We start from the raw sequence: 72,089 nt of genomic DNA on the forward strand, positions 1-72,089 counted from the left end.
TAATGTACGAAAGAATCCTTTCAATACTACAGCTTGATTCAATCCCACTGAGAAAAAGTGGCAGCAATCTTGTTTCTGTTATTGCATTTAACAGATTGGTTTCTTGCATGGATGCAATGTGTATTTTCCATTACTGTAGATTTAAATGGTTTTCTTTGTTGATTGTTACCACAAAAGACAGGGCCCCAACCTGCAACCACATCCCACATACTTGGCATCTCAAGACTTTAAAAACTGGCCTACAAGGAAAGAGTTTACAGAACTATTAGATCTGTAGTCCTGGTAGCTTTGACTAAATTTCCCATCATTACTTCACATGGGTTAAGTGGGAGCAGGGAGAGGGGAAGAATGCTTCTCAAACTGCTTTATGGGAAAAGTTTAAAACTTTTAAAACTGTTGGGAATAGGCTACACTAAAGCTCTTAAAAATGGAAACAAGGGTGATAGAGGATCCTCAAGGCTACTTACAGTGAATTATTTATTGTATCCAACTTTGGTAAGCTAAGAAGTCACCGGAGTTAAATAAAAAACAGAGAAACGAGGAGAAAGAGCTGTAAAGTTTATCTGGCTGTGCAAAGGCAAGAAATAAAACCACATACAAACGTTGAAAACAGGAAAGAAACGTAGACCTGCTTCTCCAGGCACTGAAAATGTCTGGAGACGCCTCTGATGCTGTTGAGCTGCGGGGTGATGTTTTGGACACCATCTCTTCAGCGGCACACCCCTGTGCCTCGTTTCGCGCTCTCATGCGGGAACACCCCTTCCTCCCCGCAACTGAGCCCTCAGGGACTGGTAAAACCTCTCTTCATCTTCCACCCCGCCGCCGCCAGCTTCCCCCATCACCTCTCAGCCCCTACTCCCGGTCGCCCGCGATTCGTGCCGGGGAGCCAGACTCCCCGTACTGGAGCCCGGGGCCCCGCCGCCCGCCGAGGCAGGCAGCCGGACCCCGAGCCCGGGCGGCGGCAGCAGCGCGGGCAGCGCCGGCAGGCTGCAGAGGCGCCCGGGGGCGGCGGGCCCCGGGCTGACACGGCGCCGGCAGCGGGGAAGGGGCTTCTGCCGGCGCATCTCCGCACGGCGGGACTGCGGGCGGGCAGCGCGGGGAGGGCCGGGCAGGGCCGGGCCGGGCCGAGCAGGGGTCTCCCGGCCCCCCCGGCTCCGCGGGCGGGCGGCGCCACGGCCTCGGCCGGGCGGCGGATCCGACCCCGCAGCGCCGCCGGGCGGCGCCTGCGCACTGCGGAGCTGCCGCGCTCCGCGCCCGCCCCCCCCCCCCCGGCGCGGCCCCGGGAGCCGCCGCGGAGCCCGGCAGAGCCGGGAGCAGGAGCGGAGCCCGCCGCAGACCAGCCCCTGCCCGCCCCGCTCCCCCTGCTGCCCGCACGGCTTGGGGGGGCAGGAGCAGCCCCGAGGGGTCGGTCCCGGCGCTGCGCCCGCCCGGCGCCGGCAGCAACTTTGCTGTAGCGGCCGTTCCCCGCCGCGGTGCGAGCGCTTGGGCGGCGCGGCGATTAATCCCGGCAAGAGTTTTGCAAAGCGCCTAAAGAGCCGAAGCCGGCGCAGCAACCTGTTTTCCCCGAGATTACTGGAGAGGAGGAATTAGTGCTTGCGATTATCCGGAGAGGGGAGGTGTTTTCCGCAAGGGACCAATAAAGCCGCCAACTGCCCGCAGCGACGGGAGGATGTAAATAGGCAGCACGAGGCCGGTGCGACCGCTGGCGAGGAGGCAGCGGTCCCGGGAAAGGGCGGAGCGCCGGAGGGGGGTCCTCCCGGCGCTGCACTTGCTACATTAACTCGGCGCGTCGGAGACGGCGACACAACTTTCCGCGTCTGCCCCGGGAGGCGGCAAGAAGAGCGTCCCCGCTGCTCCGCTCACCGTGCCCCCAGCGCCGGCCGCTTCCCGCGGCGGACCCCGGCGGCAGCCGCGACCCGCCCCTGCGAGGCAGGCCGTCCCCGGGCGCCGGCCGGGCATGTCTCCCGCTCCCAGCCCCGCCGAGCGGGGCGGCCGTCGCCTCTGAAGGGGAGCGGGCGAGCCCCGCCGCCTCCCGGCCATGCAGCCCCTCTGCGCTCCCCTCGCCCTGCTCTGCCAGGTGCTGGGCGCCTGGGCCGCCAGCGCCCTGGCCCCCCCCGCCGCCGCCGCCGGGCTGCTGGCGCCCCCGGAGCGCGCCCGCCCGCCGCCAGCCCCGACGCCCCTCGCCGCGGGCCGGCGGGCGGCCGCGGCTCTCCCCGGGCGCGGAGCCCTCCCCCGCGGGGCCGACGCCGCGCCCGGCGGAGCGGCGGGGCCGGGCGGCAGCTGCGCGCCCCGCGGGGCGGCTGGGGCCGGGCGGCGGCGGCCGCGGAGCAGCGAGCGCGGACCCGGCGCGGCGGCGGGGAGGGGCGCGGCGGGCGGCCCCCGCTGGCTGCCCCTGAACGGCTCCACCGGCGGCGAGGGCAGCGCCGGGGGCCGCGGCAACGCCACGGGGCGCCGCGCCCGGCTCCGCAACCCCTTCTACCCGCTGACCGAGGAGTCGTACGGTGCCTACGCCGTCATGTGCCTCTCCGTGGTGATCTTCGGCATCGGCATCATGGGCAACATGGCAGTGATGTGCATCGTCTGTCACAACTACTACATGCGGAGCATCTCCAACTCCCTGCTGGCCAACCTGGCCTTCTGGGACTTCCTCATCGTCTTCTTCTGCCTGCCGCTGGTCATCTTCCAGGAGCTCACCAAGAAGTGGCTCCTAGAAGACTTCTCCTGCAAAATCGTCCCCTACATCGAGGTAATGGCGGTGGGTAGGGTTGCGCGGGCCCGTGCGCCTCCGCGCAGCCCCCGCCCTCCCGCCCGAGGGGACGCAGACCCCCCCGAGCCACCCCTCCCGTCGCTTTTCCGCCGCCGGCCGCAGCTGCGTGGGGGCCGGCGCTGCCCGCGTTCCTTGCTGCCGGCTGGGAGAGCTCCGGGTCGCGGCACGGTGCGGTTCCCCGGGCGCTCCTGGGACCGAGCGGGGCCCCGGCCGGGCCCCGAGGTGACCGGAGCGGCTTCTGGCCGCATCGGGGCCGGCGGCGTCGGGATTTCTGGAGCCTCGGGCTCAGCGGGTCTGCCCCTTCCTTCCACTCGCGCGAGTTCTGTCAAACTTTCCTTGTGGTCCCGAAAGGCGAAGAAGACTCTCAGAATTAGATTTCAAGCTTTTTTGTTTATGTTTGTTGTTTTCTTGAAGTGCAGTGAGTCAGGAAAGGGGGGGGGTGTGACTCCGGACAGCTTGTAAGAAAGCGACTGTAAAAAGGACCATCAGTGGGGTCTATGTGCTCTTAATTTATACTTCAGCGTTCAAATCTCTCGCTTATTTATTTATCTTATCTTAAAAAAAAATGACACCAGCTCCATTTAAATCGCAGCTTCATGGCAGTTGTTCAGAGGCTCTGTCGAAGAAGCTCTCAGCCAGCTGGCCAGAGTCCTGCCGGCAGCGTTCAGGTTGTCCGCTTTATTTATTTACTGGAACTGAACGCTGAGGTTTGTTGGTAGGGTGGTAGCCCATAATTCTGGCTGGCTCTGCTGTATTCCCAAAACCTTATGTTCAACATTATTCTGTAACTGAAAGCTGGGGAATTAACTGTTGATTCTCTTGTCCTAAGAATGAGATATTGGGGAAAAAGAAAAGAAAAAAAAAACCAACTTGTTATTAATGCACAGAATATCAGTTTCGGCAGCACATTATTACACAGTAATACACAATTAACTGTCAAACGATGTTTTGACACGATATCGGTGTGTAGCTGATAAATTGCATTGCTTCTTTCGTATGTGATACACTTTATTATTGGTGGTATTGGACAAAGGGTGGAGCTGTGCTATGCTTAGATGAATTCAAGGCCAGTAGTATACCACTACATTTGAAGAACTCCGAGCGCACTTAATCGATTTGCATTTAAGAAGACGTGAAGGAGTAAATATGTATTTGTTGAGAAACTGATAGAACTTGGGGATTTTAAAATTTCTGAATTAGGTTCTGGGGCTACTGTGTTAACCAATAAAATAAGTAGTACTGTTTCAGTTAAAGTGTAACCATTTCAATTAAAGTAGCTAGTGTAGCTTAAGTGTTTTTGGGACTTGCCTATAGTGACGTTTCATGCTTCCTAACCTTTTTCTGGTGCATCCACATATAAAATAGAAATTACTCTTTGTAATGCTGATTTTCATTAAAGATCAGTAATTGAAATTATTTGCATGGCCACACAGTTCTTCAAAATTAGTTGCTTATGCTGTGCTGCTTTGGACACTAAAGAGTTTGTCAAACTGGAAGTAGCGTATCTGAAATGTGGTCGCTGAAATTCAAAACTGTAATCCTGAAAACATTCAGCTGCTGCTATCCCCCTTTTATACTTTAATGACACCTTATTTTTTCACTTTAAAGTTCTGTAGATGTCTAGAGTTGAAGACTTACTCAAGAACTGGCACTAATTCAGTTGTGATGGACCAGTAGCATGGTGCCCGTTTTAGGCTTAATTATTACTGTTCTAAAAGAGAAACATTCTCCTCTTAACTAGTTTATCTATAAGGTACAGATCTAAGAAGATATAGCCTTGGGGTTCAGTGTTTCTCCCAGAATTGTATCTTTTTCATTCAGTAGCTGTTAAATATAATACTCATGCATGTAAAGTATATTCATCACCCTAGGAGCAGTTAGTAAAAGGCTGGATTTCCCCCTCCTTTGTAAACTGTAGCCATGAGTGGCAGATACTGAACACCAGATCGTGCCTCTTCACAGCTTGTCTTGAGCTTGGTGAGAAGGACAGTGTCCTGGAAATCAGGATTTGGGAAGAGATAATTAGAGCAAAGTTTTTCCACTTTCCAAGTGTTGTTCAAACCTCACAGGTGTTATACAGTGACACTGACACCACCAGGAGCAATGCAGATGTTGGAACATGTCATGAAATCTGCCCCATGAGCAGCTGCTGCTCCGTGCTCTGTCAAGGACTGTTCACAGCAGTGTGCTCATCTGACAGCTGAATGACACTGTCTTATCCCTTGTTGTAACTCACCCGAGCAGGCTCATCCCCTTCTCACACAACGGGAGAAGGATGAAGTCTTCTTAGCTCCTTGAGAGGAAAGCTGTAGACAGCTGTCTTCAGGACAGGTTTCCAGACCTTCATAGAATGCAAATAGAAGCATCTTTCTGAAGATGGACAGATTTTAAGCTGTTGTCTGTGTTTTCTGTAAGATAGCCCAGTGTTTTGTTCTTTTGTCTCTTTGTTCCATGCTTTGCATCTCTTTTTTTGCATGCCAGTTCTCCTCATATGCTGTTTAGGGAGCTATGTGTCTCACCCAGAGTTGTAGCTCCAGAAATACCTCACTTTCAGGCATCAAAGACCCTTACTGGCCTGAGCCCTCTGTCATACCAGCTTGTACTTTCAGAACTAGGGAACAGGGGACGTCTGATTATCCAGAGCAAGTGATATGGTGATCACAGCATTTGAACGTAAGTCAAGCATACTTTCTATTGTGTTTGAAGGTTTCAAGTGATCCCAGTGAGGAACCTTGTGTTTTCTTAGTTTAGCCTCTTGTGGCCGATCGTATTTTATTGTTCTGTTTAATGGGTATTGTGCAGAATTTCAACAAAGCATCTGTTGCCAGTGATAACACATATGTGCATAGTCTGGGGAAAATGTTTTATGTCATATTCAAGCCCATTTGTATAGGTAAATGTTGAGCTTCCAGCAGTGGAAGGTCTCCACGGTATTTGATTTAAAGGGCAGTTTTCCCATACCTAATAAAGATCTGCTGGGTCCAAGTACATTAAGCAGTCTTTCAGGCCATATATTGTAACACAGTTTGGTCACTTCTAACTGCTTTTAAAACTATGTCATGGCTATGCTTGCATAAGGAATGCTGTGCACATGGCTGAGGAAGAAACTGAGTAAATTAATTCTCTGTGCTTTTCATGAGGTCTTTAGGTGATGAGAGTAAAACTGCTAGAGAACAAAGCTAGAAAGACAGATGGCTAGTAGAAGTGGATGAAATTATCTCCAGCAAGAACTTCACTTGACACTGATGATGGCACTGTCCTGGAGGAGTGGTTTTAAATACACTGAGAAGGGAATTAGAACAACTGGGGCAGCAACTCTGCCTGTAAAGATGTGTGGAGATGTGTGTCTCCTTTACAGTTTTAATCCTCCGTTCAACAGTTCTTAAAATTTCACCACTTTTCTGCAGATGGTTCAGAAGTCTAGCTTTAGGCATGCATGTCTGAAGTGTTTACCTGCACATTGTGTATATGTTGTCTTCCATATACTTTTCTCAGTATTGCTCGGAATCAGGTGATATGGGATAAATGACAATACAAAGACAATGGCTTTGGCTAATTCCTGTTCCACAAGCCTTGCCTATGTGCAACCCCTTTGTTTAAGCACACTCAGTCTTTTCAGCAAAAGGTCTAGGGGAAAAAAATAAAAAAGGAGTACAGAACAATATAGTTCCAGTTCCCCTACTTACAGATTTATGCTAATCCTTAATAGAAAGAAGTGTGGATGTAGATGAAATCAGTAGTTTTACTGTGCTTCTAAATATTTCACAGCTGTTAAATATAACAGTCCTGTGAAGCAGCATTTTTATTTTAATGCTGGAAGCCAATAGCGAAGGTGTTAGTAGGTTGTTTAAGGCCCAGAGCAGCTTGCTCAAGGTGACAGATGGATTGTGTCAACTAGGACTAGAAACTCTCTTTTGGGCTTTAAAAGGAAGCTTGCTTGAGTTGGATGTATTCTGCTCTTGGAGGTTACACTAGAAACTTGATGAGTTTGAGGGGGGTCATTAAAAGTAGGCATCAGTTTCTACGCCAGCAGGCTGAGACAAGCTACTTACAGTGGAGTAAGGATTTAGAGTTGAGGAACGATCTAGAATAAGGGCTTGCAAGAGGCTGATTTACTGTCCTGTGCAGTCCAGCACAGAGCAAGAAGTTGCTGAGGCCACCGATGGTACTCAGCCCTGCACTCAGTGCTAACAAACACGAGCCCCTCTGCCTTCCTCATACCCTCCCCCCAAAAAAAGAGAAAGACAAAGTTTGTGGTGTCCTCATCTGGACCATATCATGCATATGAGACTGGCTTGACTTTGGAGCAGGCAGACTGTGAAAGGCTCTGAAATCTGATGCCCAGTCTCTGCATGTGCTTTTGGCAATCAATTTGTGGCACCACTCCTGTTTCTGGTGGGTAGATTCCAGCTCGGGAAAGCTATCACAATTAGTATTCTTAGTGGAAAGCATAAGGACTGGTTTGGCCTGGAATACAAATTACTCTCTTTCCCTGGACCCTCCAGGGCAATTTGAGGTGAAGCCTTTTCCTCTTTCTCTCTTTTACTTGGTAGAGGCAAGTGAGAGGCACAAAGAAAGTGGCCGTTCTCTACCTGTTCCAAAGCTGTCAGAAGAGATCCTTATTTTAAGTTTCACTTTAGGGAAGCAAATACATTTTTAATGGGAGTTTATAAAAGCTGTGTATTATCTGTCTTTTCTGTGTCTTTTGTTGTGCAGCATCTTCTTTATGTCTCTTCTTTGACTCTAGTCAGAGCTAGGCTCCTGAACCTACAGTAAGTCCTCTGGGTTGTAGACAAAGATCCTCAGAGAGGTTTGCAGTTTCAAAGCTTCATACTGAGTTTTCTAGGGCAGTGGCTACATGTGTCTTTTACTGAGCAGAATATCTTCAGCACTTATCACAATAAATAATTATCTAAAACAGTGTTACTATATCTCTGCCTTTAGGTATTAACGGCATGATGATAGTAACTGCCACGTTGGCTGTTCTGTCAGTCTTTCTTTCCTCTGTGAACCCTGTCCTTAGGGGCTTATAAATTGTCCATAAAAATTTGCTTTTGACTTAAACTTTGTATGTGGCATTTCAGCATGGAAATGAATTTGTGTCAAACTAGGTTTAAAATTGGGTCAGGAATATTTAAGTTACGTATGTGTAGAGAGAAAAGGGCAGCATCTCCTATCCCAGCACCACTGACCTTACCTTGAGCACTGGGATGTCATTTCTCCATCTGACAGGATTTTTCCTGCAAAGGAGGAAGAGACAGATTTTTAGCAGCAGTTCCATGTTGTTAATAATAATTAGTGCAGGAGTCCCTTGTGTAGTGTGATGATGTGATGAGAATTTGATCCTCAGTGGAGAATGGCACTCATTTCTTTATTTAAAAAAAAAAAAAAAAGTGAATTAAATTTACTTATATGGTAGCATGGTGGATTTCAACCAGGAAAAGGAACAAAAATTAAATCCTTTTGTGTTTTGTGATTTTTCCAACCCTCTGGATAAGCGTGTGGTATACTAATGAGTATTTCCAGTGCCGTAGCGGTCTAGCTGGCTTTCACTTCCAACAGAATTCAAGAGCAGCTCTTGGAAGTGGATTCTGATTCTGAACGCTATTGCTCTTAGGATATACAGAAGAAACACACAAAGCACATGTACTCTGTCTCCCTGATAGGAATGTTGATAGTACTGCAGAGGAAACAACCGTATTGTACCCGTTGTTCCACATGTGTAGGACATCTCCATGATAGTAGTTTACAGAATTGCCATCTTGTCTTTTAGATAATTAAGATGATGTAGATTTTCATCCAGGTTGCTGAAAATAATTGCTAATGTCAGAGTGGTACCCTGGTCCCAGTACTCCTTAGCTACTGAATTACTTCTGCCACACCACAGTAGTGTTTTAACAGTGACCTTTACTTATTCTAAAGCATAAAGCAATTAATGTTTAATACCACTTCATGTAAGAAATATAGAGATATTATATTTATTTACTTTTGTTCTTCTATAGTAATGACTGTTGGGGTTTCTGAGGGGGGGGCTGGGGGGGGGGATGTTAATTGAAAGAACAGAAAGCAGAAATCTAGATAAACAATTATAAATAATTGTTTGCAATGGGATGACCTTTCATTGTGTGGTAGTCCGGTTTTACTACTGCACTCGGTATTGTAAGTGTAGAGTAGCACAAAAAAAGTATTGCAGTCTGTACTAACTTTGTTTATTTATCTTAGGCAAAGCTGACAAGTCTGCAGGAGCCACCATGGTATGTTGCATTAACATGCTCTAAAGCTATGAGTTTGATGTGGATATAGAACAGCCATAATAAGATGATAGACTATAATGGCCTGGGGGAAAAAATTAGTTGTTTATATGATATAGCAGGAATGGATATAAAGAGTCTACAGGGTGTCACTGAGACTCAGAGATGGCTTGGCTAGTAGTCATCAACCTTTTCTATAGTTCAGCTTTCCTATTAAAACAGGAAAATGTTTTGAATACCCATTCTGCCTTGTAACAAAGGAAGGAAGAGTGCCAGGTAGTTTAAGAAACTGTGTTATCAACATAAAATTTATTCTTCGAAAATCCAGCTTCAGCTGGTAGAAGCAGCCACTTCTTAACTCCTTTATTTTATCTTGTTCTATATAAATGCAGTCTACATTATTTCCCTTCTCCATCAGAAGGCATGCTCAGGAACATGATGCCTAAGATGATTAGTGGTCCCTCTCATTTCCAGCCTCAAGTTGCTCATGACTGATTGATTCCCATTCTGTTATATTCACTGTCCTTCATCTTAAAAAACTTTTGTATCTCAAGATAGATTTGTTCATTGATAGCAGCAATATCACTTCTTGGTCTTCATCTTACTGGACTGAGTGACCCAACCTGTCTATATTCACTCACTGAATTTGGTCTCCATTGACCTTTTCACCCGAGCTGCCTTTTGTGATCTCGTTTCTGGTTTTGTTTTCATTACCTTTATCTAGCCAAGCAGATATTAGTGAGAGAAAATTCAGGGTCTTATTTCCACTGGCGTTGCTCACCATACTACATCTGCACTCCTTCCCTAGTCAACCAGAGGCTCTGCTCCTAGAGGCCAGGGCCAAGAGCTGTGGGACCACTGCCAGGAGAAGAAGTAGGACAGGCCAGGGAAGGCCTGGGAACATTTCAGTAATTGTTAAAGTTTGTGAAAGAGGAATGGGTATGTTGGAAGAACGGAGAGGAGAACTGATGCCATTAAGCTGAGCATTTAATGAGTTTACTGTTCTCTCTGGTCTCAGTTCCCTAAATGAGTTTTGACACAGTTGACTGACAGCTGGTAAACTAATGGCCAAAGGTTTGTGCAGTGTCTCAAAGGAGCATCACAGTGCCCACTAACATCCCTGTCAATGCTTTTAAAGAGCAACAGTATTAAGAGACTCTCTTGTAACAATAATGTCTCCTTTTGTGTGTGTATGCTGTAGCTGGTGATCCCTTCAACAGCAGTTCTCTGCCCAAATAGTGTGGGCATCTCCTCAAAGCAGATCGGTGGTCATTCAGGTAGATACTTGGGGACTTTTCTGAGATCATCTAGTAAGAGAAGGATGTAAACTCGTGTCATCCTGAATGTCTAGAGACTGAAGGAGAATCTTCCTAGGGACCATATGGAAATAAGTCAGACAACTAAGTGATGATCAAAAACTACTGAGCCTGACTCACCTTTGCCTTGCCTCATTTCCTGCCAGGTTGTTGGAATTAAGACTGCAACAGCATATCAGCATATCAGAAACTCAGCTGTTACAACAAGAACACCACCATTAAACTCTACTACTTTAGGATTTGTTAATGTGTCCTTCAGCTACTCCCCATCAGATGAATTCTCTTCATTCTGTGGTTATTTCAGGGCAATGTAACAGATTAAAAAGGAAACTTCTCTGGTTTCCTCCACGTTTTCAGCTTAACCCTAATTATATTAGTATGACTGGTATGAAGGAACACCCCTAAACTGAAATTGTGTGAATATGCAGAATGCATGTCCCAGTTCTTGCCCACGTAGGTTGTGAGCAGCACCCATTGATTTTGCTGGCTGTTACTCAATGTGGGGTAAGTAATCAAACCCTTAAATTGCTATACTGCCTTTAAGCAAGTCATCTGGAGTGAATCCCTGTTCATCTGCTTGGGAGTGTGTGTTTGTTTTTTGCAAGCTTTTCTATGGCAGCACTAACTCTGTTAATCTACAGAAAATAGGAAACCATTGCTTGTTCCAGAGAAACACTGGCTTTGTTTAGCTTGTTTCATCAGTAAATCCACAGGAGTTTTCAAAGCTGACTTCCACTGTTCTTAGTTGTTTCCTCTTGCTCTATTTCACTGTCTTAAACCTCCAGGTTGCTGGTCAATTAATGTGACAGGAACCCCTTAGGTTATGTTTGTTCATGGTAGGCATGTCTTCTTTCATTAGTCCAGCCTTAACTGCAGAGTTTTAATGTCTTAGCCACTGTATAACAGCCTGTTTGCAATGAAATGCTAAAGCGATAAAAGTGTGTGCACTGGGGGCAGGGAGAGAGGCTCACATAAGAGCTGAGAGGGAAAATATTAATGTACAAGAAGTCAGGCTTTCTTCTGTTCTGCTGATTTTTATTTCAATCCCTATTCATTCCTGAATCTCAGTTATTTCCCCGTCTCCAGTAATTGTAGAGAGCTGAGTCCTGACCCTTTGTTATTCATGTTGGATGTTCTGGCTAAAGGTTTTGCTGTCACTCTAAGGAATTTGAAGACTGCACACACATTTAAATGTTTTGGAAACAAAGTCATTAGTCTTGAATTTAAAAATCTGACTCTCAGCAGTGATATATGAAAACTATTTTTCTTTACCTAAGTTTATCATTGTTCATTAAGATTTCCCTGTAACTGTAATTTTTCTTTAATTGTTTTTATTTTTTGCTATATTTACCAAGCTTTCTTTGAATCTTGTCAGACCGTTTAACTTCCTAAATCAATAGGTTTGCCTATTAAAAATGTTTACAGTACTGCTTTGTCATCATTAAATATTTCTGCGAGTTAATTAGTAAGAGATGGCATTTTACTCATTCCATCTTTTAGGAATCTGCTTCAAAGAATTCTCCAACTAAGCCAGTGTCTGACAGTTCTAATCCCAAGTGCCTAATATTTTTCAGTGATATTCAATTTTAGCAATCTGATATGGGCATTAAATATTGAAGGCCAAAATTAACAATACATTTATATAATTGTGCATAATTGTACTATCTATCTCTGCAGAACTTTTTACAAGAGATGCATAAACAGGATTATTTTAAAATTATGGTAGAAATCAAAAGTATTTTTTTAAATCTACTTATATGAAATTTAAATATATCATTGCACATCAAATTTGGGTAAGCAAAATTGTAGTGAACTGCCTTATATTACCCTAGATTCCCCAGTTAAATGCACAGACATGGTTTATTCATGATAAAAGTAAGCATTCTTTAAATTTATTAGGAATATTATTTAGTAGTTTTGTTTCTTTTGCATCAACACATTTTCAGAATAACACAAGCATGCAAACCCCAGAAAATAAATGAATTAGAATGCAACAGGGCACCTAATCTTTCTCTGATGGAAATTAATGGGAGTTCCGCTTTGAATCTGAACTGAAGTTGAATTTATTGGAAATAGGATTAAGCCAAAATATATATAGTCTTCTTGCAAATTTCTTTTTAGGAAATTTGATTATAAACAGGATAAAACGATAGAAAGTTTTTCATGAATATACAAGCATTCTATTCATGCATAGAATGACGGTTATTAAAGCTAGAGAACATACGCATTGCTCTGTACTTACTCCTTACAGTATATAATTGAAAGCTTTGTCCAATCCATCTTTAAATCATTTAAACAACAAAACTTCTACCATTTCTCCTGGCCTGCAGTACACTGTCCCACAGAATGTTTGCTATGAAATTAAGACTAGATTTTGCTGTGGATTTTTTTCTAAATGAAATGTTGAAGATAGATTATTAAAGCCTAAGTATTATAGTGAAGGTTGGTTTTGCACAGGCTCTAGAAATCTGAAGATTTCAGATACAATCCTTTTGAATTCACAGTACAGGATGACTTTAAGTGCCTACATCACATCAAAATTTCACTTAAAAGCCTAAGTCCACAAAAGCAGTTGTTGGGCCCTGCTCCATTTAGTAGATGCCTAATCCACAGGGTTCCTAAACTTTGTAGATATGGAAGGTTTCAGTGTTATGATCCCCTGCATGCTTGATGAACAGGTGATTTGGGCATAAATTCATACTTCTGCAGAAGGAAGACTCTCCCATCTCTTTCCTTTTGGCTTAAATTTCAACTCCTGTGGTGGTACTGATATTTCTGAAAAACACCTCTTAGAAAAATGGGGGGGAGGAGAGGGGTTTAGTTTTACATATTGGTTAGTTCCTCAATTTTTTTTCCACTCAGTGTTGGACAGATGCTTGCATTGGCCTCCAGGAGAGGATGACACCAAGCTGAAATAAGTATCAGTAGGCAGAAAAGCAGAAGGATGTATTCTTTTAGCATGCATGCTGGATGATAGCTCAGCAAACAGTGGAAGCTAAGTTATGTCTGTGATGCTTCTTCGATGGTGCTCAGCACCGTGGTTCTTGACTGTCTCCTACACTGGTACCCCTAAACTAGGTTTTCCTTTGCTTTTGTCAGTCAAGGGGCTAGACTTGACTGGTGTTTCAGAGTACAAATTGAGCTCTCTTGAAAGACTGTAAAGTTCTTCCAGAGAACAGTTCAGTAGTAAGAGCCTTCATCCAACATACAATAAATTAATTTCCTCTTCAGCCTGAGTGAGTTCAGGCCTTCATCTTCCATCTCTAAGAAGACTGCCATCAGCAGGGGACCAGGGGACTTTTGAAGGAGATTAAGTTTTCCCACTCTCCACTGAATAATGGACTATACTCTTGTAGCTGTCCTTTTGTTTTCTTTTTTTTTCTCAGACAACACCCATATTAACTTGCATTCCCTTGTCTCCTTCCCAGGTAGCCTCTCTCGGAGTCACCACCTTCACACTGTGTGCTCTCTGCATCGACCGATTTCGTGCCGCCACCAATGTGCAGATGTATTATGAGATGATCGAAAACTGCACCTCGACGACAGCCAAGCTGGCCGTCATCTGGGTGGGTGCGCTGCTGCTGGCCCTGCCGGAGGTTGTGTTGCGCCAGCTGGCAAAGGAGGACCCCGAATATAGCGGCAGCCCCCCGGGGGAGCGGTGTGTGGTGAAGATATCCACTGCGCTACCTGACACCATCTACGTGTTAGCTCTCACCTACGATGGGGCAAGACTCTGGTGGTACTTTGGCTGCTATTTTTGTTTGCCTACCCTTTTCACTATTACCTGCTCCCTGGTAACAGCGAGGAAAATCAGGAGGGCAGAAAAGGCTTGCACAAGGGGGAACAAGCGACAAATTCAGCTGGAAAGTCAGATGAACTGCACAGTGGTGGCTTTGACCATTTTGTATGGGTTTTGCATCATTCCTGAAAACATTTGCAACATTGTGACTGCCTACATGTCCACAGGGGTGTCTCGGCAGACTATGGACCTCCTTCATCTCATTAGTCAGTTTCTTTTGTTCTTTAAGTCCTGTGTTACCCCAGTTCTCCTTTTCTGTCTCTGTAAACCTTTCAGCCGGGCCTTTATGGAGTGTTGCTGTTGCTGCTGTGATGAATGCATCCAGAAGTCTTCAACAGTGACAAGTGATGACAATGACAATGAGTACACCACAGAACTGGAGCTTTCCCCTTTCAGTACCATCCGTCGTGAAATGTCCACATTTGCCTCTGTGGGGACTCACTGTTAATTGACCTTAGGACTTTATTTCCTGTACCTTTTTTCTTTTTTTTTTTTTTTTTTTACTTATATTTTTCTTGACGCAAAATGTAAGAAAAAAAATATTGAAAACTACTGTGGAAACCAGTCTGCATATTAACAGTTGTGCTTTGGAAAATTAATCTGTTTGGTTATTAAAATGAAAGAAAGAGAAGGAGAGCCAGCATTCAGTGTTAAATCATGATATTTTGTATGGTGCTAGGATTTCATTGTTTGGGGAGGAGAATCCATATCAATCCACTTTTATTTATCTCCATAATATTTCTCTGATAATCACTGTAAAATGATTATGTAGACATTGTGGGTTTAGGAAGATGTTTCATGTAAAAGATGTGGTGGAAAGTATTTGAGGGTAGTTTTAATCCAGTTACTGTACACTATTGTGAGAGAACTTGGACTTCAGAAAATTTATAAAGTAGCATAAAAATAAATGAGGTTTTATTCTTTAACTTCATTGTCAATCTGCATTTAACAAGGACACCTATAAGTAGTATTAAATTCCTTTAATAAGTAAAAAAAATCTTGGCTTTGCATAAAACAATTTAAATGGCCATATTTAATTTACCATTTGTGTACTTACCCTTGGAGGCTATAATTACAGTGTTTAAGGAAGATGGTTATAATGGTATTAGATTTACATGAGTGGGTTTTTTAATGTATAATACAAAGGTTCAGTGTGCCTCATTGAAAATTTCCTTCTTAACCTGCAGGTGTACAAAACCTGAGTTATTCTTACAAAGAAATATTTGCTTTCTCACTAAATTTGTCTTGCGTGCTTTCAAAATCAAATTTCTTTCCAATTTGTTATGGGTTTTACATTGAGATTATGTCCTCAGTCTCTGTATATATAGCTCCTACTGGCTTCAGTGAGAGTCCCATTGCAGAGGAAGGCATTCTTTTGCCAGAGATTTGCTGACAATAAATGTGAGGGACTGAAATATGTGGAGAGTGAATTCCTTCTTTTTTAAAAGATATAAACACACTTGGATGCTTGGGGCTTGACCCAGAGCCCATTGCAGTCAATGGAAGGGTTTTCATCAATTTCAGAGGGCTTTGGATCAGACTGGCATCTCCTATTTATTCTGGGATATGTAACATGAATATTAATCATGGGGGCTCTGTATTCCGATTATAAATCGTGCTGCTCTCACAGAGACTGCTATTCACTCTGAAGCTGTTTTTGAGAACCACAGTGTGTTTTGCTGATGGCTGCTTGCAGTCTGGAGAGTTATTAAAATGAGGGTATGTCAACACTGCCAGCAACAGTGCGATATAGTAAAATCTAAAGTTGAAGCAAGCCAGGTTTGAGACTGGGAAGTGCCTATCTGTACCAGCAGAGCTTATTTGCCCCACTTCTTGGCTGAAGTAGACAGGCTGTCCTTTGCAGGCAAGCTGCCTCATATTTACGCTGGGCAGCAGGGTGAAGTGTAGACACATACTAAGGAACTGATTTTGTTTTAAATAGCTTATATTTTAATACTAATTAAATAAATAATACAATTACAATAGTATGTACAGAAGTAAAATCACATGCAGTTGTCCTTTGAAATTAAGAGTGATTGTAACTGATGTAGTCTTACTTCCCAATACCTGCCTCTAAATATGTTAAAGAACTTGCTGTAACTTCTGGAAAGGAGTCTATTTTTTATTTGTAGATTCTGGACTTAATATGTTTAATCTTTGTATTTGCTTGGGCAAACAGTATTTCTTCTTTTTCTTCACCGTTTTAACTTATAAAAATTTCAACTGAAAAGCAGTTGAAATGAATTAACCTGAATATGAAGCCGAATATTTATGCCTTGAGTTCTTTTTCTGACTTCTGAATCAGACACTGGACTCTAGCAAAGCAATCTGCTTTAAGCACAGGACTAAATTTAAATATTTGTTTCTGTTTAGGACTTGCTAAATTACCTAAGTTTCTGAAATACTTTTGTAATATGGTCAATCACTTCTGAAGACAGGGGAACTGTCCCTTCTCTATAAACCCTTCATTGACTTCACATTGCTTGATTACATTCAATAAACTATGAAAGGGATTAAAGAGAAAAGATAAATCCAAAATCTCCTCACTGTGGTGACTGTGTCTCCTCAAATACATATTCCCATCACTGCATTTTGATTTGTACTTTTTATGTGCCAATATTTATAAAGAATGGGAATGAAACCTCCCTTTTTGTTCCTTGCTGAACGGTTTCTCTCAGCTGCCTTTTCACTCACCGCATGAGCAGTGACTCAAGAACCTGAGAAAAGAACAGCGGAGTGGGAGGAAGCACTTTTTTTTTTTTTCCCCAAAGGAAATAGAGAAATTACTTGGGAATATTAAATGATCACATTTTGCTAATTTAGGTGCAAGACTGCACCAGGGCGGGAAAAGTCCCCATTGCCTTGAATGTTGGGTGCTTCCAGCTTTCCAGTCTGCAATGGGTATGTATAAGCTCTGATAAGGACTGCTGCTTGCTCCCAGGTTAAATGCTCTGTGTTCCAGAATGGTGCAGTTTGCTTCTCCATTGAAACATTTCCTCAGTATGTGTATAGTAATCCTACTGGGGGGGGGGAAAAATCAGCAAAAAAGAGGTTTAAAAAGTCATTGGAGAAAGTAGAATTTGAAGATCAGTAATGCTGTGTTTGGAAACGCATCCTCCTGCTTGTGTGGTGGAGCTTTCTCCAGCCTTGTGGGGCTTCTTTGTACATAGTGTAACCTTGACTTTTCTGCTGCTGAAAGAGCATTTTCCACAGCTATTTCTTCCCCCTGCCTTGGACCTCCATAGCAATTGGACATGCAAGACACCCTTTTACTCTGTTTTCTAAATTGGTTAAGCTAATCCCACGTTAGCAGGTTTGCATTGTTGCAGCCATTCTGATGCAGGCATGGCTTGTTAATGCATTTAAGTGTCATGATAAATGATTCCTTTTTGTTAAAGATGGGGTATGGCATTGCTTTTCAATATTCTTAGAAGTCATTTCTGTCTGTTTTGAATCCAGTTCTGTAAGACATTTGTCTGTTAACAAGAGCGCATTTAATGGACTGATGAATGAATATTTGGAAATGTTTATGGCAGGGATTTAATTCTTTCACATGAAATAACAAAACATGCAGAGCATGGTGATCAACATAAAGGAAGAGTGATGGACCGAAAAATCAGATTGTGAGGTAGGAAAGTCTTATACCTTTCAGGTATATAAACTTTTAATACATTAACACTGATCGTCCCAGCCCTGGTCCCATTAAGAAATTAAAACCCATAAAACTCTAGTATGAGTTCTAGTACCTTCAAGGAGATCATGTTTCATGACCCGTATCAAAAATATGATCTCTGTGTAGGCCAAAGTACAAATAATAAATTATTGAAAAATATTGCTCAGAAGAAATCTCTTATTTTACTCCTTCCAAGATAAATTCCCGAATCCAAACTTAAATACCTCCTGCCCTTAAATGACCTCAGTGACTTGCTCAGCTCCTGTTCTGTCATTTGGACCCAGATGTAAGCTTCCACAGCTGCTGCTCTAGCAGCTCTGGGAATGGCTCCTAAAGACAATGTAGAGGTTTCTATGCATGTTGTCCTACATCTTTTCATAAGAAAAATGTTAGCACGGTGAGACTGTCATATTGTGCTCACGGCACTCAGAGGCAAACTAGATTCTATGAAATGTGGGTTTCTATTGAAACTCTGAGTAGCTTCCCCAAATTCATTAAAGAACAAGTCTTCAAAATCTCTCCTAGGATCTGTGAGCCATTGTCCTAGGCACAGTACAAATACATGCATTTGCCCTATGGGCACCTAACTGCTGTTGATATTCTCAGATACATTACTGAGCTGCTTCTGGGCTTTTTTTGCCAGGTGACATTAACAAAACTCCCAAAACATTGAGATCATCCTCTTGTTATTGTGTTGGAATTAAGACCGAAGGCAAAACCCGCTCAAAATTAGTTTGTCTGCTTAGCTGGGCCCAGTCTTGTGTGTGTATGGAGAACACTTCTAAGGTGGCTGCAGACTGCCAGTAGATACAGGCTTAGCACAGTGGCATGTCTGTGCATGTTCTGATGAATCAAAAATTTAAGTTCTGTTATTTCTAGGATGGAAGAGCTAGATTCAAAGTCCTGCTCTGCTTGATCTATAGCTGAGACTTGAATTTTGTGGTTCAACATCTCATCAGAAAGGCATAACCACTGTGGTAATAAATATGTTGGTGAAAATGTTTTTACCTCTCCTGCTGGAGTTGTTCTGACATTTTTTGGTAATTAAATATTAAAATAGAGACTTCAGCCTTGGTACCAGCACAGCTGATGTAAGCCACTGAGCTGTAGAAACAATCTCCTTTCTTCACTCTCTGCTCCAAGGAATGTTTCTAAGGGGAACAGCTGTCAGAGAAGTGGAGAAACCATGACTCGAGTAGCCAGCAGGTTGGTGAAGTGCTCAGGTGAGAAATGAGCACTTTTCAAGTGCCTGCACTAAACCAAACATTTGAACCCAAGCCTTTTTAGGAACACATATGCTACCTGTGGCCTTACTGGTTCTTCTGTGGTAGAAAGTTGTAGATTTTTGTGTCTCCTGGATGGGGAACTCCCCACCTACCTGAGCAAATTGTCCATTTCAGGTAATTAATGGGAGAGTAGTCACAGTGGGTGAACTTAAGCAGAAGGAAATCTGCACTTCTCTCTTGCCCAGCTCTTTCTTCTCCACCTGTTGGTTTCTGAGAGGGTCTCTCTTCAGATAAAGATATTTTTCAGGCAGTGTGGCAACACTCCTGAAAGTTAAGGAGGGCAATGCTGGGGAGATGCCCACATACACACCTTTGAGTCTCAAGGCTGCAACCCCTCTGCCTCAGGAAGATTGTAACATGTATGGACGAGGTTGTATATTACCTTTATTTTGGAGGGGAGAACCTATAAAGCAAACTGCCTGCAGGAAGCTGGCTCACCTCAGCTCCATAAGAACCTTGACCTAATGATTTGTCCAGATTACAAAGGCAAACTGGGACCTTGAAAGTAGACCTTCCATGTCCTAACTTCTTATGTCTTCCACCTGAGAATATCCTTCTTTGGCAGGCTGGAAATATAAGTGACTAGTAAAGTCCCATTTTCCTAATAGCACTGAGAAAGGTGATTAGGAGGAGCTGTACCAGACATTTTCTGTGATATTGCCTCTTTTTCTTTTTTTTCCTTTTCTTTCCAACCTTTCCTTTTCCCTGAAAAGCTCAACTGAAGTCAATGTGAGCAGATGATGTGAATCATTAAACCTCAACAGTATCCTACATGCACTGTCTCATGCTTCAGGAACTGTATTTTTTCACTACTGGTTTGTATTTAATGGAGTCATTTAACACCTATGCTTAGCAGATGTCAGATTTTCAAAAGGTGGGTATGTTTTGTACTGAATAAGAAACAATGAAAAACATGTGGACTGAGATGGTCCAGGACACCCGAACATTTCTGATATAGAAACACTGACTCATGTTGAGAGCCAAAGGTTCATCAACGAATCAGGAGGAGAGCTGTATTTAACCTTGTACTGCATTTAACCCCTGAAATCCAGGCTAAATGCTTTCCCTGTGATACAATCCAGTAGGTTCAGTTTTTGGTTTTCAGGCAGTAAAAGTTGGGACAAAGACTCCCTGGCATTTTCAATATGTCCATGACAGCACTGAGAACCAGTGCTGTGTCTTCTACTGGCGACATATTCCCCACATCGTGTCAGTTGGAGTGCCAGGTTCCACATGCCTGGAGCTGTCCCAGCCTCTTTCAAGGATGAGGTTGAAGATTTCTGTCCTTGTGAACTGCAGCTTTAGTTTTGCATCACAGCTTCTTACTACTGAAAAGTAGAAGACATTATTATCTTGACTGAAGTATTTTGGGGGTTTTTCTTCAACTAGAAATCTGACCTGTCAGAGTTACAGAACTCTCAGTTTAGAGTGTTTAATGAAAGTGCTAGTGGCAGCATTATTAATTAACATAGTAGATCATTTATAGCCAAAGGGAAAGCTTTTATTTTGCTTCCTGGCTTTTTATTTTTTATCCATTATTTTTGTGTGATTCCAAAGTTAATTTTTTTTTTTCTGAAACAAAATGCAAAAAATCCACAAGCACTCATTCTTTTGTCTAGTTAGAGAAATTCCATCCTTTGCTTACATCAAGCGTCTTCATTTATATCCACAGTGAATTTAGCCCATTGTTCTTTGATAAAGGAAGCCAAGATACACAAATTAGAAACATGGTCATGACTAACTTGATCTTGAAGAGATTAGATTTGACTAAACTTTGAAGGTTGGGATGGTAATGTGAAGTGAGGACTATATTTTTTTAATAATTATGGTCTTGAAAGCCTAATCTTTTTAAAGAGATGTGAAATACATACAGTGTAACAATAGCTTGTAGTTGAATATCATAACTGTCACAAGGGACTCCAGAATACATATGGTCTGGAATAAAATGATCTAATAGCAGCTGGATATGCATGTGATAATCCTTACTGAAGACAATACAACTATTTAAGTGAAAAAATAGATTTTAGCCTGTTAGCTATTATACCAGAGAACTAAATTCTTCCCTAAGATGTGCTTCCAATTTGATTTAATATGTGTGCTAGAATAAAATCTATTTAGTGTTTTTAGTGCTGTACAGGGAAGAGAAAAGCTTAAGAAAGAAGGTATCCCATCTGTAACTGTAGCCAGCAGTTATACTTCACATTTTTTCTTCTAAATTCTTTCTTCCTCTATTTTGAAACAATTTCTGCTAGCTGTTCTTATCAGTCCTTTCAATGTCTTATTCCATTTACTAGCTCTCCCCTGAGCAAAGGAAAATTCTCTTTTGTTTTTCTGATGATCAGTTCTTTTAAATTGATCTTGTAAGTCTCATTCATTTTGCACAATCTATCCACTGGAAAACTTGAAGGTTAACAATCCTTCTCCTTATGGAAAATATTTACAAATAAGGAAGCTACAGTCTTTCTTTCTCTGAGCTAGCAGAACTAAAAAGAAATCTCATCAATCTGTATGAGACCTGTGGCCAGAGTATCAGCACTACAGCGTGAATTCCTGACTTAAAACTGGCTTACCTACATGTAGCTCATGAGGCTCTGCCAACAGACAACAACACTGTCCCCTTGCCAAAACACAGGAGGTTCCTACATGAGATAGTGCTGGCTCAGACATCTTTATTTCATATAGTGAGTCTCTACTGAGTCTCTATTTTCCTCTATAAAAAGATACTCTTGCAGATCATTAGATGTCTTTGTGACCTCTGAGTCAACTATTTCTCATTCAGGGCTTCATTTAACAGATATCAGTCATAAACTTAGATTAAGCCTTGTAGGATTAAACTGGGGGTTAACATTAGTTTTTGACCTATCTATGATATAAGTTATGTCTATGTATGGATGGCAGTCTTTGAAGCTGCATCCGCAGGTTGAAAGGACAGGGATCTCTCATAGGCAATGCAGTACATCTACATCCAGCCTCCTGGTAGTTGATGACAATTTGGTGACAAGTCTGTCAAATGCTGGAGCTAGTTTTGAGAGGTCTGAACAGCACTGTTTTTAAAAAGCTTTAAGGTGTAGCCAGTCCATTAAAGTATTCCTCCTTAAGAGATCCTTGTTTCATATAGTGGAAGATTTGCCTTTGGCTTTTGACAATAGAAGAGGAAGAAAGGAGGTAGAAAAAAGGAAGTGAATCTCAGATGTGGTTTACCTTGACTTCTATCTTTTGGGATAGAATTGTGTAACTGTAACTGTGAGCTTCCCAGGGTTAAAACAGATTGGACACTGAATCCTCAGCTCTAATACAGACCTCCACACTGTTGCTGAGGATGGAGCCAGTGACCCTGGTAAGGGAGCCCCAAAACCACAGAGAGAATACTTCACATTTTTCCCCCAAATATACAGGCCTGTCCATGTGGTAAATCCATTCTGATAAACAGAGAGAATGGAGAGCATCCAGGTTAGCCTGCTTTTCCTGATGTCTCTACTTGGTGTTGAAATGGTTAACGGTGTTAGCATTTACTCTAGCAGAGCCTGGTTTCAGATGAATAGGGTCAGTTTGTGCCTTCTCAGTGCCTGTTTCAGGCTGTCCTCATCCTGCACAAGGCAGCACTGTATGCGTTCAGATCCTGAAGGCTCCACTGCCTGCAGGTCTTGACTTTTTTTAACCTTTTTTTGGCAAATGAAAGGAAAGAAATAGAGTCATCATTAACTCTTTGAGGTTTGAGGACTTTGCTTTGGATACGTTCTTCCTCCTGGAGAACCACTGAAACATAAATCAGAATTTGCAAATATGTCCATGACTAGCAACTACACTCAGAAGCAGCTACAGGGATTTGAACACTGCAAATCATATAAAGAAATGCAAAACTGTGGGTTTACATTGAATCTACCAGAAGGTAGTCAGCCAAGTGAAAACACCCCCAAAATCTACCTCTTTCTGCTTTCAATGCACCACTCCCCAACTATAGAATTATATGTTTTACTGTCAATCACAATATTACTGCTTAAGAATTCTTAAAGTTTCCTATTCTTCCTTATTGTTTGTTTTCTTTTCCTTTGTTGTTTTCTTTCATTCTATTCACCATCTCTGTTTTTCTTGTCACCTGGAGAATTTTAATTGTTTGTGCTGTCCTCTATACACCTCACAGTGACCCCTGTTTAATCAGAGCTTGAGTTCAGTAAAAGGTGAGTTAGAGAAGCCAATAAGCACTTCCAGCTCACTACGTTACTATGTACATATGTGGTTTGGATCTTAACTGAAAATAACTCAATATAAAACCCAAAAATTAAAACACCCTGCCAGTAAACCAAAAGCTATCAGAACCTGGAGTCTGGTAAAATGGGCATTACTGTAGACTTCTCTTCTCCCATCCAGCAGCCAGCTGCAAAAGTCTGCCTTGGGATGGACCTGTCAAAAACACGGATGGGAGTGCCTTGGAACTAATCTTGAAGACAGCGAAAATTAAAATATGAAGTATTTTAGATGAAATATGCCATGTTCAGCAGAGTAGCATTTGAAACACCAAGGTCTGTTTCATCAGAGCATACCTGACCTGCTCTACACCCGAGCCACCGGCCGGCTGTCAAGCTTTGGCCCTGCTGGAGGAGAAAAACTATTCTGTTGATTCTGGCATCTAAACCAAATATTAGTTTCAATATAAAAGTATTAAATGATGAGATTCCTTATGGGCAACAGTAATTTCATCTTGACACATTCCTAACAATCACTAGCTGAGAAAGGACATTATGAGGTAAGATTTATGATTGCCTCTAGAGAAACTTCTTTATTCAAATTAAGAAGAAAAATTAATTGAGGCAAGGTTTGGATTTTTTGGTATATGCTATCATATATATGCTAACTAATTTAATACGTGTTATATAGGAAACAGGAATTCTCTTTCTTTACATTAAAGCTAAATATTCAGTGACATAAAAATGTAAGGAACAGAAAGACAATAAACTAGGCTAACTCTTGCATAATGAAACCCCCCAGTTTAATCCAGTTAATCCATTGCAGAAGTCCTGGTTCAGTTTTTGATACCAGAAGCAGATCTAACTGTCAAGATGTCAAGATGGAGACTCCTGCACTTCCATTTGTTTCTAGTACTAATTATGCTCATTAAGAAAACAGCAATCCTATAACCTCAACAAACCTTTCATAATTTTGAAAGTACATGTTCAAATAAATCTAGTTCTTTAAATAGAGTTGGCTCAGGTTACACTGGAATAACTGAACACAAGATTGGATCTCTTTCACACTCAATTTCTGAAGCTGAACAGTTTTCTAACCTGAGAATCCATAAGCTCATTACTGCATATTTACATACGGGGTTTGATGACAATGCAAGATAATTGCCAGTAGTTCCTTCCTCAGCTGAAACTATTAGTGTTTCCTCCTCCTCCCACATAGTCAAATGTGGGATACATTAAAAAATTCTTGTGCACATTGCTCCATTTATCCTGTGACTGTTACGTGATCTCAGGATGGCACATCATTGTCATTTAGGCAAGTATTCCTTCTGACTTTAAAGCTATCAACTAAAGATAGTCTCGATTTTTTTTTCTTCACCTATTTTCTGTGCACAATTTTTTTCTATTTGCAATGTTTATTTTTGAGATGAAGTTCAATAGTAACTTTTCATCAGTCTGCTATAGGAGATTGTTTGCTGAAAGGCAACATCTGATAAATAGCAAACAAGCTCTAGCTGTCAATAAGCAAGTTAATATAAAATCATTAGGGGCATTTACTCTTTTTAGAACATTACATAATCTATAGTCTTCCCTCTTAAAGATAAAATTTACTCCTTTTTAGCTATCATTTATGATAATAATAGGGCTTAGAATCAGAGCCTGATCTCAGTTGTACGGGTGTACGCTGTAGGGGTATTACTTCAGGATTGTTCTGATGTAAAAGAACCTTCATGTACTGAAGGATCAGCACCAAAAGCCCTTTGCAGAGTGTCTAGGTGTCTGCAACCACATCTCTACATCCAGACCAGTTCTCCTTGCAGCATCTGACAAAGGCCTTGCTGCGTCCCGTGGCAGCACTGGGTGTTGCACTACACAGCCTTTCCAGGCAGCACAGGCTGGCGGCTCCTGCTGATGGCAATGCTGCATGTAGGTATGGTAAAGAACTTCTGTCAAAAACAGAAATATTGTGTTTCTGTGGTGTGAATATGCAAAACCACAGCAAGGACAAAAAACTAGACTGCCGTTCAATCTGCATCATCACTAGGGTTCTCTGCTTAGGACCAAGTCCATGGAGATTTATTTTTGGGGAAATAAAGAGAACACTTCGGACTGAGCAAGCTGAGTAATTCTGCAGTTGCTATACTTTAGATATGTTAGGGCCTTGGTGGAAATAGGCACTCAATCCTCTTTGTCTTTGACTCCTCTGATCTCCTTAGGCTATACTGATTTATACAGGAGATCTCTGCAGAGAAGCAGTTGCCTTGTCATAATCACGAAGAGCAACCATAGTGAAAATGAATACATTTTCGAAGGAGATCCCAGTTCTCAGAGGAGGAAAAAGTGGTGCAGCTGGTCAGGAGTAAGATCGGTGCAGTGGTTTTCAGTCGACCTTCATTTGCATCAGAAAACCACCAGCTTCCTGAGCACAAAGGAACAGCAGGGCTGGCAGCCTGCTCAACCTCACAGCAATAGGCATGGTGCGGGTTGGGAATGGGGAGCACTGGCTGCGCTGGTGAGGGATGTTTCACACATTGCCTCCACCTCTGAAACACTTGGCTCTAGACAGTGCTGCTCATCTCTCACTTTTAAGAGTGCTAAAAGGTTTTTTTTTCCTCTCTGTTGGGGGTGACCAAACATAATTTGTGTGTTTCTGCTGAAGCATCAGTATTTTTTGGTTGCCATTTGTTGTTCTCATTGTTAAACAGAACGATCTTTCTTTTAACCTAATCTAAATGATCACTTCGAGGCTGCAAAACTATATGTCATTTTTAAGCTACTGTATCATGATCGCCTTAGGGAAATTCTACAGATGCCTTGCCACAATCCATTTCTTCCTCATGACGAGCTACCAGGCTAGTTGCTTAGATTCATTTGCCACAGCTCTTTACCTCTTTGACCTCAAAGCTACAAAGGTATGGCACCAATGAAATACAAAGGAGGCTGCCTTTTAAATTACTGATTATAAGAATTATTTTCTAAAGTAAAAAGGGACAGGAGATGGTATTCTTCCAGACAAATGGAACTATTTGGGTGAGTATTTTGTCTTCACCTTTTAATAATTTTCTTCTTTCTTTCCTTTTTCTGTTAACCTGTAGACATAGATAAACGAGCAACACAATATTAATGTGCTTATTAGTCTGGAACAATTTAAGACAGACTAATATCTCCCTGACAGAAAATTGTCAACTCAGGTCTATCATGGCATCAGTCATTGCAAGCTATTACATTTCTGCAGCAGAGTTACTAAGTAGATACCTCGTTTTATTTATTTCTGCAGTTCAAACATACCCCATTTCCATTTTGACCACAGTTGTTCCTATCTGGTTGTGCTTATTTATTTGAAGCTATTTATAGGTGATACTGTCCCCAGCTAACGACTCAGCATGCAAGAGCTGATGAATATTAAATTATCATTTGTCTAAAAACAAAAGGCAACAAATCTAGGTCAAAGATATTGCCTTGGGCAGAGTCCACACAGGTTCTTTTGCATCACTGAATATAACAGCTCCTGTCTTTCTGTTTAAAAATGCTTATACCTCATCAGGCAGGTGCCTTTTATGCAAGGGGTGTATCACTTAATGCTATGTGTTGCAGAGAAAAACAAAATGTTACCCCACAATATCCATTAATCTAATGATGGATCTTTAAGATGTGGGTTTGCATTTGCTGCTTGTCCCATTTTGAGGAAGACACTTGCCCCTAAACATTAGGTGACTGTTCTAAACAGAGAACTAGGGGAATTTGAGGAGGTCCTCACATTCTCGCTTGTTGAAGCTGTTACTTGGTATAAAAATCCACTAAATGCCTCTACTCTGTCATTTCACTTTTATATCTGTTTTGCTGCATAACTGCTAGTTTCCTGGTCATCCATGCTGTGCTTATACCACTCTACCCATGGTCTCTCTTCTGAAGTGAATTAGTTCCCTCCTAACACAGGCTAGTTTTCTTCTGGGTCCAACAAAGAGTATGGCTGAAGTCAGCCTTCTGCAGGAAGTGCTTGCTTTGAACAGTAAGAATGTGGGCACATCCACACCAGGTGTCTTAGGAACCAAGTTTCAGTCCTTCACAGTCTACACAGACCCTGTAGACATACCCAATGAGCATAAAGTGGATAATTTCAAAGCCTGATGGCAAGGATATTAATCTGGAAAATAAAAAACTGAAGTTCAGGTGTTTGGGTTTTTTAATCAGATGGCAATGCTCAAGTAGGAGAGCTGCAGCAGGAGAGACAGTCCACTGCCTGCCCTCCTCCCCCTTCCCTTACAAAAAGCACTCAGTAGATGTGGTTTTGGCATTAATTTAAATAAAGAAGAAACCTGCACCCATGCAATGGATTCCTCTGGTGCAAGAGATTATGTTTGCCACACACAGATATGCTGAAAAATTAATGACACGATGAGGAATACTTTCTGTTCCTTGGAATCCTCCAAAGGTGTAGGAACATGTCCATGCCCTTGTATCTTATTATGGGTTTGAAACTTTTCTTGGTTGCACGCCTTCAGTAGTAATTCACAATAAAATTGACTCTTTATGTTGGATTGATAGCATGACTAGAACAGGGAAAAGCAGACAAAAAAGATCATAAAAGTACAGTATAGTATTTTTTACCACTGTAGTGATGTTTTTATGGTATGAAGCATTACCACAGTGTTGAATTGTTCCCTCTTTGCTGAAAGGTGGGAAGAGACTATAATTTTCTTATGCTTGAATAATGTGTTGCTGCCTAGTGAAATATGCAGTAGTAAGGTTCTACGGGTCACTACTGTGACTTAGTCTTGACAACGAAAATAAAAGAACTGCAGCTCTTAAAAATATCAATAAACATTTTTAAGGATCAGTTTCAGCAGGAATGTGTGTCATATTATGTGTCACAGGATGGCATACATTCCCATGTGTTTCATTTTCATTCCCTGAAAAGTCTTTGATTGTCAGTGGCTGCAAATGCCTTCAAGTGCTTATAAAAGAAACATTTATATATACTTTTATAATAAATTTATAGAAAATATTTATAAAAATACTTTTATTTTATTGGGCATTTATTATGCATATTCTGCAAAAGTGGCCCAAACAAATACAACCTTCAGTTCTGTGTTTAATTTCTTCTGTTTCGCTTCCCATACAAGAGTTCTAGCTCCATGCTGTATCAGTCACCTGTGTTTATCTTACCATTTCCTGCTATTGAATTGCAAAAGAGGAGGCTGCCACTTAAAAATATCGGAAAGATCTGAGTTGTCTGACCCTAGAAAATAGCTCCACATTGATTAATGACCTTACAGATCACAGCAGAATTGTAGATAGCAGTATGTAAACAATGTTACCAGAGTCCACAAGTCTCGGTGATTTTATCTAATCAGTCTTCAGACATCTTCATGTTGATTTCATAAGAGTGAAAGAGAAATGAAGAGTCCCTGTTGATAATAATTCATAGTTGCTTGATGGATATCTCATGAAACACATCAGAAAATACTTTTCACAGCCATACTAAAGGCATGGCAGGAGCTAAGAATTCATCCAGCTGTTTCACATAGGTTTCAACATAAGCCTTCTAACTTTTTTTTTCCTCGATGGCACCTTTTCATGAAATTTTCATGCTAGAACACAAATTTAGTCATGATATGTCTCTTTAAACTTAGCATTACATGTGCCAAGCTAGTGTGTATTAATGTCATACACAATGCTACAATCAGGTATTATATCTCAGCACAGATGTGGAAGATTCTTACACTACCTGATTTTTAAACTGCTAGATATACATATATGGCTTATACATAGTTAAGATAGAGCAAAATATACAAAAGTCTGGTCAAGACTTCTGCTTGAAGTAGATTATGTGAAGATGAAAACAGGAATCCTAAGTTTCTGCGTGGTGCAGCTGAAGTGGTGGGATGCAAAGAAGATGACTGAAGTAGGTAGCTACACAATCCTCACGTCTAAACAGCATCACTGTGGTTTGCCTATATGGCCCCCAATGTAAGGTAGCCACAGAAGTGAAGTGAAGATGCAGAAAAGAGATTGGGAAATCTCCAAACATGTGAGCTATGTGACTTAATGCATGAATCAAAGGCATAATGCTGATAATGACTAACACTTGAGTGAATGAATCTGCAAAAGTGACAGGTTAGTTCAACAATACTTGACACAACAGAAAAGCACTTCGTATGGTGTCTAAAGAACTGACAAACATATAAGAGAGTCATGAATACATCATTGGTCTATTGAGTGGCTTCATCCCATTGGTTTACATAGCACTTAATTGCTATTCTTGCTACTTGCCACCTTGTTTCAGTAAGGATACCTGAGACAAGCTGCATGACTGAAGCTACTGGAGTTCTTGAATGGTGGGAGAGGAAGACTCTAGAGCTGATGGTACTGGGTAGTGGATAAAACAGACAACTAGGAATGGCCAAGGACCCTGGAGTGCCAGTAGTGGCCACTGGGAGAGACAAGCCAATGCAGAGCTAAAATGAAACCAGCAGTGGAAATCACAGCTGTCCCTGGCTGATTGTAAACTCCAGCTGAAGCTTATTCTGTGAGCAGAACATAATTATTAGGTCACCTAACCAGTGTGGATTCTCTAGTGTCTAATAAGATGAACTCACACGACAGCCCCTTTATCAGCCACAATCTATAAGATCACTCTCATTTACAACTCATTTTCATGTCTTTGTTGCTCTCTCAAATTTGATTGAAATTATCAGATGGATTAAAGAACATTGGCTGTTGGGATGAGTGAATAGATGGACAAGTACACATATTCAAGCACAGTCACATAAGTTTTGTTGCTTTCAGAACTTAGATTTAAAAGGCTATTTAAGAAAAAGTAAACAAGGTCTTTCCTTGAAGTCTGAAGTATTGTGTTTTCTTCCAAGACAACTTTTCAGTGAAAGACTTCTTTTAAAAAGGTCATAGCTAATATCTGCCATAGAAATTGCGGAGGTCACCAAAGGTCTCTTCAAGCTGCAGACAGTGTGAATGCTTTGGTTCTCTTTAACCAGCTATAACATTTAATCACTATACTCTTTCTATAACATGGCTCTTTAGATTTTCTACAGAATTTATTAAATCTGTCTAGGTGATTTAAAAAAATTCCTGACTCCCTAAGTGGCCATAATAAAGAGAAGAAAAATACATATGAAAAATACATTAAACAATAGAGAAAGATTTTGGTTGACCCTTCAAATGACACATATATTTTTGACTCTTGTAAAAAGTTTTATCTACATACATTTTTCTTATGCATCCAGATTTGGGTATTATAGGACATAAAGTGGAAAACTCTGACTGAAAACTTTGACTTTTTACATAAAAAGTGAGTTTCTTTGTCCTTTTCCTATTACTGAACATAACAAATGAAGGTACAGAGATTCAATCAATTGAATTCCTGTTAATGAGAAAAAAGACTGAAGCAAACTATTTAAATGCATGTCTACAACTTTCCTGATTGCACTTCCAATAATTTCATGTATTTGCATTCTTTGGTGATGAAGCATCTTCTGCACTCATCTATCTTGGAAGATCTATGCTGAAGCAGCTTGTGAAATAAACAGAGATCAAATGCCTCTTAAATGCATATCTAACTACAGGAGTAGGCAAAAATTTGGGAGATTTAATAGGTGTCACACTCAATCCTTATTTGCAGGATAGCCCAGGGACATATCTAAGCCATAACAGCCTCCTGTCCTGTGAGCTAAAGCTGCAGAACATTCTCTTTCTATTTACAGCCTGTTTCCAACATTGCAGAGCTTGCATGTTCAATCCAAATCTTACCTGTGATCTTGAAATATAGTCACATAGGTGTCTTCTGCAGTTCCTGTACTGCTAAGTGAAAGGGCTGGAAAATCCCATGCCCTGACTATACGCTGACCCTTTTGTCTATCATAAATTGGTTGTTGCACAGGAAAAATCACACGTTATGTGGCAGAGAACAACTGCTCTCACTTGTTTTTCAACGCTGGCTGGCTATTGTGCTACGGAGAATGTTTGCCTTTTAAGTAATGTATTTAGTAATCACCAAGAATGCCATAAAAACCATATAAAATATTTTGTACTGTAGCTATTCTTAATGGTCTTGGACAGATAAAGCACACGTTTTAAGATTTCTGAATACTGCTTAAGAATGTTTGATCTTGACTATGTATTTCTTAATTTTAAGTTATTTTTATTATTCTAACTCCCTGCTGAAAATAAAATTGCATCTGTTTCTCTATAAACCCATTTGTTAATACACCTGTCAGCCTTCTTTCTTCTAATGTATTATTATGCTTGTTTCCTCATTAAAACTGAAATAAACAGCAATAATTATGCTGATATGCTTGTTTTTAATACATTAAAAGCTGGTAGTTTGGATAGTAGATATGACTTTGTAGCACTTGTGCACTTTCAGAACTGTAACCACTCTACTTCCTCCATTCCCATTTTTTATAAAAGCATATATTAAATTAAATGTCCTAAAGAACTCACATTTTAATAAATGAAAAGCTTTGTCATGCAACAAAATAACAGGTTGTTTTCTTGTATTAGACTTTTTGTGCAAAGGAAAAACATGTAGTATCTAAATATATTAGATGCTGATCCAACCATGCAGGAGAACTATATCTAATGGAAATCACTCTTAAATTTCTTGCCTCAGCAAAGTTAATTTTGATTTTTTTTTAATGAGGTAGAAAACAAACTACACTTAGATAAGGAATGTGTTGTTAATGCTGGAAGAACATAAACGCAGGTTAGAGAACTATTTACTTTACCTCATACAGGCACAGCTATTTATTCATTTTTATTTCAACTCATTTTTGCATTTATAATTCCTGTTATAGAATATGATTCCCAAATTGTTTAAGCGCATGATTGAATACCATTAAAAATCAATGGCACCCAAATACATAGTTAAAGATAAATATGTTTAAGTGTTTTTCTTAAGTCAGACAAAAAATATACCTTTGACAGAAAATAAAAATGTTAACATCTCAGTGGTATGAATGTTTGTTTCTCTCCTGATTGTTGATTGCCTGAATCTGTTCCTCACAAAATCAGCAGCAGAGCTGCCACTCACTTTTATGAGGCAACATCAAGGCTGTAATTATTACCAGGATGAACACATTCCTTATGAGTGTACCTGCATTGGCAACCACATAAAAAAATGCAGCAGTTTAAATGATTAAACCCATTGATATTTAGCAGCTGTTATGTCAAGAATGAAGATGTTGATGGAAGAGTTCTTCCATGCCATGAGAGCTGCCAGAAATCCCTGTGCTCTGGTGGACACAGTTTTTAAAGCGAAGCCACAGAATTCCAGACCTGAGAGCAGCCCACCCAGGCCAATCTGCTGTGGCACAAAGGGATTATGTATGAACATATTCTTGCATATCAGAATTTTTTTGTGCCTAGATTATCCTGTACTCCCAAAATTCCAAATACTGAAGACTTTGCTAGTTTGATTCACCTAACTAAATTGCCTGTTATTTTCAAAAAAAAAGCTACACTAGGTGCATTGACATTTGCAACTAAAAAAAATCAGTACACAAATTTTTGAATTAATTATTTTTTTAAATGATTCATAGACTACAAATGTATGAACAGGGAAAGAATTGAAAATATAAAATTTCCTTGCATGAGTGATTTCATCATAAATAGAAACAAAATTTTACACTTAAGCTCCAAGAGCAATCTTGAAGAACAGATCTTTGTTTAAAAAATTCTGACTCTGAAGAGATCTGAAGAAAAAATATCCTATCATTGATCATACAGACTCATTTCTTTCCCAACAGTAATTTGTAGGCTGACATCTGCATATTATCTGCTATAGTATGCCATGTCAGATTATTTCGATTTGAGCTTTGTACACTTAAAATTGTATTTCTCAAGAAGTGGCTTGAAGTTTGTCAGCATTAGAAATCTTGTGACTCTGATTCACCATTCTGAGGGTGAAATTCTGGCACATAAAGCGTTTTCTTATTGGTGATAATCTGGTTGTTATTTCACATTTGAAGCATTAATATTGATGTTAATATTAATTTTGTTTATATTATTACTATTTATTAATGTTGATACTTATGCTATAATGATACTTTATAGCCATAATATGCAATAATGTATGGTGATATGTGGTAATATAATAAATCAACAGCAATAGTAATAATGATAACTCATAAATAAGTGGTAGCATTTTTATAATACTCAAGGCTTCCAGTCAGAAGTGAAGTCTCATCAGACTCTAGAAGCACTTAGAAAACCACAGTTTTTTCCCACAAAACATATATCTAAATTCTTTTGAGACAGGCAAAAACATGCTGATCTATAGAATTCCTAATCAATGCAAATTGTATATGTTTTGTAACTGCAGGATTGTTAAGGAAAAAATATCTCTGACATGATGCATGTTGTTGCTTATGTATCCTTATGTAGTTTAGTTTTCCTGAGAAATGGCATTAATCCTGCTCTGAGGATGAGGCAGCACACCACAGGGGAATTGTCCTCAGGGTCTTTCTGGAGCACTTGTTTCTCCTCTTCAGCCATTGCTGATAGTTTCATACAGTCTCTCTCTACCAGGTAGCCTGTTGGATTTACTGAACAGGTCCAATTGCTTTCTTACCAGCTCTTGCTACCAAAGATATCTGCAGACAACTATATCTTGCAAATGTTACCTTAGGAGTAAATATAAAAACCTTCAATATGAATTATAGGGATTTTTAAAAAGCTTCCCAAACTCTGCCATGCCTTCAGGCAGCTAAGAAACAAAAAGCTCACAGCTTTCCTAATTGGAATACTAGAATTATTTAAAGTGAATACAGCTCCTGGGTTTCTCCTGCCTCGGAATACATTCCTTTGAAAACCTCAACCAAGAGCTTTAATAATTAAAATACTATCTTACTCTTTTTTTTTTTTTTTTTTTTTTTAGTCCCATAGAGTAGAAGATCTCAAATATCAAAATCAGTAATAAAGGGCTGATGGCATTGTGGACATATGGGCCTACTTGACCTTAAACTTTGCTACTTAACATTTCTTATGTGCACAATATGTGTGGAGGATTCCTTTTCCCTGGTATAGCTGATTAAAACAGATGAATGAGGAAAGGCAGAGGAAAGGGATGGTGTACCTGGCTCAGGTCATTAGCTGCTCTCTACTCCAACTCAATCAGAGCTCAAAAAAAATTAACTTTACAGTCAGATCCTGCAGGCAGGAGCACTGGGAATAAGCAATATGCCCAGGTACTGGTAGGCGCTGGATGTCCAGCTGGAAGAGCACTGCACTTCAGAGAGGGAGAAAAAGCTGAGATGTACACTTTGTTACTGGGGCTGTGTGGTTTTCTGATGACCTGCAGAGGACCCCCAAGAGAAACATGTTAAAGCTGAATTATCTCACCTCCCTAATAAATTGGACTAATAGAGAATCCTAAGCCACAACTCCAAATGCTAAATGTCCAAAAATCTGGGGAAAGTTTATCCTTGGATTGCAAGACTTGGGGAGACAGGTTTTCCCAGCCCACAGCACTGATGTGAATCAGAAATACTGACTCTCATTTGTATGTCAGCCTGGAGACTCAGCGCTAACTCAGGCAAACCACAAGAATTTCTAAATTAAGTTTGTTACAGCTCAGCTCCAGTTCTGGGAAAGAAAATATGCTCTTATAATCTATCTATCTATCTATCTATCTATCTATCTATCTATCTATCTATCTATCTATCTATCATCTATCTATCTATCTATCTATCTATCTTATATTTTCTATGCCTATATCAGCTGATTAGTGCAACTGGTAGTAGGGCAGCTGATAGGATAGCTGATTAGAACAGTTTAGCAATGTGGGCTCAGATGAAGCAAATTAATCATTTTCATACACATAGGAGTAATGTATGCCTTCTCCAGGAGGAGAAGTATTAGTAGGAAGTAGGCATTAGTACCCATATGCTGCACTGCTACACTTTCAGAACAGTCCTGGTCACATTTATCTTCCAAACTTCTGCCTGGGATGACTAGGGAATACCATTCACTGATCATTTGCAGATGCCTTGCACACATTTCTGCTCTAAATATTAAAATAGTTAATAGTATGGATGCAGGCTGTTCCATGCCAGTGGACCTCATTGCCAAAGTGTGGTCATCTTAGGTGTCTTTATTTTATTCATATTTTGTTGAAGGAAGCTTGCTAGTTAAGCTGTTCAGGAGGCAGCCATGTCAATAGAGGTTTGGAAGGAACCAAAGCTCTTGGTCGCTGATGCATATGCAGTTTTGTGGTCACAGCTCGTATTGTACAGGTCTGTAGCTGAATGAGGAACATCTTTGTCCCCAGCTTTTGAAGCTTTTACAAAAGTGCAGATGAAAATGAATAAATATCTGTTGGATCCTCTGTGGCTTTTTCTTCTCTTATGACTCATTCTGTTTTTCACACACAACGCAATGCCTGGCAGGCTGACATGGGATTACAGGATGTAATTGTATTTTCTCCCTGTGCTATTTGTGATGGATCTAAAGGAAAGATCATTAAATAGAGGAGGAGCAGCATTATGCTGGCTTTGGTAGAAACAAGAGAAACTGTATTTGTAAAAGTGGAGAAGAATGAGAATGCTTTCAGCACTGGGAATCTGAATACACATATGTAATCCAAGAATCAGGGAGCCCTGATACAGCTGGTTGTTCTTCCACACTGAAACACTGAAGATTTCAGTCCAGAGCCAATTTCACAACATCTGGATTAGTTTGAATTTCACTTGGATTCATTCTAGCAACCTTAACAGATAGCCTGGGGAGGCTTAGGAATCTTTGTCATTGGAAGTCTTCACCACAGCTTATACAAAATGCTTGCTCAAGACTGACCTAGGTGTAACAGAGTCTGCCTTGGGGCAACCACTGGACAGACGAGCATTTTAGGTCTCTTTCAGACCTGTTTTTCTAAGTTTCTATGAATATAACATAGCCAGGTAAGAACATGAAAATAATGAGGCCCTGACTAAACTATAAAGAGAAACTCTTTTCTATGTTCATTCCAGAATCCAATCAGAGTCTAATATATAGTCTAATTATAGGTACTTAGGAGAAATCTCACGATCGCTTGCCCTTGTTCTTGTGGGAGACTTTAACTTCCCAGACATCTGCTGGAAATACAACACAGCAGAGCGGGACCAGTCCTGGAGATTCCTGGAACGTGTGGGAGATAACTTCCTGACACAGCTGGTGAGTGAACTGACCAGAGAAGGTGCCCTGCTGGGTCTCCTCTTTGTGAACAGAGAAGGACTGGTCGATGATGTGGCGGTTGGAGGCCGACTAGGGTACAGCGATCATGAAATAATAGAGTTCTCTATTCTGAGAGATGCCAGGAGAGGGGGCAGCAGAACTGACATACTGGACTTCCAAAGGGCTGACGTTGTCTTGTTTAGGCACCTGCTTGACAGAATCCCTTGGGAGACAATCCTGAAGGTTATAGGGGTCCAGGAAGGCTGGGCACTCTTTACAAAGAAAATTTTAATGGCACAGGAGCAGGCTGTCCCCAGGTGCTGTAAGAGAAGCCGATGGCAGAGAAGGCCACCCTGGCTGAACAGGGAGCTTTGGCTGCAACTCAGGGAGAAAAGGAGAGTTTACAGCTTTCGGAAGAAGAGGCTTGCCACTCACAGTGATTACAAAGATGCTGTGGGGCTATGCAGGGAGGAAATCAGGAGGTCTAAAGCCCATGTGGAAATTAATCTGGCTTCAGCAATCAAAGATAACCAGAAATGTTTCTATAAGTATGTGAGCAGCAAAAGAAAGACCAGGGAGAGCCTCCATCCCCTGCTAGACACAGGAGGAAACATGGTAACAAGTGATGAGGAAAAGGCTGAGGTGCTTAATGCCTTCTTTGCCTCAGTCTTTAATAACAAGACGAGTTGTACTGAGGGAATCCAGCCTCCTCAGCCAGAAGACAGAGACTGGGAGAACGACCACCCCGCAATCCAGGAGGAGATAGTCAGTGACCTACTGTATCACATAGACATACACAAGTCTATGGGACCGGATAGGATACACCCGAGAGTGCTGAAGGAACTGGCTGGGGTGCTCACCAAGATGCTTTCCATCATTTACCAGCAGTCCTGGCTGACCAGGGAGGTCCCAACAGATTGGAAATTGGCCAATGTGACACCCATCTATAAGAAGGGTCGGAAGGATGATCCGGGAAATTACAGGCCTGTCATATTGATGTCAGTGCCCGGGAAACTGATGGAGCAGCTCATCCTGAGTACCATCATACGACACGTGCGGGACAACGAGATGATTGGGCCCAGTCAGCATGGGTTTATGAAAGGCAGGTCCTGCTTGACAAACCTGATCTCCTTCTATGACAGGGAGACCTGCTTATTGGATGAGGGAAAGGCTGTGGATGTTGTCTACCTTGACTTTAATAAGGCCTTTGACACCATTTCCCACAGCATTCTCCTGGTGAAACAATGCTCACGGCTTGGATGGGCACACGCTTTGTTGATGGCCGGGCCCAAAGAGTTGTGGTGAATGGAGTTAAATCCAGTTGGTGGCCAGTCACGAGTGGTGTGCCCCAAGGCTTGGTTTTGGGGCCACTCCTGTTTAACATCTTTATTGATGATCTAGACGAGGGGATCGAGTGCACCCTCAGTAAATTTGCAGCTGACACCAAGTCGGGTGGGAGTGTTGATCTGCTCGAGGGTAGGGAGGCTCTGCAGAGAGATCTGGACAGGCTGGAGTGATGGGCTAAGGCCAACTGTATGAGCTTCAATAAGGCCAAATGCCGGGTGCTGCACTTTGGCCACAACAACCCCCAGCAGCGCTACAGAGTTGGGGAGGAGTGGCTGATGAGCTGCCAGTCAGAGAGGGACCTGGGGGTGTTGATTGACAGCTGGCTGAACATGAGTCAGCAGTGTGCCCAGGTGGCCAAGAAGGCCAATGGTATCCTGGCTTGCATCAGAAATAGCACGGCCAGCAGGGACAGGGAAGTGATCTTACCCCTGTACTCAGCACTGGTGAGGCTGCACCTCAATTACTGTGTTCAGTTTTGGGCCCCTCACTACAAAGAAGACATTGAATTACTCGAGCGTGTCCAGAGAAGGGCAACGAAGCTGGTGAAGGGTCTGGAGCACATGTCGTACGAGGAGCGGCTGAGGGAACTGGGGTTGTTTAGTCTGGAGAAGAGGAGGCTGAGGGGAGACCTCATAGCCCTCTACAACTACCTGAAAGGAGGTTGCAGAGAGATGGGGATGAGTCTCTTTAACTAAGTAACAAGTGATAGGACAAGAGGGAATGGGCTCAAGTTGCGCCAGGGAAGGTTTAGATGGGATATCAGGAAACATTTCTTTACAGAACGGGTTGTTAGGCATTGGAATGGGCTGCCCAGGGCAGTGGTGGAGTCCCCATCCCTGGAGGTGTTTAAGAGTCGGGTTGACATATGCTTAGGGATATGGTGTAGTTGAGAACTGTCAATGTTAGGTTAATGGTTGGACTAGGTGATCTTCAAGGTCTTTTCCAACCTAGGTGATTCTGTGATTCTGTAATGGATTTGTATATACATCATACGATATATAAATAGCAGACCATTTTTAGAACATGTTGACATTTTGTGGTATCAGCAAAGTCAGGGAGATCTGAATTGCTGGAAGACAAACACTTTAGGTTGGTTTTTTTCTGTTCTCCCCCCAGTTCTCTAAAAAGAGCTTACATGTGGAAAAGTAAGATAACCACATAAATTTTAACGGCACAGTAAAGATAGCTATTCACAAAGGTTCAAAAGAGTAGTAATTAATTTGCACTCTCCCTTTTCTTGCTTGTTTTATAAATGGACATACCTTGCCTCTATTAGATTACCCTCTCCTAGAAAGTGCCTTTAAACATTAATTACCTGAAAAATTCAGGTCAGGTGCCTAGCATCTACCTTACAAGACACTTTGAATTGAAAACATCTTCATTCAGTGTTGTCAGTTAAAGGATGTGGGATAGAGATTGCAATGAGGTTCACAGAGAGAAACTGTAATATTAAGGAGTTAGAAAAGTTTCTGAACACAACTGCAGATTGTCCCTGTTGTGAAAGTTACAACTGCTTTTGGCAAAGCTCTATTGGAAAAGAATTTAAATCTTTAAACACCAAGTAAACAGGCAACAAAGTCAACAGTCACATTATGATTAAATCATTTGAAAGCTTGCATATGTCTGTGTCTTCTTATCTGTCTGTGTGTGCAAACATTCTGTATTAAGAATTATGAGCATTAGAATTCAGGAGGGTGATTAAAAGTGTTTGAGGATAAAGACAGTAAATAAAAAAATATGTGTTTCATTCAGTGTGAAACAGTAGTATCAGTAACAAGTTTTGTCCTTGCAGGAAGAAAGCAACATTTCAGAGGAGATTAGGACTTTTAAAATAAAGTTCACTCATTGTCCTGCAGTAATGAAAATGAAAACAATGGAAACTGATTTGTTGGAACTAGAAGGACAAAGTAATCGTACTGAGTTCAGCAATTCCAATGTGTGTCCATGAAAGCCTCTGGAAAGACACACTTCTCTGAAGTCTGCCTCCTAGAAAGACATGTATTAGTGACAAACTCAGGAAAATCAGTCATGGAAAACTTATAGCCTCTGACTGACTTCTGAACTGTATGTATATGGTCCTTGCTGCCCTGTATATCCACCATAATGACATACTTACCCTCCTGTGGAATCAAAAACATGACAGCATAGGATGAAAGGCACTGATGTGGTATATACTTACTTTGCTGACTCAAGTTAATTTTAAAATATTAATAAGCTAACTTCATATTGCCAGGCTGCCTGCCAGATTAAGTATTATCTGTCTGCATCTCTCTAACACTATGCCAGATCAGGCTTTTTCTCCTCTTTTCTAATTGGCATAAAACCAGCGTAAAAGCGCATAGCCAGCACAAATCCTATACAGAGTGGACATTTGCCCATGCACGATCCCAACCAAAGGTGCGTTGCTGTGGGGGGTAGGTCCAGTTCTAACATGCGTACGACCATGGTCTAACAAATGCCATCTGGAAGTCTCCTCAGCCATTAACACTGAAGGACTCCAACAGAGGCCAGGTAGCCAGGAAAGCCCCAAAGACCCTGTGGAAATAGACTTCTACCCCCATGGTGGCATCCTTGTTACTCCACTTTTGAGATCCTTTGTGTCATGACAAGCCAGGGACTTCTGTAATTCAAACTGTATATCTCATGAGCACAAACCTAAGTTATCTTCAGACCAGCCAGCTTGGATACCAATAGCAGATTAGTCAGACTTCTGTCCACTCTGATGTATGTCCCAGGCCCATAATATATCTTTGCAGTCTGAAGCTGTATGATTATTTATAACTGAGTAAGCTGGCGTAAAGAAAACTTGGTATGCCTACATGAGCGGCAAGTCATCCCCCTGGATTTCAGTGACGTAGTCAATCAAGCATAACAGAGTTGCATGACTCACTAAAGTGAGTGTAAGAGAAACAAGGTAAAAGCCCCAGAGGGCCATGAGTCGTATTTTCATTATATGGTTTGAAGCCCATTTTTCACGATGGTGGAATCTATCAAAAGTAACATGTGTTTGGGGGAAAATTGTAAATGCTGACCTCCTAAATGCAAGATGCTAAAAGTCATAAACCACAGAGCATTTAAGTCACAGAAATGGTGCTTGTTAACAAATGAGATGTTATTATATATCAATGTAAATAGAGCTATATGAAGAAGTTAGTTAATACTGCTAAGATTTAGTGTCACTATACTGAATAGCCCCATATTTAGATTTATTTTATGACTTATATTGACTACCACGCTGATGTTACAAAAATCTTATATAACATTTTAATATTATAATAATTTTTATACAATTGTTCAACACTAGCAATAAAAGAAGCTTTATCTCCAGAAACAACCCAGGCTTCTGGCTTGTTTCTCCTTTCCTTGTTTCATTACAGTGATGTTGCCAGTTAGATTCAGTGGTAAACATAGCTTATGCATTCCAGGCCAGAATTGTTTTGAATCACGACAACAAAAGCTGTCATTGGTTAATGTAGTAGGAGATGGGTAACTTGAATTATACGTAATAAAAATTCTAAAATAGTCTTAGAAAGATTTTTCTTAATGTGTTTCCCTATGAAGCAACAAGAGGTAAATTTTCCCTTATTTGACTTATCTGTTAAAACAAAAGTGACCATGTACCTTTGAAGACATTCAGTTGGAACTGAAAACTCAAAAGTTTAGAAGAAAGTTTAACCAATGTGCACCTGCACTGGAATAAATATTGCCCTCTGGGGCTATTACAGAAACACAGCATTGCTGGGGGGAGAATTATTCAAGTTACAATGTTCTCCTTTATTCACCAGTCCTGTGAAAACAAAGTGTGAAAGTGGGTTCTTTTTAAAATTAAAAGACCGGACTAAAAAGTCAATGGAAGGTGATATAGGAATAACAAGGAAACTCCATTCTAACAAGGCATCAAATATGAAATTAGAATACCATAGCACTAAGTAACTCAAGTACCTAATACTGTTAACATTTTAATATATTCAGTGCTGTGTGACTGGCTTTTCTTTGCTCTATGGCATGGCTGAGAATACAACATCAGCATTAAGCAAATAATGGCATTGTTGCTATGGGCTTCAGTGAGAGCAGGCCTTAGTTTAATGCGTTAAGACATCATCCAAGTAATTTTCTCTTTGCCATCTTCAATTTGGTGTAATACATTATCATAATAAAGGGAGCTGGGAGCAGCAAGACTTGATTAAGTGTCAAAATGCTCTCAGAAACTCAAAAAATTGAGAGTTTTGATGTCCATTCCTTGTTTCTCAAAGAAGACAATGGTCTTAAAGAACAAAAGGAAAATGGGAAAGGAGCAAGTTTTCGTATTCAAAAATAAAAATACACAATGAGGTCCCTGAATTCCTCCTGTAAGCAACACGGGACTGGGAGGGATTGAAATACATCCCTTTGTACTGTTGAGTCTTTGGTCAGGACTGTCAGGAGTAACTAGGGGCTAGGTGTCCAGCTCCTGCTTATTTCAGTATGCATTAAGCTGGTAGCTGAATACAAGAGTTGAGGCCTTCACAAGTTTATGCCTCTGCTTATCACCACTAAAACCAATATTTTTCACTAAAAGTATTCAGACTTCTTTTGAAAGCTAAAATAATGATTCTTAATAACATTTTTGTGAATTACTTTATTATTTTATTTCTATTTTGCCTATGAAGAATAGTTATAGAGCAACAGTGACTTGCTTAAAGTTACATTCATTACTTTTTTTTGACCACTGCATCTCCTGAGGAATACTAATATCCCCTATCTGCAGGCAGCACTGGAAGGATAAATTAATTAATATTTGCAAAGAGCTTTGGAATCCTGAGCTGAAAGGTGCTAGATAAGTGTAAAGAATTATAATGTAAATTATGCATAAGTATTGTGAATGCTGCTTTTTCAGATGTGTCTGCTACAAAGATCACTCAGCAGTGCAGACATCTAAAACATGGATGATGCAAGACTGTTTAAGAATTGATTAGTACACCTTTGGGGGTATAAGAATGGCAGTCTACAGCAATGCAGGAGACAACAGCTCCTATATCATGAAGAAAATGACATTCTGATACCATAAGAAGTTCCTTATACCTTTGAAGTTGTGTCTTAGTTCAAAGTCAGTCAGTATTCTTTTATTTTTCATATAATTATGAAAGTGGTTTCATGTCAATAACTGCTTTTTTTAAAGTGAAAACAACCTAGATGGAGCAGTTATAAATCCAAGAAAACCTCCCTTCTTCGTTGCTATCAGCCACAGTTTGGGCAGATACCCCCAGCTCTCCTGAAAGCTGCTTAGTAAGCTTCTGAAGCAACTATCCACAGTTGTATTGTTTTAAAACTAGGGCTGAATGTGAACCACGAACTATTCTATTCTTTAAAGGCCTGGAGAAACAAGACTGTTAATGAGAGAGAAATTACAAAAGAAGGAGCAAAATATGCATCTGCGTCCAGGTCTATGCAATAAGCAAACTTTTTCCAGAGAACCACTGACTATATTGGCTACCAACTAGATCAGACAGCCCACGCAAGCTGTCTGGAGCCCTGACTTCAATGCCTCTGTTGGGATTGGCTGGTACTAAAATGGGTTTGACTGGCCCTGGTATGGGATTTTCATGCCACAGCAGGTCTAGTGATTATTCCATTAACAAAATTCATTCCAGTAAATAATCTTCAGGAACTGAAAATATTACATAAATTAAGAGCAAGGGAGGTAAAGAGGTTTGACAGTATTCTCTTTTCCAGGGCACTGGATGTGTGAAAATGCCCAGCTGATCTTTGAAATACATCTTTCTCAATGACATATCTGTGGTATGGATAATATCTGGTAAAAAAATTGTAAAGCATCTGCCACCAAAACAAGAAAGATTTGCTTTCCCCAATCTAAAAGTATCCACCAGCAAAGCTGTCCTGTTCCCTTGACAACCTCAGTCTCTCATCTACTGGTGATGAACTTTCTTCATCTCCCCAATTAACATATTGGCTCCTGTGCCTACAGGGCTGTCGTCTCCTGCCAGCTGAGTGGCAAAAATCTGGTGTCGTTAGCACAGTTCTAATGGATGTATTCAAGCTAATAACAAAAGGTGACCTACTAGGCAAGTAGCAGAAGGTATGTAGACTTGGAGGACTGTGGTGGTCTGAGCTGCAGCTAAAGCCTAGGTTTGAGTGGAAAAATAACATTTGTGAAGCTGAACATTAAAGCAGGATAGAAACACAAAAGACAGACAGAACATTACAGCAAGTGTGTCAGGTTAAAACAAAATCTTTGCAATGGACTAATAGGTAGGTAGGAAAGGAGGAAACAAGAGAAAATAATGCTACAAAAAATGTTGAAAAGAAAAAGCCTGAAAAATAGTTGGGAGGAAGCTGGAAGGATTGCAGGAGAAAGGAGTCTTCTTATGCTTTCCTTTTTAATGTTATATTCTTCATGTAATGACGTGTTACTGTATAATTCAAAAAAGAGTATGTGTCTTGTTGGCTTTTTTATTTCAAAACCAAAGAGAGAAAGTCTGAAAAACGTAACCCTGCCTATGAGGTTGCAGCAGCTCTGTGACGGGCATGAAAAAGATCACTGAGTTGAGAGTGAATTTCTCGTTATGTCCTGCTGTGCCCAATAGCTTTCCGCCAACCTTCCATCAATATTGACAGTGGGCAACAACCCTTCAAATTTCTCATCTCCTACCTGTGGTGAGGTAACTTCTTCAGAGGATTTGAAAGCTAGCCCAGAAAATAAGAAGCAGCCTGAGTCCTGGGTCAGCTTTTCATTCGAACCTTGTGTGATCACCCTGGCAGAGGTGAGTACAGGTTATAAAATCCATCTCATAAGGGGATTTTGAACACTGCAGCATTTCCAACTCAGGAGACTCAAATTAGTGTCTAAATGAGAAGTTCTTTTTTTTCAAAGGTGCCAAACAAAGAGAAGGTGATGACGCATTATATCCCTGACCACCAGGCCAGTGGTATTTAGCTTGTTAAAGGGATAATGTCCACTTGTTTGAGTCACATTCAAATTGTCTAACTTTAGCAAAGAATTAACTGTGTTTTCGATATGAATATTTTACAAGTGAAAATAAAACAAAATGTTCAATATTGTTTTGCCATGGCTTTTTCAAAACAGAAAAGAATTTGTCCTGGGATCCAGTGGGCATATAATGTTAATGATTTGCATAATAAGGGTGACTTGGAGGAATTTAGAAGGGAAACAATGACTATACATGAAGTTCTTTCAAATGTCCTAGGGAAGCAATTGGAACAGAAAGAATGCATCCCTCTCATTTTTATTTCCCATCACTAATAAGAACTTTTGGATTAAATGTGACTGTCTACGTCACATGCTAGCTAGACACTGTTATTTCACACAGCAAATGTATCATATATCATGCAAAAATGAAAATTAGTTGAAAAATTGATAATGCCAGCTTTTTTTTTAATTATACATAGAAAAAGTTACCTACATTAGTGAGTTTGTTAAGAAATTAGCAGATGCAGACAAAGTGAGCAAGATAGTTTTCTGTTATGGCAGATACTTCATTGACCTTAAACGGCAATTTGTTATTGGGGATGAGTATGTGAACTGGAAAATCACATCCCCTTGTCACCAATTTACAGAGCAATTTAAAATTAATTTTTCATGCAATGCCAAATGCCTTTGTGTGTTCATAAACTATTAGCCCGTATGCCACACATTATTTTGCCAGGTGTTAACATGGTACAGACAAATTACATGCTCTCTAAGATATCTGAGAGATTTTGAGGGACAAAAGTGGAGGAAGAATATGGGATGAAAATAACAAGCTTTGGAAAGAATTTTTTTAAGACTTGAAAGGACTTAAAAACAACATTCTTGCAACTTCTCAGTAAGGACCACCATATGTATCTTAATCCACAGACTTTAAAATATTCAGCAGATGTATAGTGTTGATGAAAGAAGTAATTTGACTTACCTTGTCCAACAAAGTTCTCACTGACTTACCAACTTTGTTTAAAAATGCTTAAAGTGGAGAGTGTAGCAGAGAAGATGGTCCAAATACATTGTACTAACACATTAAATTATTGTATTGGGATAAGTTCTTCTCCTGTCTTATGGTTTTACCTATTAAGTACTACTGACAATTCATTCAGGAGAGGGAAGGAAATTAATTATTTAGGTCTGTTATGTGTTAGAAATGAAGTGCTGTTCAGTAGCCTATGCCCAGTCCTAGAGAGTGACTATCAGAACCCCAGTGTTCATATAATTTCTAAATACCGCAGTTGAAAAAAAATTGTTTTAATTCCTCTCTGCCTGTAGGTCAAATAAAAATATGCACATAAATCCACAGGGAGTGATATAAAAATGCCATACCTTTATTATTTTCTCATAACAACTTGATCATCTGAAACTCATGTATATTTGCATGAGGCCATTTGAAGATACTAAGATGAGCGCTATAGCATATATATGCTTAAAATAGGAAAACAGATAAATATATCCTTCAGGCACACAACCCATTAGCAGAGGTGTTAAATAGCTCACTCAATTGAACAGATTTTCAGCCCACTTGAATACTGTTCTCCAGCTCTTGCCTAATCTTAAATTATTGTAGTTGTTAACATGTAATCATTTAGTCGTGCCATGCTGTGTTTGCCTGTTACTGAAACGCCAGAGAGCTACTCCATGAACAAATAATTATTAGGACACTGGTTCACTGTTCACTTAGTAGTGTCTGCTGTCAGGTTTGTATCACTTTGTCTCCAGGCAAATATTAGTGGTTAAAAGTTAAGATTCACAGCACTGACTGAGATGCAAGTAATAAATACTTAACAGTGGGAACTCTTCAGCTCAGACCTCTGCTAATTATTCTGTGCATGTGCCTGCCAAATCTCACCAGGTTTCCCCTTCCTCCCCTACTATTGTTTCAGCAGGGTTACCTTCAGTGCCATCATGAAGGCTAAAGGACACTAAATATCTCCTTTGTGGCATTGGCCATATTGGTGTGTTATCAGCTGTTTCAACATGCTTTAGGCTGTGATGCTGGGCAAATTGCTTCAGGTCAAGCAGACATTATGGGTATGATGCTATTTTTCTGTGTGAAATTCTGTACTCCATGTGGTTTAAGAGCCTTCTGGGTTTGCTTCTGGGAATGTCCATACAAAAGGAGTTTCACAGTCTCTGAACCTGATTGTTAGTCACCCTTGTGAACACTACTTCACACAAGCTCCTCTGCTGGGTCCAGATGAGTACTGCTATAAATGAGTAACAGGTTGCACAGTCTGACCCTACAAATTAGAGCAGTAGCACAGAAAAGTGCTTTACAAAAATATTTATTACATGATGCTTTCTTTTTGCTCTTGCACAGAAATTGCAGGTAAAGGTTGATGCAGCAGATGGTATTAAACAATAGTTACCAGATAACAGAGAAACCAGCAATGGCATTTATTTTCTAGGAGTCACTGAGGAGACAACACATTAAAATCTGGGGGTGGGTTCAAGTCAATATTTACATGGGATTTGAGAGTGTTTTACATGCTAATGGGCTGCCATTACCAGTGGGGCCAAGAAGACAGTTGCTTTCCACAGGCACAGCTTGGGCAGCGGCATGGCTCAGCCTCTTACCAAGCCTTCTTGCTCTGCCTTCACACATAGCCTGAAAAGTCCAGTTCAGACCTGGGAGGACATTGTATCTCAGGCTTGAGGTACCTTCACTGTGTCTCCAAGAACAAGCACCACAGAAACTTTGTGAAATTTGATAAGGGCACCACAAAGTAGACAGGGACAGAATGGATATACAATCTGTCTGTCTGTCTGTCTGTCTGTCAAGTAAGTTGAGTCAATGATGTCAATTTTGATGAGAATTCAAGAAAGCATGAGGGGACAGCTCACTTCAAAATATCTTTTCTTTTTCTAGCACTGAGATTAGCAGCAGAAGTGCTATTTTTGTAGTGTAAAGTTCAAATCTTTCTACAGCTGGCAAGAACTTAGAGAAGAAGAAAAATACATCAATATTCTCAATCACTTCTTACTCAGACCTGAATAGCTATTGACTATTATTCTTTCTACCTTTAATATCTCAATCCAATTAAAAATTCTATAAAATGTTAGAAAGTATTAGATGAAGAATAATTTACCAGGGACAGTCCCACTGATTTCAAAGAAGACTCGGTACTCTCCTTTACAGTGCAATTTTGATCTAAAATATGCACTTCATGAATCATGACTATATTATTTATTGGACAAAAGCCCAACCAATTTTGAATAGGATTTCAAGAGAATCACTGGAAATGAAGAGGACTAGATCATGTCAAAGTTCTCTGCAAAGAATGAAAAGTGCTTTTCCCGTATTTCATGTCCTAATTATGATAAAAAATAACTGCATGTCACATTATATAACATTTTATTCATAAGGGCAAACTTTGCTGGGAAATCTCTGTGCTTTGACTTTGGTAGGATCACCATAGGTATATGTCAAGGTACAATTTGTGCTACAATATTTACAGCTGAAATTTCCCCTGCATTTAATATAATTAGGTTTAGTATTGCAGTATCTTTATATCAGCAAAATGTCACTGGGAGCTAGATCCTCATGTCCTTATATACAGTGAACAGAATAGATGTATTGGCACTTGTTTTAAAAGTAAGGCGCAATTAACTGTGACTGCAAATATGAAAGTTTGAGTTGAGCCTTGGAACCACGCATCAGTGATTCTTTTTAGGTTGAACATGAAATTAATGATTTTCAATAATGTTTTTTTGTAAATAAGACCTTTTGGTATGTCATTATTTTCAGGCATTATTGTTGAGGAAAAGTAGTCCATTATTTAATGTATAGCGCTATTCTAGCATCGTCATCTAGAATTCAACTGCACAAACTTAGTGATAACTCAACAACAATGTCTGAATTAAACTTAATGTTGCCTTTTTTGCTTTTCAACATCTTCTGTCTTCAGAGAACGTTCAACAGGTACGTTCAACAGATAGGTACTCTATTGTTGATGTTTTCCTTTTCCTGTCACTATTTAATAACTATTTTAAGGCACTGCTCAATACTAAAGATAATTCAAAAGCAAAAATCCATCTTCAGAGATGTGTCTGAATAAATATAAAATATAATCATTCTAATCTTATGTATTCTTATAATCTCAGAAAATTATGCATATCCCATGTACCATGTTGTAAAAGCAACAGCTGGTTCCACAACTAAAGAAACATATTTCCTGAAATTCATGGGGCAGAAATTCTGAAAGATAAGATTTTGTGCTTCAAGAGATAAGACAACCATCAGCTGGCATACTATTAGGTGATTTTTCTGTGTGTGGTTTCTTCTGTTATTCTCTGGTATTGCTTGTTCTACTGACAGCCAGATTGATGATATGGACTAATACATTCTTTTGTTCTGCTTTGGCAATTCCTTTGTTCTTCAGAGAATGTTATACTTGTCTTAAATGTCACATATCTGACATCATACCCATCACTAAACTTCCTTGTTACCTCTGGGAGACCCCTGGGGACTTTACTTATGATGGTCATGTTAAGAATCTTTAGAATCTTTCTGAAGGGATATGTTCTAATACTACAGATCTTTTTGTGTAAAATGTTACTGCAGGGGCTGGTCAATGAACAAACTGTGATTCAGTTTTCCCTTGCTTTTTGAGAGCAGTAAGGTACTTGAATCCTTCATTGAGCAAATTACTCAGTTGTGTGTACCTACTTACTGTCTCTCATCCCTCACAGAGGAAAGCCTCTACTTTTACCACTTTCTACATAAACCAGACAGCTCATGTTTCTTCCTTTCTTTGTTCTTTCTTAGCGGTTGTGTGTGGGTTTTTTGATTTATTTTTTTTTTTTGTTAGTGGTAGCTGGAGTAAGGAAGTGCTTTGCTTCTCTGTGCCTTAATATATTCAGTAACACTCTACAAGAACTTTGGCCAGGTGACCTGCAGAGACAAATCAAAGTTCATTGTCAATAGAGCATACCCCTTCAACTCTGAATATTTCTGACTTCAGAAATACTTAATATTTAAGCAACACTCCCTGAGAGGACTGATACTATAGCTAGAGTTGGAAAGATGACTAAGACATGTTTTTGGGAATGTTGGTGCTGGATCTCAGTCTGTATGTTAGTATAGATAAGAGGAAGGAGGTAGTCATGAAATGAACATACAGCTAAGAAATTCTTTGTGTGAACCTAGTTGCTGTCTAAGTGGGTTTCAGAAATAATTTTTTGAGAAGCTGAAAAAGAAAAATCTAGCATAGGGCACTTTTTTTTTTTTTTATTTGAATCAGTTGGCTATTCAATAAGGCAGAAGCAATGAGAGGAACAAGAGCTTTTTTAAGGCAGAGAAAATTTTCAGAGATAATTTTGTCTTTGAGTTGGGGGAAAATGGAGTACTAAAGGGAACAAGAAACTGCGACCCTTAGTGCACTATGAGGAAACGAGAATTAATGCAGAAGAGGTTAGTACAGCCGGGGCATTTTCATGTTGGGAGGGATAAATGCCTGTCAGTTTTGCACCGACATTTGAAAAAGACTGGCAGAGGGTTTGCCTGAATAGAAGAATGTTACTGATTGCTCCTTGTATGTTATGCAGCTAGCAGAACACCACTTTCTTCCTTGCATATTTGACTGTGGAATTTTGAGGGTGAGGAAATATCACCATTGGACTTCAGTCTAACTGATAACTTTGATCCTGAAGACATTTGACAGGGAAAATCTGAAAATTTTATATGGTTATGGGGCATACAGGAATTAGATGAAAATCCTGTAGTGTAGGCATGGACTTTTTAAAGTAATCAAGTAAAGTAAATCTGATGTTCCAATGGCAAATTTAATGTAGGGTCCTGTAAAATAGTTCTGACTCCAATGTGTAGCAAAATTTCACTGAAGACTTGGAGGATACTGTAAACCATGCATAACTTTTATACATGAACATTAACTTTGGAATGGATCTAAATTATTTTGGAGGTTGGGATTAAAACATGGAATATTCTTCTTAAACTGGAACAAGTGTCTAAACTCAATAAGGAGATTCAGTAAACACAAATCTTCACACATGGGAGAGTAATGAAATTCAAGAACACAGTTAAATTGGGTTCATCAAGGAGTGTGTAAATATTAAAATAAACATAAATTGGGGACAAATCAGCAATCATAAAAAAGGCAGTTCCTGTGTTGGATTGCATCAATAGGATTATCACAGTAAATCAAGCTTGATGGGAATGTCTTTATAATAGGCCTGCTTTGGCTTTACTTGAAATAACACCCACATTTTAGGATGTTGCATTTCAAAGAGAATAGAAATCTTCAGAGCATCAAAAGAGCAGCAAGCTTCCTAAGACACTTAAAACTTGATCCATGGGGGTGGGATAAGAGAACAAATCAATGAAAGAATGTGAATACCCTATAAAATAAATTGTAAAAAAACCCACAATACAAACAATAAAATTTTAGAAGGAGGAAATCTTATGTCACAAGCCATTATCATTTATTAGAAGAGGAGAAGAAAGGGAGTTGTGCCCTGGCATAGAAGAATGCAATTAAGTATTAGAGGATGCTTAATAATTATTTCTGGCAGAAGAATCAATTGCAAGGAAGCTGGCTGAAGTAAACTCATTTGAAATATTCACAGCTAGCCCTGGGACCACAAAGTAATATTTTCATCAGTTCTACCATGACTCAGGAGGATGAGCTGTTACAGATGACTCACTTGAAGTCTTTTCCCGCTCTCATATTTCGCAGAAAATCATTTCAGAGTGTTTACTTATTTAAACTAAAATACTAGACTGGAAGTACCAACCTATGCCTCAAGTTGTTCAGACTGTTGGAAGTGTAAAATCTACCAATTTAAAGTATTTCAAAGGAAGATATCTTTAAGCACCAAACCAATATACATCAAGGTTTTAAAAAGCAGATGGTAGTGGTAAAGAATCCTGGTTTTTTTCCTACTCCACTCTCTACTAGCCAGATTTGCCCTTCTAGTGTAATGCAACATCTGTTTCTAATTCCAAAGCAGACCAGACTATTGTGGAATCATAGCAGATGTACTATTTTGGTACAGATTACATCTTACATGATTTATTAAATTTGTAGAGTGGCATCTGTGACACTTTATTATCTAGGAAATAGTAGTAATTAGAAACAATAGAGCTGTACCAAAATGAGCTTGAGCTTAATATGAATAGAAAATCCAAATAAAGGGGTAATAATCCAAAGTAATTCAGTAAGTTAATAGCAAATCAAGTAGGGTAAATCTCTTAAATATCAATCCATTATTTTATTAATTCATGGTATAGCATACCAAATTTGTTCAGTTCTTTCACACTGAGAGAGGAATCATAAATTACATAGTTCCGTGTATAAGAGACTACTTATAGAAGATTGGTCTCTCTTACTACTCATTAGACGATTTTCAAAAGTGTAGCAATAAAGTTGTATGAATAGGGTTAGACACGGAACCTATCTGAAGCACCAAATGTAGGAATCAGTCTTGATTTAGTTGTCTTTATCTAGAATATATGTACTTCAACTCCTTTTTGACCGCCTTGGAGGTACCAAAAGTCTCCAGACACTACAGATTTTGAGTTTGAATTTTTATAGACATTTTTAGTATCTTAACTTTTACAGAGCTGAATAGCTCTGCAACTGTCTTATGATTATGCACAGCTAAGAGCTACATAACACCCATTTTGGGCACTAGCTAAGCACATCCCCAGGACCATGCTCTTTTCAAAATACAAAGGTTGTCTCTGTTTTCTTTCAAAATGTTATTGGAAGAGTATGCACCTTCTCCATTGCATTATAAAATTCAACATTATTGAAAACATGGAGAATTATTCCTCTGGGGATTCATTCATGTTCCTGCCTGAAGAGTTTTTTAGACATCAGGCTACATCAGAGAGCCTTCTCCTATGTATTTCTTGAGGCTGAAAAATAAAACAAAATGGAAGGCAACTGTCATGAAGCTGGATTGAGAGAACTAGTGTTAAGGAGCATGATTTAGTATACAAATAGATAAAACATTCAGTTAAGAGAGAGGTTTTGTGTTTCTGTTGCTCTGCAAAGTCTGTTTACATTATTGGAGTGAAACAACTTTTGAAAAAACCATAAATCACCATTAGAAGAATGGTGAGAGCTTTTCTCCATCACCTTAGTGCTTTATTAGGGTATACAGTTTTATCTGCTCATGGGTTCTTTTTCTAGGATATAATGAAAATTTTCCAGGCATGGAACCACAGCTTAAAGAGTCAATTCTTAGGACAGTCTTGAAGCCTTTCAGATGTAAGCAATACTGGGTTTCTAGCGTCTTGAACAGGAAATGAATTGCTAGCAAAAATACAAACAAAGAAAAAAAAATGAACCCTCTTCAGTGAAGGAAGTTGGTACCCATATGGAGAAAGTCAGAGTTATGCGTTCCAAATATACAGAGATGTCTTTCTGTATGTCTTTGGACTCACTGTTTAGTTTTCTGTTTCATTAACTGAAGGTGACAGTACACCTCCACTGTCAGGCAGGTCCTTTTTCAGTGTTTCTTGTTTTGACTTCCATTTGAGACGCTGCTGGCCAAGCTTACATGCAGGAGAAGAAGTGTTCAGGAGTGCTTGCCATCATTCTGGTTGTCAACAAACTCTTCTGCATTTTGACCCTACCTCAGGAGGAGACAGGGCTGTGCCTGCACATCTGACTGTCTTTGCTGTCCTTACCAAAGGATCACTGATGGATGAAAAGCATCTACCCAAAAGCAAGTTTGCCACATATATCCTGAATCCAGACCGTGATGTGATCTGTCATTCTCCTGGTGTACTGACCTGGTCCAGCTCCTTCTCTGCTCCATGCAGAAAATCTCATCTGCAAGGCCCAGCTCCAACAAAATCTTTATATTTTTATTTCCTGAATCCTCTTTATTTTCCTATCCAACAGAATGCAAAGTTAGGAATTTAAATGTGAGTTGAGGGACTGTGTATTTTCAATTTGTACCTAAATGGCAATGTTGCAGTCCTTAACTTTTAAGTGCACAAGGCTTTTATTGCACTGATCCATTAGAGTTTTTCTTTTTCAGTCATCTGTTCTGAACTAATTCTAGAATACTTTGAAAAATGAAAATATTTCTCCAAAGATTCTGCAAGAAGCAGTCCTTTCATTCTACATCTTGATAGACTACAATTAATTTTCTATTTAGATTTTAAAAAAATATTTGAATATGACTGAGTAAGGGTCCTGGTAAGTACTGGTCAAAATTAACAATTTCAATGAAAAATATCAGATTTTTCAGCTTTTTATACTTTTAAGAATTCTAGAAAAGATCAGTTCACTTTTTTTCAAAAAATATCTATGTCATTTGCAATATGTGTGAGAAAATTAGTGAAATATTTGTCTATTAAAAAAATTGTCTAATGAATAAAATTTGTGTATAGGAATTTAATCCCAATTTAAAAAATAATGATGGAATTTAAAAAATCATAAAAATTAGTGTTAATATTTAAAAAAAAATCACCTCCAGTAAAGTGTGCCAATGAGTTATTTAAAAAGAGTAACATAGTAAAATATTTCAAGCAAAAAGTATTCATTACCTCTAGTGTCAGACTGACATATCGAAAGGTTGGTGTGTATTTGGATGTAAGAGTCAAGATGCAGGAATAAGGGAATTTGAATATCAAAGCTATTCCACAGACAAAAGAGTAAATTTATAGGTTTTCTCAAAATATTTTTTTCATTAAGACAGCAGAAAAGTAGTCTCTTCTTTCCACTCAGTGAGTGTTTTTATAGTCTTCAAAACAGATCTTTAGTAGTCAGACTTGTGAGCATCAACTCTGTCACTGAAATTGAGTTGATAATAATGTAGTTCTCTAATTTAGGCAGCCACCCAAGTCCTGGTGTTTCATTATTTTTATTAAATTATAGGTTTGAGATAGAGACAAAACCAGCTCCCAAATCTAATTTCCTTCTGAACTAATAGATAACTAAGGACTTAGATACTTGTATGACTACATCCAAATTTTCAAATGCCTAATCATTATTAATGGAATTTATCCTCAGAACTGCCCTATGGATAGGAAAATAATATCCTTAGCAAGGAAGGGATCAGGCAAAATAAATTACTTACCCAATGTTACATAGGAAGTCAAAGAGGCCCAAGAATACAAAAACCTTCCATTTAATCCAACACCCTTTCTACAGGTTGCTCTTTCTTCCTTGGAAAATTTTGTGGTGTTCCTATCAATACAGAAGGGTATTTATGTTCTTTATCTGTTAATTGCACACTCACTATCATACCTGTTTTACCTTTCACCCGACCACACCTTTGGCTACAAATGCTTCCAATTTCTTCTTATTAAATATTTGTTAGCTATTAAGTTTCCTTTTTCAACCTTATCAGTTTACAGGATCATATCTCAAAAGTTCCACCCACCTGACATATTGACAAATTTCCTAGGAACTCAGGAGATCTATTTGTTTAGATGGTTGCTTTCTTCGAATCTCATAGTACTCTAGAATTCATCAAAGACTTTTAACCATTCACAGTATGATGCTGTTGTAATGTTATGGTTTTTCAATCCCTAGTCTGGTGACATGCTCAATGCACTATATATATGAAGGCATGACTATAACATTAGACTATGTATATAGAAATATTTGATGAATTTATGGAGTTCTCCATTGACTCAAGTTGACAAAAAATGAGGGCAGCTTTATTACTATAATAGAACTAATGAGTAATTTGACTGCCATTGACAATATTCTTAATGGTGGAAATTCTTTAATCTAGCAAATCAAGACATGCTGAGACCTAGCCTGTCACTAGAAATTCAGAAACACAATAATTTTTTTTTAGTTATTAGTATTAAGCTAATTAGTTATTTGAACTACCTACTTAGCAAACAGTATTAGCATGTAGTCCTTTTGTACTTGGCACTGCTGAGCCAGCACCTCACATACCTTGTTTAGTTTTGGGCCTGTAACTACAAGAAAGACATTGAAGTGTTGGAGCACGTCTAAAGAAGGTCAACAAAGCCGGTGAAGGGTCTAGAGAACAAATCATATGAGGAGTGGCTGAGGTAACAGGGTTTGTTTAGCCTGGAGAAAAAGAAGCTCAGGGGAGACCTTATTGCCCTCTACAACACAGTGACAGTGTCTTCTCTCAAGTACCAAGTGATAGGACAAGCGGAAATGGCCTCTAGTTGTGTCAGGGGAGGTTTAGATCGGACATTAGGAAAAAATTCTTATGAAAAGGGTTGTCAAACATTTGGAACAGGCTGACCAGGGAAGTGGTTGAGTCCCCATCCCTGGAGGTATTTAAAAGATGTGTATACATGGTGCTTAGGGACATGGATTAGTGATGGGCTTGGCAATGTTAGGTTTATGGTTGGACTTGATGATTTTCCAGCCTAAATGATTCTATGATTTTCTTTGTCAAGATACATCCTAGTCATTCAGTTGATATAGTTTTGATGCCAAAAATCACATGATGCCATTTCCTCTATGGTGTTTTGCAAAAAGTTATGCTACGTTATTCTATCAGGTTTTTTTTTTTTTTATTTTTTGCTGTGACATCTGTGAGGTGCTAAGGCTTGGACAACAGGCCGAAGCCAGAGTTGACCTATAGATGAACCATTGTGCTAGTAGGTATTGTACTAAGTTATAACAAACTACCTGTTCTGATGTAAAAAGTGCTAAAGCATTGAAGTACTGCAGCCTGAACAACAGGCCCCAAGATGAAGCTGCTAACTTAGCATGTAGTCATTAGTAAAATATGTAAACTCACTAGTGAAAGACAAAAATATAATCAATAGTGAGGAGAGAATGTATCCAACTTTCTTTTCTCAGCCTTGTTCAAGGCTGAGAACCCAAGTATTTGGCCTTGTTAGAAACTCCCTTGGTTCCCCCCCATGAGCCCTGGCCAGGCTTTGGGTGGAATCCAACAGGAGAATGAAAACAGAAATTTTCTGCTCAAAACAAAGGTGCCAGCTATTCTGGCTTGTTGATCTCTGGTATATAAGGCTGGACCCGCTCACAGCGACTTTGGATGCCTCACCTATGGGTGGACGCACTGCGTAGGATTTCCCACTTGCCGGGACAGGCTCTCCAAATCCTCGCTGTAACCGGGGCTCCCCAGTGACTGCGGATCTGGATGATGATGATAATATATGCAAGTGGTGATGTATTTCTCTTAATTAGTATTCTCTTTCTCTCTCGTGTAGTAATGATTTGATGCATTACCCTGTATTTTCATGTTTGTTGCTTTAAGTGCACTATTCTGCTTTTTCTTACTGCATGTTTTCTGTATTACTCTGTTACATTACTTGGTTATCACTAGTAAAATACGCCTACTCTTTCCACTCTGGTGTCTGAGTTTAATTGGTATCCTTAATCAGCAAAACACATCTGTCAGCATGAAATATATATGTAAGTCACAAGAATAATCAGACAATCAAGGCATGGCTGAAAAGTGACCTTTATAAATATTGCCAGCTGGAAAATAAGTCAATCCAAACTATCACAGTTGAGCTCCTAATCCAACTAATACATTGTTCTTTCTGGTCTGTTATATTCTTGCATTCTGATAAGGTGTCAATTTAACATTGTGCACATGCATCTGCTCAGAATGAAGTCTTGCTTGGAGATGAACAGAACCACATTAGAGTGGCATAAGATCTGATCCACAGGTGACTCTAAACAAACTTTCCAGCCTTCCCTATTCACTACAAAACTCTTGGCTCAGCCTACTAGCCATTTAGAGTAGTTTTCTTTGGCTAAGGACACCAGAGAGGACTGTCAGACTCCCAACACCTTCTCACCACGTTTTCACTTACCACCTGGCATAGCTCCTTCCTTCTGTTTTGAAAGAGAAAGATATACAGAAAACCAGCACTCTCTCTGTCATGAAATATTTTACCTCTGAGAGGTAAAGTCTAGTTCTAGACTAGGATTAACAAAGTTGAAGATCTGAAATCCCAAGAGCTATGAGGAAGATAACCTACTGTCATTTTCTACATTCACTTCTCCATTCCTTAAATGAGACAAAAAAAAAAAAAAAAAAAAAAAGAACAAGTGCATTTTGTGGTAAAAACAGGAACACAGTTTAGAAAAGCAGTTTATAAACAAAAGTATACATTACAATTGCTTTGTAAAATCTCATGAATCCTTTGGTAACAATGCATGTTATCTAATTTTCAGTTGTTATTTCTCTTCCCTATGCTGGCACATTTTTGATCTGAAATAGCTGTGCTGAAGAAAGGAATCATAGCTAGTGAACGTGAAATGAAGTGTCCTGCCTTTGAATAATTGTATACTACAAGCAATTGTAGATTACACAAACCTACATGTTCAGTTTGATAAAAAGATGACCAGGAGAGAAATATTTAATGGGGCAATTTGTTAGAGCAATAAGTATCAAGGTGTCAGACATCTGGAAACAAATGTCTACAGTTCTAGACACCACTTTAGGTTATTTGCCCATGTCATTATTAATGACCAGGAAATTCTAAGCTGAGATGTCTTCACTACTATTTAAATATTTTATTATTATTTTTGCAGTTTTTGTCTTTTCCTTGACAGAAGACTAAGTCAGAATTAACCACAAATGGAGATGTTCAATCTTTGAAGTTCAAGTACAGTGTCTAGAAAAGGACCTATAAGGGATGTGGGCATAATAGGAATTTTTTAGTAAGCTTTCTCCCTCGTTACTACAGTCAGGGGCCCTTTCACCCTCCCAATGGGGAAATCTTGACTTCTAATAGCAAGTTAAGCACTGTAAGTAAACCTTAAAAACCATCTGATTATTTAAATCAATGGAAGACATTAATTCTGAAATGTTATTATACACCCACTAACCTAAGGAAGTCTTTCTGACCTAAGTCTTGAAAGTCTGGCATCCACCGATGCTTCATCCAGTGCTTCCATCCATAAAACTCCATGGGGAGATTACAGGTTTCTTAGCGTAGAAAGAATATGAGCTGTGATTCATTTGATTACTTTTACCAAGTTTGTAACTTGTCCATTGCTTTTCAGTGCAAAATAATGTATATTAGGTTTCCATATTACTGTAAAAGTCCAGGCCATGAAAGGGAAAACTCTGAAGCTATCTTTGTGATGAAAAGAAACTGTTTATCTGGGACATCTTCATAACTTGCTTTGGCTAATAGGTATGTAAGGGCCTGTCAAAGTTACTATTCTCCATATATTTACTAGATATCAATCCATTTACTTACACCTTTAATCCACTGTCTAGAATCTGAGCACAAAGACCATCAGTTGTGTACCAGGCTCTGGACTTTTCCTACCAAAGCTGTTAATTTTTCTCTTATCCTTTCAAACTAAAATTATTTAAGTATGGAGAATGTGGAAAACGGGTGGTGTCACGTCCCGCTCAGACGAGGGAGACAAGGGACTCAGATTTTTAAATCCCCAACGGAGTGGACAACGGTGAGACACGTCTCAAAGTCCAAACATTTATTAACTTCCCATAATGTACTCATTGGATACACAATAATTGGCTAAGTATATAACGAGTTGTGGCGAGTATGCTTTACATTTCTTAATGGTAGTGAAGGGAAAGGGGAAAAAGAAAAGGAGGGAGATGGAGAGAATAAAGGAATAGAGATCACCGGTCTGGGTTTCTGCGCCGATCCCCCCAGTGAGGGTTCCAGGAGGCATCTCTCTTCTTCACTTCACTTCACTCTCCGGACCCCCCCTGCTTTGCCCCCCCTTGATTTACACACACTTTTCTTGGGTCTGTCCCCCAGGTTGACCCACATACCTACATATCCCATGTATGGGGAGGGGTAAGGTGTTTCGTGGGATGATGTAATTAGCATGATCTTGTTAGTCTTCGTTAGCATATTGAGGGATGTTAACTTTAATATACATTTCGTGGATAATGAAGCAAAGGTCACTCACCGGACATATGGCCCTTGAAATTTGACCAGGTGCACCAGAGCAGAACTGTCTTGTCTCCACAGGGCTCCCGGCTCCCCCCTTCAGCTGCATCCTGTGTTATTTGGGCAGCCTTATCAGCTTCGACCTCCACACTATCCACTCCGTGACTATAGTTTCATCTTGTGAGTGTTTGAGGCATTCAGTAGTGCGGAGGGCCTCCACTCCCCCTGCTAACTTTTATCTCTTTCTCAGGCTGTTTTTCTCAGTTCATGTTTCTCGCAGGCCTGTTTTTACAAGTCGTCTCTCACAGGTGGGTGAGAATGAATGCATTAACCACTGAAATAATATAGTCTACTGTGGTAAGAACCTAGTCCTCCACAGTATGCAAGAGGAACTTTTTTGTGGTTTGATACAAAATGATACTTCTGTGTGGTCCTGCAGCTACTCAAAAGAGTGGTCACAGAAATGTCATTGGAGGTACAGAATGTGAACTGAGACTGAAACGGTTTATGCTATTTCAGAGCAAATTTGCTTAAGATTGCTCCACCAAGCACCTGCCTTGTGCTAAGCTACATGAAATGACTGCTGGAACTGATTCTGATGTAGATGTATCCAAAATAACTTGACAGTACAGTCAGCTCTTGATTATTTGTTGATAGACTACTTGGTTTGCAGATAAAAAGGGCCAAAAGAATGATTTTTCTGGCATGACTTACTATCTCAGACACTGTGTTGTACTACACCATTTCCTGATCTCAGGTAGCTCCACACAGCCCCACAGGGCTGTTGAGTTAATCTTCTTGGTATTTGTGGAACTGGGGTGGTGTTGCTGAGTTGTCTACACTGATGTGGGACAATCTGAGCAGGGTGGGAAATAATAATAGTCGTATTATATGGGTCTTCCACTTTCCAGGGTATCCTGATCACGAAAAAGAGAGAGATGATTATGGGTCATCTGGCAGTGCTGGTCAGCCCCAAAACAGAACAGATCTCAAAGGCTATTCAGAATTAGGGTAAGCATTTGAATGTTCAGCTCAGTCGGACTTGTGAACAGCTGCAGCTAGCTGCTGGAAGTGATTAATTTAAAACCAGAGTAGGTACAAGTACCCCATGCCCCAATCACAATTTGGCAGTATATCAATTTCCTATGTTAAATTCTCTATTGTCCTTATACAACACCTTGTTCTTTAAATGTTCATGCTCAAAAAAGGCCAGAAAAATACAGTGACAGGGGACACAGGAAGGAAAAGGTTATTTTACTATGAGCGGTGAAGAAGAATCTTCTTCTCTTAATGGTTCTCAAGGGACATGTTTATCTCAATGGATATAATTGTTGCTTTTATCTGGTGGTGGGAGTTTCTAAGATAAATTCATCATGATCTCAGAAGAGTCTTAGCTCAGAAAAGTTTATAATTCTTACAGAGTCAATATTATAGAATTATTGTATTATAGACTATATTAATTATTACAAAATCTGAATATTCTATAATCGGAACACCCTCACAAGCACTATCTCTGAAGACACTCATTATTATCCCTGTTTTGCAGACAGGGAATGGAGGCCTATCCAAATTGAAGTAGATCAGTTAAAAGCCTTAAGTAAGATAACTCAATCCAGACCTCATAACCAGTTTATCCAAACTGTAGGTGTCTTTGCCAATGGAGAAAATTGGAGTTAGAAACTGAAGGACAGTCTGAGCTCTTTGCCTTGCTGGCAGTTACTCCAACTTTCACAAAAATATCAGTGCTTTTACAAGTATAACATAAGAATCTCCTCATCAACAAAACTATTTCTAATTTAGATCACTATATTTGACATATGGACTGAATTTTTCTACATGGCTGTGTCTGAAAAAAGGAGAGCCTTGATCTTCTGTGGAAGTGGTTAAATGTTGCTAGTAGGGTACAGAACTGGTATGAGAGGAAAGCCAGATCCTGTGAGCAGATGATTCGTTGTTCTAAGAAGTGTTTGTGTTTAAGGATTCACAAACTACCCAGAAATGTTGTATTGCTAAAGAAAGAAATCTGCTGCTATAAAAAACCTTATTCTGAGTTTTATCATGCATTACTTCTCCCCATATGCTACACTGGAAGAAAGTGTGGAAGAACTGGCTTATAGTAACTTTCATAAAATGATTTATTACCAAGCCTTTCTTTGGTTCCATTGACAATATTAGCATTTTTAAACTATCTCATGAAGTATTAAGGCTTGTCTCACTCAGAAATATAAAAATTAAAACAAAGGCACATGGTTACTGTTTCTTACTATGTACAATTTGCAAAACATGGGGTTGATTCTTAGAAACCCCACAGTTTGCATAATCAATAATTTACCTCTGAAAACTAAACATATAAATAAGCTACCAAACCATAATATTCAACCACTACTGTGTTAACATTATAACCTACCTTGCAAAGATCATCTGCCTCTGGTGGTTAGTTATCTATTAAAAGACAAAATCATTCTCATTCAAAAAGAATGAGAAAAAAAGAATCTGTTAAAAGTTTCTTCAGGTTTAAGTGAAATGTGCAGCTGCTGGAATAATGCAATCAGTATTTTCATAGGACTTTTTGGAAAAAAAGTTCATTAAAAATTACCAGCATTCCTTTATGAAAATCTGAAATTAAAATGTTAATTTTTTAGAAAAAAAAAAAACAAAAACAAACAACAAACCAACCAAACCTAAGAAACCTACACACACATTTTTTGTTTCTTGTTTCCTTGAAAACATAGAGAGAAGGAATCAAATGAAATGAAAATTTCCATATAAGGGAAAAAAGGACATTTTCTGATTAACACAATTTTGACAGAACATTTTCCAATCATCTCTATTTATGTGGAAGATTAGCTCATTTCATTGCTATTGTTCTGTGCAATCCTCCATGGAAATTCAACCAGAGACATGGAGAGGTAATGTTATTGGGATCAGTAATATAGCCGACAAAATAATTTTCTCACTTATTAAAGCAAAACATAGTCTATAATTGGCATTCAGTTTTCTGCATAATGGCTACACAGATGTGTCACAGGCTAGTAAAGGTGCTTGTAAATATGGTGTTTGGATAATCTGAAACATATTTTAAAAATGAAAGCTTTCCAGTAGTAGGTATTCAGTCAAAGCCAACTTTCTTTAGGTCCCATGCTTAAGGTGTTTTCATGGTTGCTTTCACCTTTCAAATTTTTTATCCAAATATTTTAACAGAAAGGTACTTCATAAGAAGTCATGAATGTAATATTTAACCACCTGTTCCTGGATATATAATGGAAAACAATATAAATATGTCTTGCTCATTTGAATTCATAAACACTATAGAAGTGTTTACCTCTGTCTGTGTGCTTTCTATACTACTACACACAATAGGCACAAGCCCTCCTCCCTCCATCACGTCAAACTGATTGTGACTATACCAGTCTCTTCTGGCATCTCTAAACATTTGTTCATTATTCTGAATGATTAAAATAAAGTATTTATGTCATTAACTGCTCAATAGTATCCTGTGCATTCCATTTTTCTATTCATGTACTGTATTAGAATAGCTGGAGCTTTTATGATAGGAAAAAACTAAACAATTTTGGAGTGACAGCCATGCATGCAGGACACTGTTTAATACCAGGACATAAAAAGGCAATTTACTCACTTTTTAAATTGATCTTGACATTTATAGCACACATATTATCCATAAATATGGAAATAATTGAATACTCCAGGTAAGTGGGTTAATGTGTTTTCATGAATATGGATGATATTTTGTTTATTCTTTCACAGTCTACATAGCTTTTGTTGAATGTCTTTTGATTGCAGGCTATTGAAAAGTCACATTTTCCTACACCCCATTAGAAATCTATAAATCATTTGCTGGAAGAGACTTTCTCTGCCTCTATGTGCCAGTATACTGTCAGTGATAGAGCTGGGACCAGACGTTTCGAATGAAGGTACAATGAGCTCTCCAGCAGAGAGGAATTATGGAAGAACTACACAAAAGGAATTGTCATCATTTACAGGTTAGCTTCTGCCTTGAAGTCAGTTGTATTTATATTGTTTTCAAAATACTTTTTGTATTTTGTTTAACCCTTACTATTGTAACACAGGGTGTTTTTATTATCTAAGTAAATGTCTAGCCCTTTAGAGAATATTGTTATCCTCATAGTACCTTGCAGCTGGCTTTGTAATCTATGCCCATCAGTAACAGAATTTAATGGTCCATTAGAATGACAGGGATCACCAGGACACCACAGCATTGCAGACACATCCACCCCTTTGGACACAAGCCTCCTTGACAACTTGTGCAGAGAACATGTTAGAAAAAGATGATGCCATTTGGATTGGGCTTTGGTTTATGCATTGATACTAATTTCAGTTAAAGGGAACAATTTACTTTTTTTTTCAATAGCTTTTTTGGGTTAACGTGACAAAGAGTCACTGAAGTTGGTAATTATTTTATTTTCACAGTTTTTACATAATTTGATGTGATTCTGGGAAGGAGAAATAAACATCTCTATGTCCGTATTTCCAAATTTCCCCAGTAGTAACCAGAAGAAGAAAATGGCACAACCATGTTCCCTACAACTGAAATTCCAATACAAAATTCCAGTAATCTCTGCAGAGTTAGAATCCTAGGCAGGAAGCAGAGCCATGTGGAAGATGAGCCTTCATGCAAGTCCAGTACTGTGAATGCTACGGATTGTTCTTTGTTGTCCTGACTTCCTTCTGCTTTTCTCAAAGTTGCCTGAAAAGGTTTTCTGTGTTTGGTTTTTCTGTTTTAAGATAAATGCTGAGAAAAATGGTGTGATTGGGAAGGGGAATAGAAAGGAACTAGAAGTCCTTGAGTTCGGTGAGTTTCCAGATGAACTGATTCATGTGTATTCTTCTATTAGCCTGAAACTGGAAATGCTCCTCTTTACCACAGGATCTCCACTATAGCTATCTATATGACATGCTTTAGAAGGCAGACTAGGAATGCCATAGGTTATGGCTGCTGGATCATAGCCTGGTACAAACAACAATAAATATCTATAGTTGATCTTCATCTTAGGAGAGAAGATGTATGGAACTTGTCTTGAAGGTACTACTCCATCATGTGTATCCATGTACAGTTCTTTATTTTGTGGCCACCCATTCCTGTTGGAGACTGAAGTGTACACTGTGATTAGTGTCACTAAAGGCATACAAGAACTTACAATGGTGGTACATGTTAATTAGACATTGAAAAATATAGACCATATTATTTTTCTTTAAGGAAATAATGATGAATGCAAAGTATTGTTTTTCTTTCAGCTATTAAATCCAGATTATCTGGGTCCAGTGCTTGTAGGAGCTATGGGGGTGGGGCTTTGAAATCTTCGTGGCAAGTGATACACTGTCTGCATGTGTCTGTGCACATATGCTGGTAAAAGAAAGTCTCCGGGAGTTTTTGTATCGAAAAGTTCACTTCAGAGGCAGCCTTGCAAGTTTTAATGGGTTTCCCAAGGGACATAAATGGGATGCCCAGCGCAGACAGGAACAGATGTTAAAACATGCTTCTGTGAGTTCATAGAGTTCATACCTTTGAACAAGACACGCAGCGGAAAACTCTTAGCATTTTATCCACTGCTGAAGGTTGTCCTCCAAAGCACAGACTTCTGTTAATGGTGATGTGTCAGGTTTACAAAACTCCCAGGTATGATCCTGTCCCCCAGAATTTGGGTCCTGTATTCTATGACTGATAAAGGATATACTTCTTCTTCTTTCTTTCAACTTGTTGAGGTTTGAACTCAGCCGGCAGCCAGACGCCACGTGGCCGGCCGTTCACCTCCCCCCTCCCCAGTGAAATAGGGGAGGGATAAAAAGAAGAGAATTCGTAGGTTGAATAAAAAGAAAGAATTTACTAAATATAACAAGAGAACAACAGTAACAATTGTGAGTCCAAAAAGAAACGGGTAAAATGCAGCAGTGGCCTACCGAGCGCGGTGACCGCCCCCCACAGCAACACGCGACGACTGGACTTGAACCCGAAAAACCGCACGCGTGCCTGAGAGAGCCCGCCCACCTGTATCCCTGGGCATGACATCACATGGTATGAAATACTCCAATGACTGATCAGGACTCGGCCCTCTAGCTGGGCTTCCTCTCAACCCAGGGAAAATTAACTCTATCCTGGTCGAAACCAGGACACAACTGAATTACTGGGTTTTGTTTAAACTGGTTTTTAAACTGCAAAATTACTGTTTTGCCCTGCACCACATGCTGTATGTGTATGATGCCTCCTCGCTGTGGAAAGACAAGAGTCTTCTTGTATTTAAGAGCTTATCAACAAAAAAGGCTTCCACTGAAATATTTTTTTTCAGTGGGTTTATAATACCTAACTCAGGCACAGCAGCAAAGAAACAGTGTGTCTTTTCTAAGCTTATGTTGCTTATTAAAACAATAGCAACAAAATAATTACTTTAAGTACTGTTAGTGTCTTTTATGGCACAGCAGCAATTAGAAACCTTGATTTCATGCCCAGAAATCGCCTTGTGAAGAAATGTATGTGCACCTAGTAACAAACAGTTGTCATCCTAAATTTTTTTGTAACCTGAATGTAAATGATTGAAAAAGGAAGCCGTATAAGGAAACTAAGACACAAAGAGACTGTGGTGCTAAAGTACAGTCTATCAGTGGCAAAAATGGCAATTTATAGACCAGCTGTATTTACTTGTTAATGACATTTGGGGTGATTTTTCCTCAACTTTAGACCTTGAAAAATCAGATATCTACATCAAAGTTATGCTTCCTGTGCATCTGTTATAGTTAGACAAGTAAGTTAGGCAAGGAGAGATAAGCACCTCTGGAGAGAGAGGCATCTGGCCTACTTTAGACATCTGTCTACAACACACCATTTTTTTCAGAAGGAGCCCAGGGTTACAAGATTAGATTTAAATTTAGTTTAGATTTAAGAAAAATTAATCCCAGTTCTAATTACCAGCCATGTCCTTGAAAATGTGACTTACCCGGAGTTGGTGGAATTGAAGCAGCTCACAATTCAATGCTGCCAGCATTACAGAAAGCTTCCTCTAGGTGCACCTCATAGTTTACAGCACACCAGTGATGCCACCTGACTAAAAATTAGCTTCATAATACAGATTTTGTAGCCAATACATTGGCTTTTATTCTGCGTAGTGCTTTTTGGCTACAACAGCTTCCATTTCATCCACAGTTTCAGGCTAGACTATGGCTGTGTCCATACAATTGAGAAGCCATCTTGAGGATGGGCTCAAAGTGATATTTGTTTCCCATCTGCATTATCTATCTGCAAAGTACACTGCAGGTCTGACTTTAAGCTGACCCAGCTGGAGTGTACCTGGAAGAATACTGGAGATAAATCAGGATCTTTAGAGCACACAGGAAAGCCATTTTCTTTCCCATACAGACAGATTTGGAACAGCTGTGGAGACTGCTGCTGGGGTGCTGTGCAGAAGAGGTGGCCATGGAAGGCTGTGAAGAAGCACTCTTCACATTCTGCCTGGAAATGCATCAATTCTACCTGCCACAAAGGCAGATGGGATTTGCAGTTGACAGACTTCAGGCTGATTGCAAGCTGCTTGTAAATGCAAGATGTGTGGTCTGGAGAGCTCCCCTGATTGTCCAGCCCCTATAGAGCTCAGAGATAGGTAGTATTTAATCTTTTTCATGTTTTCTTCTTTTTTTCCTATATCATAAACACCTCTGGGAATTAAATTACTTTGCTCCTCTTTTTCACTGGAAAAGATCAGAAGGTTAGCAAGATTTATGTGTCTGACTTGAGTTGCTTTGGGACATCTATACATGGCTGAAACTCCTGCAAAAATCAAAGTGAATTAGGCAGTTTCATGCTTAGCCTTGTCAATCCTTGCTTCTAACCTTAGGCTAACTAAGGGTGGGAGAAACATCAAAAGTATGTGTCAGGACATGGTTGTTAATCCAGAGTTAAAAGTCCACAAATCTTAAGCATAGCTGCATTTGGGATTGTGATTTGAGCCTCTGTTAACATAGCAGAGCCAAAAAGCGTAATGGAGATGAGCTACTTTTTGTTTTGCTGTTGGATAACTTTGTCTGCATCAGGTGAGAAAATAGACCTGACCTCTGCATGTTTATCTCATAATAACATGAGAGTGCCTGTCTTCGCCCGGCACTCATCCTGGGATAGTTAATGCTCCTGAGGAGACCTGGGATGGGAATTCACAGCTCTATTAACAATAAAGACAAACCTGGAAGCTGGTATACAAGTGTGTTCTCCTGTCAGGACTTTAAGAGCACTTCAGAATGCACTTTGTGACTAATGTGGTAATGGAAGAGCCTCCTCACTTGTCATTTAGCATCAATGAAAGTGGCTGCAGAGAAGTAACATGTGCCTTTTGTATACTACATCAGCCTGTTGATCACCAGCTTTTCCAGGAAAACTCTTCAGGAGAAGCTTTAATTGGTACTGTCACAAAACGTCTCTTGCTGCCTTTCTCATTCAATAAAGGTGCAAAAAGCACTAAAAGCTTCAGAGTAGCAGAAAGCCACATCTTCAAGAACATGGCATTATAGAAATCTGTACATGCAAAATAAATCAACTACATTCAATGAAAAACAGAGTATTTAACGCAGCATTTAATGCAGTGGGTTTTGGGACACTAAATGTATCTGTCTATATCTGCTATCACTTTCACCACCTTTCATATCTTGTTTTTCCTCACCTCATGTATAAGAAATATTTTCCCTCCTCTGTCATTTTCCTTCAGTTTCAAGTTAAAGGCCAAAGACATTTCAAATTATTTCCCGTTCAATTAAATTTTTAACTCAAAAGAACTTTGGTCAAAGAATGTGATTTCTGGTATCTCTTGTGGATGCAAGATCAGCGAAGCATCCCTGGATTTTATAGATGTGTTTGCATCCAGGTCATTGCTTGAGAGCAAATTCATGTCTTGACAAATATTGATTCTTTAGAATTTCCAAAGTCATGGAAATTCAAGGTGACTTGGTGCACCAAAGATGCAGGTCAATAAATTTCAGAATGCTTGAGGAGAGCACCTTGTGTAACTCCCCTGTTTGTAAAATTCCTCTCCTATCTCTTAATGTCTCCATAGGCCAGGTGGCAACTTACTTTCTAAAAATCTGTTAAGAAGAATGATAAAAAGGCTCATGTTATTTGAAAGGATTGATATGTGTTGAAGGGTTAAAAAAACTTTATGTTAAATAAAAAATATGTTTAGCCACCTATGGGATTAATTCACAGCTCATTACAGAAGCTACTAGAGGGATTTGGTATGAATTATCCTACTGTTGTTCTGTGTTACATTCTGTAAATTCTGGCACCTTCATTTTTTCCTGTGTTCCCTGAGATTATCTAACACACAGCCACACTCAGGAGTGAGGAAATGGCACCTATTTGATCACCCATGCAGCTGCCTACATTCACTTACACTGTGTGACCTTCATGGTAGCTTTAGTTGGAAACTTTCTGTTGAAATTTTTTTTCAAGATATTCCGTTTAAAAAAAAAAAAATCATGGAAAGTATCTGCTTATTGATAGTTTGAGGTTTGGGATTTTTTTTTGTTATTTTAGCTTTCCCAGCATGAAACCAGACACTAGTTTTTAAATAAAAAAAAATTTAATGTAAAAATCCCCATACTTCCCTCCCCCCCCCCCCCTCCCCCCCCCAATTGGGGAATTATTTTATAGGGAAAAAAAATATCCGAGTGGCAGTGTTATTTAGTCTCAGTCAGTAAATGTGCTTGGGAATCTATCCTGATGAAAACATCCTATCAAGAAACCAGACAGCAGTGTCTATCAACAGAGGAAAGTGTAACTCAGACTGAGTTTAATTCACACCTTCTTATACTTTTCAGCACTTCCGATATATACCTGGTGACTTAGGGTCTTAAAAATGGTCCCGCCTATCTATCTTTCCATGTTGCCCAGTTAAATGTAGACAAGTACCCAGAACACTCTCACCTTAATGGTGCTCATAATGGCAGTCCACGTGCCAGCTGTATAGTGGTAGCACTCCAGGACCATAAAGGTGTTCTGCTGCTGGTGGTGTACACAGAAAGAAGAGTCACTTTTAGAAAGACTACTATAGAGGTTAACCATTGTGAATTCTGGATTCAGCCAAGTGTAGCCAAGACTACACTGATCTGTGACATAGCAGTGAGCTAGTCTTTAACAAAGAGCTTCTGATAGCTTGTGGTAGCTCCTTTTATATTAGTATATGTATTGATCAATAAGTCAAAAGTTGATTGTTTTTTGTCTCTAGAAATATACAAGGTCCTTTTTGCTGTTTAAATGACATTACAATGAACCACTTATCAACTTACTCTTTCTTAGGCTTATAGTAAAAAGAGCTGGATGAATGGAAGTGACAAAGACTGCCTTTGAAACAACTTATTTTTACATGGAGTATGCAATTAATAGAAATGAAAAGAGAGAGTATTCTGACTTCAGTAACAAAAGTGGAATTGCATTTTTTATTATACAGATAACAATGAAAACCATATAGAAGAAAAGTTTACTGTTGATTTTTGATCCAATCATATGTGTACCTACAATCTTACATCCGCAGGAACTATTTGCTCTAGTTAAAAACCTTAACTCCTGACTGAACATCATGGAAATGGACATCCACATGATGTAAATGGGACCCGAATTATTTTAATCCAGAACAGCAATATTCCAAATTCTGTTTCTGTTCTCAGAGAACACAAAATTAGACCAGAATTTTAGTTTATTCTTGGGTTTCCTGATCTCATATGATCTGAAGTTAAAAAGTTCCCTAGTGCCAATCAAGGAAACTAGATCTCAACGATTTATGAAACATCTTTTAACCTGCCCTGATTCTGATGAAAAATTTACTGAACATAGTTCAGACACAGTTTTTGTGGAATGGTATTTTGGATGTTTTCACTTCTGAATTGGAAATCCAGACTACTGATGCATCCCTAAGGAATACACATCTGTGTCTGAAGCTGTAATGTGCTTTAGGTTGTCATTCTTACTCAGTTTAAATAAAGCTGAATTGTAATAGGTAAAATTTACCCTGGGGTAACGTTTTTGCAGGCAAGGGTAATGAATTTGGCCCTCAGTTCCTGGATGTGCACAATGTGACTAGAAATTCAACATATTTCATAATAATTACAGACACATAAAGTAAACAATTGCTTTGACCCAAATGCCTAACAAAATCAGAATACACTTAAAAGGATGACTTGATCTGTCTCGACTAGGCAGAAAAGGAAAAGAATTCTGAACATTCGTAATCCTCTTGTTTTGTGATTTCATTAGGAAATTAATCTATTAGCTAAATAATTAAATGTATTGTGTGCTAAATCCTGCATAAGTTATGACAGCAAATAGGCCAGTAAACCATTTATGCTCTTAGTTACACTGGTATAGTTGTAGCAATAGATTGGTATCCCCAGTTTGCACACTGTGGCATATGTGGGATAGAGTTTGTGCTTTCACAGTCTGTACAGTGACAGAAACACTGCCCATTGACAGAGATTTCCACCACTGTAAGCAGGAGCAAAAATAAATCATTAATTTGAATATTGATGCTTGTGCACTGTGCAGGGACAAAAAAAATACAACAAAAAAAAAAAAAAAAACAAAACAAAAAAGCCCAGACAGGGGTATCCAATCTAGCCTAGGTGCAAGAATAGGCAAAGTGCTTGTCTTGGGCAGCGGTGTGTGGAAAACTTCTGTGTCCTGCATTGTTTGTGCTATGGGAGTTCTGCTGCTGCTGGTGGAGGTGAAAAGAATATGGGTGAAGGGAATTAACCCATTCCTTACATAGTCGCTCTCTACCTTATGACTATGTATTGCACTACATTGTGCTTGCAATACAGCTCGCCAGTGCTGGCCCTTTCTCTCTCTGATCCCACTCTGCTTCATAACGCTACTGCAGCTTTTCCCCTGGAAGGAGTAACCTAGTGACATGACCCTTCCACTTAGGGTAGAAAATTCAATTTTGTAACACTCCTGAGAATGACTCCCTGAGGAGTTCCAAAATACAGTGTAGTTGCCAAAGTTATGTTTGTTCATGGAATGCCCTAGAAACCCCTGAAAGAAGTAGTAAGAGCTGAATAGCCAAATAATTTTTAAAAGGCCACAAAAATCTTTCAAACACTTCAGCCAATCCATCTAAATTTAAACTGAAGATTTAAACAATTTTAAATTTTATTTATAATGCAAAAATTTCCTAGGAATTTAACAGCCAAGAAACTTTACATGTAGTAAGGATTGACACTCATCCCAATTATGATGCAATGATTAAAACAGTTTAAGAATATTTCATAGTGTCTGTTTAACATTTTGCTTACGTAGCAAAACACTGTAAGGCCTGAAAAGAAGTAAACTTAATCCAGACTGCTCAACTTTCCCTTTCATCTTCTCTTGAAAAGAATGCAGCAAAATACAGTGGAGTAATTCTAGATGCCAATAAAATAGTGCTTCATTGTTCTTCATGGAAATTAGTGATGCATAATAACATATGTCATTACTGCTAGT

General features: G+C 39.6%; 1 protein-coding gene across 1 annotated transcript; it reads left to right on the plus strand.

The window, feature by feature from the left end:
- The first annotated feature begins 1,294 nt into the window (after window positions 1-1,294).
- GPR37 (G protein-coupled receptor 37) lies at window positions 1,295-16,671 on the plus strand. The gene is made up of 2 exons (XM_074870123.1): window positions 1,295-2,746; window positions 13,763-16,671. The coding sequence occupies exons 1-2, from the start codon at window positions 2,039-2,041 to the stop codon at window positions 14,579-14,581; spliced, it is 1,527 nt and encodes a 508-aa protein (XP_074726224.1). The 5' UTR covers window positions 1,295-2,038; the 3' UTR covers window positions 14,582-16,671.
- The last annotated feature ends 55,418 nt before the right edge of the window (window positions 16,672-72,089 follow it).

This window comes from Strix uralensis, chromosome 5, assembly GCF_047716275.1.
Source record: "Strix uralensis isolate ZFMK-TIS-50842 chromosome 5, bStrUra1, whole genome shotgun sequence".
Lineage (NCBI taxonomy): Eukaryota > Metazoa > Chordata > Aves > Strigiformes > Strigidae > Strix > Strix uralensis.

Bases quoted from the DNA above. Each gene is read 5' to 3' on its own strand.
- GPR37 (XM_074870123.1), top strand. From the start codon at position 2,039: ATGCAGCCCCTCTGCGCTCCCCTCGCCCTGCTCTGCCAGGTGCTGGGC. The intron at 2,747-13,762 runs GTAATGGCGGTG...TCTCCTTCCCAG, and splicing joins AAATCGTCCCCTACATCGAG to GTAGCCTCTCTCGGAGTCAC.